The 68614-nt window shown below is 45.4% G+C and overlaps 8 protein-coding genes across 16 annotated transcripts; 5 read left to right on the top strand and 3 right to left on the bottom strand.

Moving 5' to 3' along the window:
• Positions 1 to 18165: 18165 nt before the first annotated feature.
• Positions 18166 to 22666, top strand: LOC120688097. Of its 2 annotated transcripts, none has more exons than XM_039970259.1 (3): positions 18166 to 18352; positions 19562 to 19645; positions 20004 to 22666. In XM_039970259.1, exon 3 carries the CDS (start codon positions 20077 to 20079, stop codon positions 22405 to 22407), a length of 2331 nt encoding a protein of 776 aa, XP_039826193.1. In that variant the 5' UTR covers positions 18166 to 18352; positions 19562 to 19645; positions 20004 to 20076; the 3' UTR covers positions 22408 to 22666. The 2 variants fall into 2 exon arrangements, with proteins under 2 accessions (XP_039826193.1, XP_039826194.1); XM_039970260.1 differs by having other exon boundaries at positions 18184 to 18352; positions 19562 to 19658.
• A 537-nt stretch (positions 22667 to 23203) lies between these two features.
• Positions 23204 to 25550, bottom strand: LOC120688098 (remorin-like). Of its 6 annotated transcripts, none has more exons than XM_039970264.1 (6): positions 25223 to 25550; positions 24817 to 24962; positions 24316 to 24561; positions 23885 to 24212; positions 23731 to 23812; positions 23204 to 23542 (listed from the first exon to the last, which is right to left on the bottom strand). In XM_039970264.1, exons 2-6 carry the CDS (start codon positions 24833 to 24835, stop codon positions 23351 to 23353), a joined length of 867 nt encoding a protein of 288 aa, XP_039826198.1. In that variant the 5' UTR covers positions 24836 to 24962; positions 25223 to 25550; the 3' UTR covers positions 23204 to 23350. The 6 variants fall into 6 exon arrangements, with proteins under 6 accessions (XP_039826198.1, XP_039826200.1, XP_039826199.1 ...); XM_039970266.1 differs by having other exon boundaries at positions 24874 to 24962; positions 25223 to 25548; XM_039970265.1 differs by having other exon boundaries at positions 25293 to 25547.
• Positions 25551 to 26638: 1088 nt separating this feature from the next.
• On the top strand, positions 26639 to 29806 carry LOC120690910 (pentatricopeptide repeat-containing protein At3g29290-like). Its single transcript, XM_039973805.1, has 2 exons — positions 26639 to 28428; positions 29369 to 29806. Exons 1-2 carry the CDS (start codon positions 26839 to 26841, stop codon positions 29531 to 29533), a joined length of 1755 nt encoding a protein of 584 aa, XP_039829739.1. The 5' UTR covers positions 26639 to 26838; the 3' UTR covers positions 29534 to 29806.
• A 1018-nt stretch (positions 29807 to 30824) lies between these two features.
• Positions 30825 to 34921, top strand: LOC120691015 (heparanase-like protein 1). Of its 2 annotated transcripts, none has more exons than XM_039973964.1 (10): positions 30825 to 31221; positions 31511 to 31744; positions 31850 to 31886; positions 32028 to 32208; positions 32590 to 32738; positions 32877 to 33110; positions 33643 to 33832; positions 33931 to 34056; positions 34137 to 34236; positions 34472 to 34921. In XM_039973964.1, the coding sequence occupies exons 2-10, from the start codon at positions 31526 to 31528 to the stop codon at positions 34859 to 34861; spliced, it is 1626 nt and encodes a 541-aa protein (XP_039829898.1). In that variant the 5' UTR covers positions 30825 to 31221; positions 31511 to 31525; the 3' UTR covers positions 34862 to 34921. The 2 variants fall into 2 exon arrangements, with proteins under 2 accessions (XP_039829898.1, XP_039829897.1); XM_039973963.1 differs by having other exon boundaries at positions 30865 to 31221; positions 32022 to 32208.
• Positions 34922 to 35249: 328 nt separating this feature from the next.
• On the bottom strand, positions 35250 to 40931 carry LOC120688972 (probable galacturonosyltransferase 14). 2 transcript variants are annotated; one of them, XM_039971314.1, is made up of 7 exons: positions 40311 to 40931; positions 38987 to 39045; positions 38721 to 38876; positions 37471 to 38058; positions 36555 to 36678; positions 36376 to 36470; positions 35250 to 36103 (listed from the first exon to the last, which is right to left on the bottom strand). In XM_039971314.1, exons 1-7 carry the CDS (start codon positions 40591 to 40593, stop codon positions 35804 to 35806), a joined length of 1605 nt encoding a protein of 534 aa, XP_039827248.1. In that variant the 5' UTR covers positions 40594 to 40931; the 3' UTR covers positions 35250 to 35803. The 2 variants fall into 2 exon arrangements, with proteins under 2 accessions (XP_039827248.1, XP_039827247.1); XM_039971313.1 differs by having other exon boundaries at positions 36376 to 36678; positions 40311 to 40928.
• A 4943-nt stretch (positions 40932 to 45874) lies between these two features.
• On the bottom strand, positions 45875 to 49947 carry LOC120688500 (probable leucine-rich repeat receptor-like protein kinase At1g35710). Its single transcript, XM_039970844.1, has 11 exons — positions 49707 to 49947; positions 48946 to 49093; positions 48227 to 48298; positions 47616 to 47687; positions 47357 to 47428; positions 47102 to 47245; positions 46898 to 46978; positions 46731 to 46802; positions 46553 to 46624; positions 46378 to 46449; positions 45875 to 46266 (listed from the first exon to the last, which is right to left on the bottom strand). Exons 1-11 carry the CDS (start codon positions 49798 to 49800, stop codon positions 46176 to 46178), a joined length of 990 nt encoding a protein of 329 aa, XP_039826778.1. The 5' UTR covers positions 49801 to 49947; the 3' UTR covers positions 45875 to 46175.
• Positions 49948 to 53347: 3400 nt separating this feature from the next.
• On the top strand, positions 53348 to 56501 carry LOC120688499 (UDP-glucose 6-dehydrogenase 4-like). The gene is made up of 2 exons (XM_039970843.1): positions 53348 to 53501; positions 54812 to 56501. Exon 2 carries the CDS (start codon positions 54834 to 54836, stop codon positions 56274 to 56276), a length of 1443 nt encoding a protein of 480 aa, XP_039826777.1. The 5' UTR covers positions 53348 to 53501; positions 54812 to 54833; the 3' UTR covers positions 56277 to 56501.
• A 408-nt stretch (positions 56502 to 56909) lies between these two features.
• On the top strand, positions 56910 to 61656 carry LOC120689351 (UDP-glucose flavonoid 3-O-glucosyltransferase 7-like). Its single transcript, XM_039971637.1, has 2 exons — positions 56910 to 58176; positions 61403 to 61656. Exons 1-2 carry the CDS (start codon positions 56910 to 56912, stop codon positions 61654 to 61656), a joined length of 1521 nt encoding a protein of 506 aa, XP_039827571.1.
• The last annotated feature ends 6958 nt before the right edge of the window (positions 61657 to 68614 follow it).

Below are 68614 nucleotides of genomic sequence, written 5' to 3'. Positions count from 1 at the left end.
CGTAGACGTGCTCGAACGAGGAGCCGACGGTGATGACACCCTTCGGACCCGGCATCTTTAGCTTGAGGTAGGTGTAGTTGGGTATAGCCATGAACTTGATAAGATAGCATGTCCGAAAAGAAAATCGTGCGATTGGATCATCATCATCTATGAAGTGTCGCTGTTGTGATGAGTTTTTCGTCCAAGATCAGATATGTGCCATGAGGAAATAATAGATTATTATGAAGTTCCATCAAGTCTTCTTTCCAACGCATCAAAAATCGTTAATTTTGGAGATCGGTGTGAAGAGTTATGGAAAGATCTTTCAACGCTGCGCGTTCTGAAATCTCTCGGGACGAAGCGTAGCGCCGGAGTAAAACAAGCATAACTTTTTCATCCGAGGTCCAATTTGGGTAAATGACCACTTGCTGGAAACATGATTTGATACACCTCACAATGAGCTTGGAGTTTGGTACATGTTCTGCACTGGACAAAGGAGCAATTCAACGAAGAAAGGTGCAGCAGCAAACAACGGAGAAAGTGATGACGATATCAAAGGATGATTGGAAGGCCGAGTGCCCAAAAGATGATGATTTGAAGTTGACCAAAGCTGGAGGCAACAAGATTAGAAGAATCATGACACCACCTATCTTCTCCAGTGGGATGCTCAATATACTTCTTGTCGAGTGATGCTATCAAGGAAGAAAACCGCTCAGATCATCAACACAAAGCACGGGAGCCTCCACTAATCCCGATACCTTGGGTAAAGCAAGAATCATGGAGAAGACACATCATTGAAGCCATACTATGTGCTGGTAAATCAATGGTGATGACCTTGAAGCTAAGGACGCACGACAAGACGCTCCAAAGACCACATGATTGAAATCATTGACATCTTCGGATGAATTCACAAGAAGATACTATTCTCATCAATATTCTGCTCGACCTCAGAAGAAAATTGCAGTATATTTTTGGATATTCAAAAGCTCCACGAAGTTCCGATTCCAACGAATTAAGAATGAAGTCAATCGAAGTTTCCCACAAGAAGTTATGGCCAAAACATCAAAAGTCGAGCACTCTGAAATTTTCTGGACAGCACGCAGCGCTAAAGTAAAACGGTCATAACTCTCTCGTTTGGACTCCGTTTAAAGCGAGTGACCACTCGTTGGAAAGGTAATTTCATAAAATTTTCAATAGATCTATATTTTGGTATACGTTCTGTTAAGTGTATAGGAGAGATTCCACGAAGAAGAGGCAGGAGCAACGTGATGAGAACAAGATAGAGAAGATGACGATGATAACAATGAAGGCGAGCTTGGGTGATGTTTTCATCAAGCATACATGATAAAATTCAGAAGCTTGGAGCAGAGGAAGAACCCCAATGACATTGGCAAATGAAGGCACAAGTGGTCGACCTTCGACAAACGAGGATGTTGCAAACAAACCACGACGGATTACAAGAGCGCAACATTCAACACATGGAGACGTGAGAAGCAAATCACGACGGACCACGAAGAGTGCATCAAGATGACATCTCGCATAAAGCACCACAACTCCAATGAGTATGAAAAAGCTTCGAGGCTAAGGTATACAGTGAATTCTCAAGCTTCTACTGGTTTTGTCGATAATCATTAAAAATCTCATGCTCGAACCAATAGTCAGAATGAAAGTTTAAATTCTATGCCTTGTTCTTTTCATGATGATAGACTAGAGTTTCTTGAGAAGGTTGATTTCATGCTTAAAGAACCTTTGCCTAATAATGAGCTCCGCGCTATGCAAGAAACACATGCTGCATTTAATTACACCATGTCTTGTTGATGAAAATTAATTGAGGATGTGATTATGTCGCATATGTTTACAAATAATTGCAAATCTCGATCTTGCTTTGCGCTTGGTCAAGCTCATGACCCTAAAAGAGCACATGTCGGGAGAAGCCCCGAATTTCACTAACCATGCAGGACATGAAACTCAAATGATGAGGAGGGAAACCGTGCCCAAAATTTTGAACACCATAATCAACATCTTCAAGTTTCAAGAACGGAGGTCGCTAAGCCTCATCAATTTTGTGCACAAGTCCAGAGATTTGCAATGCAAGAAAGTTGAATATTCAGGATCTCCATCAAGTTCTCGGTTCAACGCATCCATGATCGATACAATTGAAAACCCACGGGAGGAGCTATGTCTCAAACATCGGAGATGCACGTGCTGAAATCAGCACGAGGCAGATTGCAGTAACGGGGAAAAATGGGCATAACTCCCTCAATTGGAATGCATTTTGGGTAAATGAAGACTTGTTGGAAAGAAGATTTCGTGCACCTTGCATTGGATCAATTGGTTGGTGCAACTCCCAATCTGGACAGAGAGGAAAAAATTCATGAAAAGAAAGGTAGCGACGAAGGACAACAAAGAAGGAGGTGACGATGATGTGAGAGACGATTGGTCAAGTTTTCCATTAAGCGTGATTGATCATGTCCAACATGGGAAGTGGAATAAGAGCTGCATGGAACACCTTCACCTCTTGCATGAAGGACCATGGCTTCGCATCAATGAGAAGGTATGTAAGAAAGTCGAGCTCTATGACTCTAAATGAAGCGCTTTGCGGGAGGCAACCCGATCTTTTATTTTATATATTAATATGACCGTCTACATTGCACTCTTTAATCGGAATATCAAGTAACATTGTACCATTGCTCTAATAAAAACCACAACTTCATGTTGTTCATTCTAAATATTATTGAGGGAGCGCTTTGTTATTTGATCTTGAGAAACTTGTAGACCTTTTTGTGTGCCTATTAGTGTTTAGAGTCTTTTTCTTTGTGTCCCTTTTAGAGAGATTTATGAAGCATTGTACCACCCTTTGATTCTAAACTTGTGGCTAGTTAACTTAGGCTAACTTTTTGTTTTGTTTTAGACCACCTCATCATGTCATATCATTTTATTCACTCACCCCGTGTTGCATTGCATACCATGTTGTTCGTTTCACCCTTGCATTGCATTGCATGTTGCATTTTAAAAAAAACCTTTCCTAAAAACATTGACTAGCCTTGCTTTTGAGATCCTAAAACCCTTAGGAAAACCACTCATAGAGCAATCCTAAAACCATAGGGTATGTTTTTCATTCAAAAAAAATCTAACTTTTATTTCTCTCTAGTTTTTTTTGAAACCACCTTAGATAGAATTTCTATACCCAACACTCTCTCTCTTCAAAATTTTTGTTTTAAGCCAAAAATATAGGAAACCCATAAACCTACTTCTAAAACCTTGTTAGCTCGGTTGCTTGATCCTTTTTCGATAAATAACCTTTTCATTGACAAAAGCCTCACTTCTTATGAAATGCCGCGAAGGCTTTTTGTCACTCTTAGCAATTGTTTTTGAATAAGCTAGTTGCGGAACAACATTGAAAGGTCCTTTCAACCTTACTAACACTTGTTTTTGCTAACTTTGCATTTGCACTTTGCATCCATTCCATTGTTCATGCACTCATTTTGCTAGCTTGGTCTCAACTTTATTGATGAAAGCTTTCATATCCATGTTAATGCTTCACGTGAGCATTTTCCTTTTTGCAATCTTGTGTAAACATGGTGTTTAGACATGATTGAAGACCATCATCATTTAGTTACCAAGCTATGAGGTTGCATTTGGTTGGTTTATAAGCTTTGCAATGCGCTTTATTTTTTTTCTTGTGCTATGAAGGCCTATTGATCTTGGGATAGACATGGTGTTTTGACCTTTGTTAAATAAGTCTTTGTGGCTATGGAGAAATTCGGCAATCTAGTTGTAAACATGGTGTTTAGAACTAGGTATAAACATTGTCTTTGTTTATATACCTTCCTCTCATTTGCATTTACACTTGCACACATGTACACTCACTAGTTTCGCTAAGCTAACTTTGCCACAAATTGAGATATTAGGAATGGTAGGTTTGTTGGCATTTGTTTCTACTCCCGACTGTCACCCCGGGGGTAGTGTGTGTTTAAAATGTTTTGCAGGCATGAAGAAGCGCTCCCATGAGTTCAAGACCAAAAGAATTTCAATCAAGATCGTCAACATCGTCGAAACCCGAGAAGGACGCAGCTGTTTTCATCAATTTGAGAACATGTTCAGAGCTGTACAAGAAGCAAAAAGTTGACATTCAGAAGCTCCATCAAATTCTCATTCCAACGCATTCAAGATCAATGAATTTGAAGACCCGTACAAGGAGATATGGCAAGAACATTGGATGTTGCACGTTCTGAAATTCGTCGGGACAGATTGCAGCGCTTGGATAAAATGAACATAACTCTCTTGTTCGGAATCAATTTTGGGCGAATAAGGACTCGTTGGAAAGAAAAATTTGTGCACTTCGCAATAGAGCAATGTTTTAGTACAGGTTCTGTTCTGGAAATTGAAAGAAAAAATTTGTGAAGATGCGGCAGCAATGAGACAATAAGGAATTGAAGGTGGCGACGACGACGTGAAGCAATGATTGGGACCATAACTTAGTACAAGAAGAAGTTGAAGGAAATTGAGGCAACAAAGGTGAAGACACATTGAAGATGATATTCATACACATGAGGGAAGGACTTCAAGAATTTCAAGATGGTCCATCTTCTCCTTCCACGCCTAGCATCATGCTAAGCATGGGGGAGGATTTCGTGGACAAGGAAGAAAGATCTCATGGAGTAAGATAATCACGGTTGCCACAAGATGCTTATGATTCTTCTTCCATGCTTAGCACAATGCTTAAGTATGGGGGAGGCCGCGCTACACTTCATTACGAGCATCGAGAAGGACGGTAATTCTTCCTCAACTATCTCTTTTTCTAAATGCTTGTACATATATGCCTTCAACCATAGATGCAACCTTTGTATATACCTCTCAACCTATCACATGGCTTCTAGGAGGACAACCTAGTTTTGTTTTTGTTTTCAATAAGTGTAGGATCACCATCACTTTGCGCTCACCACATTGATACATTTTGGCAATGCCTTATGCTTATGGAAAAATGATGAAAGTTGCTGCTTTGTTTTACCTACGCTATGTTGTATATGACTTGACCATTTGCTCTCAATTAAATGGAATTAAAATGATTAAATACCGGCTCTTTTATTTGTGGAGGTTAAATGACTAAATTCTAAACCCACATATTATATGTTGCTCTTTGATTTAAGTCTACCGATGACCTTATACCTTGTGTTGTTTAATTTGAAAACTTAATTCCTATACTATCTACATTTGTGAATCTCTTGCAAAGTTCTACCTACCAAAGCCTATAGAAGCATATTCTTTCATGATGAAACCTTTAGATTGCAAACTTATATTTTGATGAGTTGGATTAAGATTGATTTCTTTGGTATGAGACTAAGAAGCTGGTCATTCCGTTTTTTTGTAACCTTCTTTCTGCTAGCCTATCTATCCATGCATTGTGAGTTTCCACTTCGGGAATTTTGCAAACCTCGCTGGATATCCACCCTAAACCAAAAATATCTTTTTGCGATTACCTCCTTGACCACAACCCAATTTGAGTATGGATTATCATTTCGGCGGAATCAAAAGAATCAAGGGCACCATATAAAGAAAAGTTTTGGGAGACAAGGCTCCCCAGAGATACTTTGATGCCTAATAGAATCGCGACTTGGCTTTGGGTTTGCTTTGCTCTGGCATGGTTTACCTAGAGTACATCAACTATCGTGTTCTTGTTGTTCGTTACCGATTATCCTCGTGTAGTGACAGTATGCAGGAGGGAAAGGTTTTGATCCTGGAACACACCTTCAAGCGGTTTTACGAAGAAGAAGGTGAATTTGAGATACTTACCCTAGCTAGTTGGTTCTCCCACTATTCATACTCGAGGACGAGCATTCGTTCAAGCATGGGGGGATGGCTGGGTAAGTATTCTATGTTATCAAAAGTTCTAAGGAGCAAAAAGAAAGAAAGAAAGAAAAAGAAAAATGAAAAAAAGGGGAGAAAAGAAAAAAAAAGAGAAGAATAAAATGCTCCTTAGTTCTTTTTGGTTTCATTAATTTTCCAAGTTACTTTGAAGAATTATTCCATACTCAAATCTTCCAACCATGTGCAATCCGATAACGAGAACTTCATTTGTGTCTCGGGATCATCCATTTGCCACTTGCACATGTCCACCTATCCACCTATCTAAATGTGTGTGTTTCATCTTTCCCCCTCTCCAACATTATTTTCCAATGGCCTTTTTGACTAGTCTCGGTAATCCCATTAGATCTCTCTCTTAGTTTGACAATATTTTAGATATAATGTTTTGCTAGGATTGTTTTTACCTACTAAGCTCCACATAAGCCTTCCACTTTTATATATGAGTAGAATAGGTTGAAAACAATCTAATGTAGGCTTGAGCGACTTGATGAGATGAGTATTTCCATGATCTTTTGCAAGAGAACCTCACTTATGTTTGATATGCATTCTTTTGAAAACTCTTCACGATGAAACAAGGTAAAGGTTTGAAGTTCGCTTAAGTTTGAGAGCATTGCATTTATTTATTATTGTGGCTTGTTCTTTAATTGCTAGTCTATCTTCCATAATGAAAAAGTAGCCGGTCACAACATGAACTTAAATGCTAAATACTTGAGAGAGCAATATGTCTTGTTATGTATGACTAAGTGCAGAGAGGACATTGAGGGGCAACGCTGATTTCTTTATAAGCAAAGCTCCTGGACTTACTCGAGGACGAGCAAGGTTTAAGCATGGGGGAATGTTGGCGCTCCTTAAGTACCCATTTTATCCCTTGTTTATCCTTGATAATGGCATGAATTCAATATCAAAATCACTAACCGTCCTAACCCCGGCCTAATTATTGGTCATTTTCACACTTGCACATATATTTTGGAGGAACTTCGTTTTTGCAGGTTTTTGGCCTATTTTGGAGCATGAAATGACGAGGCCCGTGATCGAGCACTAATACGGAGAAAGACGAAGGCCAAAGCCCAAAGGAAGGACCAAGGCCCATGTTGATTCGAAGCACATTCATGCACATCCATCCTCCAAGAGAGCCCAAAGGACCAAGCCCACGAAGATGAGAACAAGATACTTCGGGATTAAGCAAAGCAAATGAAGACTTAAGGAAGGATTCCCTATCTTATCCTTTCCTCGAAGATATCTCCAAGATAACAACGTCCAAAGGGGTGCAATCGTGAAGGGCAGAAACTCTAGAAGATGCGAGGAGTCTACACGCCAAAGATGAGACCGAGGCGAGCCCGAAAAGGGGTAGGCCGGCCGGCCTAGGCCCATGGGGCCGGCCGGCCCAGCCCTTTTCTGAGGCGGTTTGCCTTCCCCTTCGACCGGTGGCTTCCTCGGCTTATAAATAGCTCGCACCTTATTCAACTCGAGGGATCCATCCAACCAGAACTCGACGAAAACCTAGGGCCAAGACCGGAGGGAGACGACAGCCGCCACAAGTCTTCGAAGTTGTTTAGGAGATGGCTTAGGCCATCCCTAGCCGCCATGGCCTCCCTGCGTGGTTGTGTCATGGTGGAGTTCATGAGCTAGTTGGAGTCGTCAATGGTGTATACGCGGTGGTGGCGATCCAAACGAATCTATTATGTGAGTAATGTCTTCATGTCATCCGATCTATTTAGCGATCATGTCTCTCCTCTTTCGATTTCGTTCTTGCTTTGGGTGCGCTTATTCCTAGATCTATTCTCGAGATAGATTGCATGGGGTGTTCTTGTAGCTATGGTGGCTAGGAGTTCATACCGGATCTACCCAAAGGGGGTTCGACTTGCTTCAGGGTATCCCGTTGAAAGGGGTGGCGTCGTGATAGGCCGTTGCCACTAAGTAGGTTGGGTATCAAGGGATCGGATTGGAGGTTTTGATTTAAAGAGGCTTTGGATGAGATGCATGTTGAGCTTACTCGTTTAGCTAGAACTACAACTAGAATGCGTGTGATAGGTTTAGTCATGCCTTCGGTCATCCTTTATCCTTACCGATGTTCATGGATGAGATCAACCTTCGTACATCACTCATATTTATCAAAGGTTCACCTTTTATATGCAATTAATGCTTCATGTTAGGATAGATCCGTTAGATTAGATGGAAAACCCTAGTAAGTTCATTGTCGATCCACGGATTGATAAACCTTGGGGGAATACTCTAAGGGAAAAGCTACCACGAACCGTGCGCTTGCGGTATACAAATCGGGGGCGTTAGTGAACGTCAACACAAGGTAGACCTAACCAACACGGCACGTAGTTGCCCCGTCGGACTATACATGCCAACCATTCCCCTCCCCGCCTCAAACTACAGGAACCAGCCCAACGACATATGGTCAGCCGAGCTCAACGTGAGACCACCAAAAGTAAACAATGCATCCCCATTTCTCCGCGACTACTCGACTACCCCAGGAGTTGGGTGCGGGTTCCTGTACTTTCGAAGCAAGGCAGTACTCGGCTTACTGGTTTCGACTACCTCCTACTCCCGGTATGCGGTTAGTACAATTCAAACATGATCAGCAGGGCCAACAACGGTACGGTACTCAATCGACTCGGACGGGGCTAAGACACCCAGGAACCCTGTGCTGCTTCCATACCTATACATCATCATCATTCCCCGCCCAGTCTCATATTTCCATATCAAATTCAACAACTCAGGTACTGTAGATAAGTATATAACCTATATCTCGCAAGTAACCGGTAATTACTCGACTTCTAAATATCTTATACCTCGCGAGTGCAAGAAGACACTCGACTTCTATCGAGAACTATTAAGCATAGCATTTCTATCGTCCTATTCATACTAGTATAACTCAGGAAAATCTAGGGATCATGCAACTAAGGTTCCAATCAACTCCTGAACGTAATGCACAAGTAATAAATACATATATAGGTACCATAATTTCAAATAATAGGATGTGCACCGGGGCTTGCCTTCGGGCTGCTGCTCGGCACTGGGCTCAGCTGGGCCTTGGGCCGGGTGCTCACAATTCTCCTGCTGAACTTGCCCCCGCTGCTCCTGTGGCCCGGCGGCGGCGTCTACACGTATGCATATGACATGAGAATGCATGCAGTATGATTTGTAACTTGAAACAAGCTTAAACCGTATACACGAACCACTACCCGAGACAACCCGACGGCCAAAATTCTAAAAAACCCGGAATATCCGGAATTCAATCCGGAACATCCGGAATTTTTGGAGTATCCGGATTAATACCCGAAGTATCCGGACTCCCAAGTCCGGAGTTTCCGGGCCTATACCCGGAGCTTTCCCCAGAGTGTTCCAAATCCGGAGTATCCGGGCTCATACCCGGAGTTTCCGGGTTTAACACAGTTTTCGCCCCCAAAAACTGAAATTTTGATTGAGACAAAACCAACCCACAACAATCGAAACCCTCCTAGACCCTAGTAGAGTGATTCATATGAAGATGATTGACCCAAAAGAAATCGCTTAAAACATCCTAGAACGATCAATCCATTTAGCCCTAGCTTGGGTACCTTCTCAAGTTGAAAATGAAGCCACCCCAAGGAGGAATGAATGGAAAGGATGATTCTCCACACTGATAGAAGTTCCTTTAGCCTTGGAATCAACTTGAACTAGAAGATCTTGGGGTCTAGGGCTTAGGGAGGAAGGAGAGCTTGTGAGGGAGAGAGAGGGCTGAAGGAGGGCTCGTGAGGGAGAGAGAAGGCTGAAGTGAACAATGTTTTAACATATGGGAACAGTCAGAAGGCCAAAAACACGTGATATAAACTTCCAGGTCCAGACTATCCGAAAGAATATTCGGAGTATCCGGGTAAATCCAGAATTTCCGGATTCAAACCCGGAGTATCTGGGTTCCTCGGGCTCCAGAATTTGAAATCGAGTTTTGAGTCGATTTGTGACTCAACTTGTAACTGAGAGAATTGGATCACTAGTTAGCTAGTTAAACCCAAGTTTAACACTCGGGTGTTACATATCTCTCCCAGAGGGAAAGACGAGACCACGGTGACGGGATGGGCCTCGAAGTAGTGGCACAGCTTGCGCCGAGCCAAGACCACCGCGTATTGCAGCTTCTGGATCTGCGGATAGCGTGTCTTAGTTTCGGACAACACTTCGCTGATGTAGTACATCGGCCATTGGACAGGCAGAGCATGGCCCTCCTCTTGTCTTCCGACAACGATCACCGCGCTGACCACTTGGGTCGTCGCAGCTACATATAGGTAGAGGGGCTCACCGTCTATGGGTGGTGTGAGAATGGGGGCATGAGTGAGCGATGTCTTCAGCCTGTCGAGGGCTTCTTGATCCTCAGGGGTCCACATAAAGCGCTCAGTTTTCCTCAGGAGTCGGTACAGAGGCAAGCCTTTTTCGCCGAGGCGTGAGATGAAACGGCTGAGAGCTGCGAGGCTGCCCATGACCCTCTGTACCCCCTTCAAGTCTCGGATCGGTCCCATCCGTGTGATGGCCTCGACTTTTTCAGGGTTGGGCTCGATGCCCCACTGGGAGACAATGAAACCCAAGAGCATGCCTCGAGGCACCCCGAAAATGCATTTTTCCGGGTTGAGTTTTACCCCATTGGCCCTTAGGCAATCGAACGCGATCCTGAGATCAGCGACCAAGTCGTCCGCCTTCCTGGATTTTACAACGATGTCATCGACATATGCCTCTACGTTTCGCCCGATATGGTCCCCGAATACGTGAAGCATACACCGCTGGTATGTAGCTCCGGCGTTTCTGAGGCCAAAAGGCACCGTGACATAGCAGTACATGCCGAATGGCGTGATAAAAGAGGTCGCGAGTTGGTCGGCCTCTTTCATCTTGATTTGGTGGTAACCAGAATAAGCATCAAGAAAGGATAAAAGTTCGCATCCCGCGGTTGAATTAACGATTTGATCAATACGCGGCAAAGGAAAGGGAACCTTCGGACATGCTTTATTTAAACTAGTGTAGTCTTCGTACATCCTCCAACTTCCATTCTTTTTCTTCACTAATACAGGATTAGCTAGCCACTCGGGATGGAATACCTCCTTGATGAATCCGGCCGCCAGAAGTTTCTGCAGTTCCTCGCCAATCGCCCGGCGCTTGAGCTCGTCGAAACGTCGCAGGCGCTGCTTCACCAGCTTGGAGTTGGGTCGGATGCCAAGGGAGTGCTCAGCGACCTCCCTCGGTATGCCAGGCATGTCCGAGGGGCTCCACGCAAAGATGTATGCATTGGCGCGGAGAAAGTCGACGAGCACCACTTCCTATTTGCTGTCGAGGGTGGCGCTGACCTGCAGCGCCTTGTCGTCGGGGAGATTCGGGTTGAGGGGTACCTTCTTGATACCTTCGGCGGGTTTGAAGCTGCCTGCGTGCCGGTGCGTGGAGTCCAAGGCCTCGCTTGCTATCTTGTCGAGGGTGGCTGTGAGGGCCTCGTCCTCCGCTTGAGCCTCCGCGTGCTTGACGCACTCGACGTCACACTCGTAGACGTGCTCGAACGAGGAGCCGACGGTGATGACACCCTTCGGACCCGGCATCTTTAGCTTGAGGTAGGTGTAGTTGGGGATAGCCATGAACTTGACATAGCAGGGACGGCCAAGGATGGCGCGGTAGGCTCCCCGAAACCCCACCACCTCGAAGGTGAGCACTTCTTTGCGAAAGTTGGCTGCCGTGCCGAAGCAGATGGGTAGGTCGATCTGGCCGAGGGGTTGGACTCGCTTCCCCGGTGCAACGCCAAGGAATGGCGACTTGCTGGGGCGGAGTTTGTCCAATCTGATCCCCATGAGCTCCAAGGGATGGGCGTACATGATGTTGAGGCTGCTGCCTCTATCCATGAGCACCTTGGAGAAGCGAGTGTTGCCGATGATGGAATCAACAACAAGCGGGTACCGTCCCGGGTGTGGGACGTAGTCGGGGTGGTCCTCGCGGCCGAAGGAAATGGTGTCCTCTGACCAGTCGAGGTAGGATGGTGTGGCCTTGGTGACGGAGAAGACTTCCCGGCGCTCACGCTTGCGCTGCCGAGATGTCATGTTTGTCGTCGGCCCTCCGAAGATGAAGAAGGCATTCTCCACGGGGGGGAACTCGTCGCCTCCACCTTTGTCGCCAGCATCCTTCTTCTTGTCCTCGTCGTGATGCGTGACGCGATTGTAGTACTTCCGGAGCATCTCGCACTGCTCGAGGGTGTGGTTGACCGAGCCCTTGTGGTAAGGGCACGACTTCTTGAGCATATCGTCGAACCGGCCACCACCGCCTCGAGGGGGGCCTCGAGGTCCTTTGCGGTCCAGGGCAGCGACGAAGGCCTTGTCGGAGTCCTCCGCCTGTCCCGGTCCACGCTGGTTCGGTGGGGCTGGCTTCTTTCCTTTCTTCCCCCGCTTTTGTCTCTTGGCGGGGGCCTTAGTCTTGCTGTTGCTGCCTCTGCGGGCGCATCTTCCTTGCGCTTGTTCGCCTTGCCGTCAAAGATGGCACCAACTGCCTCCTCGCCGGCGGCATAGTTGGCGGCGGCGTCGAACAGCTCATTAGTGTTGGCGGGACGGCTTCGCACAAGCTCATGCACTAGGTTCCTGCACGTCGTGCCTTCAAGGAAGGTGTTGATGACCTCGACATGGGTGACGCTGGGGAGCTCGGTGCATTACTTGGAGAAGGGCCGCACGTAGTCGCGCAGGGACTTGTTGGGCTTCTGCCGACACACTTTGAGGTCCCAGGAGTTCCCAGGGCGCACGTAAGTGCCCTACAAGTTGCCCATGAAGATCTTGACTAGGTCGGCCCAGTCGAGGATCTGGTCCGCGGGCAAGTGCTCGAGCCACGTTCGTGTGGCATCGGCAACGTGAAGGGGAACGTTGCGGATGATCACGGCGTCATCCGTCGCGCCACCCAGCTGGCATGCCAGGCGGTAATCGTTGAGCCAGACCGCGGGATTGGTCTCGCCCGAGTACTTGACGAGGGTGGTGGACTGTCGAAAGCGTGGGGGGAAGGGAGCGGTGCGAATCTGCCGACTGAACACGCAGGTGCCCGGAGGCTCCGGTGACAGTCCCCTATCGTGCTCGGGATCGAAGCGGCCACCCCGTCGAGGGGTGTAGATCCTCCTATTGATGATGTTGCGGGCATCGCCGTCGCCCGCGTTCCCGCGCATGTCATGGAGGCGCTCCTTCGCAGGAGTCCTCTTGACGCGGTCGTACACCGAGGGTGCTCTTGTACCGTCAGCTGCGGCCGCTTTGCCTTTTCCTTCCGGGGGAGGGTGCACCGAGGCCTCGTGGCCCTGATGCGCTGCTCCTCCGTCCTTCGAAGCCGCCGAGCGCATGCGAGATGCAGAGCTCTCAGCTTGCTGGACTGCAGCTTGCTGGATGAGCATCTTTGCCTCATTACGCATGTTGCGTCCCTCGGTCGTAGAGGGCTCCGGCATGGCTTGAAGCAGGTAAGCCGAAGCGATGAGTTTTTGGCTGGCCCTTTTCAGTTCCAGCAGTTTGTCAACATTGTCGTCGGCCAGAATCTGCTCCTGAGCGACGCGTCCTGCCGCCTGAGCCCGCGCACCGCGCACGGCGCGCTCCTGCTCAAGCGTAGAACACAGCAGTCGTGTCTGCCGACGCTCCTCTTCGAGCTTCTTCTCGAGCTCCGTGAGTTGTGCCAGTTGCGCCTGCCGTGACGCCGAGCTTGACAAAGTAGCGGGGTTCGGGGGGGTACTGCCCCCCCCCCCCGATTCGCTGGTGCGGGTGCCACCACCTGGTTCGTAGGTGGATGCTCCCTGCGATTCCCGTTGTCGCTCGACGCTTCCTCGACGGCCCCATCCGCCAGCTCTGCCATGAAGCATTTCCGAGTGGGATCGTAATCCTTCTCGCTGGAATCCTCGGAGCAGGTCAGGTAGTAAGCCGCTGCAAGCTGGAACGAGCGGAAGACGTCGGGGTCACGGACTCCGAAATAGTCTTCGGCCTCCTCGACCGTGAAGCTGTCCATGAAGAAGTTGATGTCGTCAGCGATCGAGCCCGCCATCTCGGGATAGGAGTCATCAGGAGATGATGCGATGAGGTTGCGGATCGAGAGGAGGTGATGACCCGGCAGATCCTCGTACTCGGTGAAGTTGGTGCTGGATGAAGAAGCATAGGTGGCAGCGTTGCGCATCCCAAAGGAAAAGGGCGACGGCGCAGTCGCACCCTCCCTGGAAGGCACTGGAGCTGCAGTCGATGGTGGTGCCGGCGCAGATGGCGCCGGAGCACGTGATGACGAAGTGGTGGCTCCGTCGGCCGCGACGCTGAGCTGCGACATGCCAACCTCAACCCACGTGGGGAGCTGAGGCGTGCCGCCCTGCGCCGCTCCATGCGCGCTTGTCGCGAGCGCTGGCCCGAGCGCCTGTTGCGCCGGGCTGGTGAAGTCGGAGCGTCGGGGTTGCGTCAGGGCGAGAGGAGCTCCATGTGGTAACCGTTGTCGGTTGCCCTGAACTCAAGACTCCCGAACCAAATCTCGTATCCCGCTGGGAGCGGATCCGAGGCACCCATGAGAAATGGGTTGGATCTGCTCGCCATTCCTGGAGATCAAATGGGTACAAAAGAGAAATGTCACGCAGCGTCCCCTACCTGGCGCGCCAACTGTCGGTGTCCTGACTCGGTGGTCCGGACCCAACTAGTGATAATGCTGCGTGTTCCTCGTCCCAGATGGTTGATGCAGGAGGCAACACAGTCACGCATGGGTTTATCCTGGTTCCGGCCGCAGGGCCGTACGTCCAGCAAAGGGGTGTGCGAGTGCGAGTGCACTGTACTGTCTTGCACCGGGGGTGCTTGTAGTAGGGGGTACAAGCGAGGCGGGAGAGGGAGGGAAGCTCCCAGATCTCTGCTAGAGAAGGAGTTGATTGAGGCGAGTGCCAATATCGGGGCTCAGAAGAGCGCGTGCGTTCTGTGAGTGGTGCTGAGTGTTGTGTCCGATGAACGTTAAGATAGAGCCCGCCTCCCCCTTTTATAGACACAAGGAGGGCGGTGTACATGCACAGGAGATCGCAGAAGTCGTCGTCTTCTCCCTGAATCGCGGGGGTGCAGTGGTCAAGCACTGTACAAAGTGCACTGGGGGGTATGGCGTATGGCGTGGCAGTCATCCTAGGCATCATCCTTGCCCTTGCGGAGATCGCGCCGGCGTCCTTGTAGCTCCAGTGGGCGGCGTGGTGGTTGCTATAGGGAGTACCGTCCTCCAGGCGTGTCGTGGCGACGTTCCGAGGGTCCTGCAGGCCAGGGTCTTATCCTGGTCAAGGCTCGGGCCGTGCCCATGCCGTTCGAGGGTTCCGCGGAGGGGAGAACACGAGGGAAGTACGGGGAGTTGGCAACACAGTGGCTGGAGCAGTGCCGAGCACGTCTTGCACTGCGTCGCAGGTTCCCACAGTGTCGCCACCGCGTCCGGAATGGTGGAGCAGTGACCGGAGTTGGCGGACGGGACTCCGGTCACAGCCACTGCGCGGAGTGGCTGCCTGACGCCGTCTGACCCGGATGCTGCGGAGGAGTGGTTGGAATTTAATATCTCCGTACGGCGGGCGGGTGAACGGAAGGGCCGTTTGTCCTTCCCGTCGAGGGATGGCCTCGAGCGAGGCGGTGACGCGGGGTGCGGTCGAGGGTCTCGGCGGGAGGCCCTCGAGCGAGGTGGAGATTGCCCCGCGGGTTCGAGGGGGTGCGAACGGGCTGCACTATGTACGTGGGCTGCGTATTGGACTTCTTTGAGTCCTTTCTTTTCTTTCGGATTGGAAGGAGCCTGTAGGCCTTCGTGGGCCCGGTTGTCTAACATGTGTTTGCGTTTTTAGGTTGATTTTAGTCTCCTGGTTAGGGTGCCTCCTAATCATGTTACCCGACAAATACAGGTATGTTTGATAAAGAAAAAACATGCATGCTTGATTTTGGTTTCGAGATGCGGCGGTGCTGCCATTAGCAGTGAACTAATTAGGCGTCTTTCGTATTAAATGATTGATTGCGATCAAAGCTACGCGGTACTACTAATCAAGATGCTGATCGATCCTGGCCCAACTAATCATTTGATTTACCATCAGCGGTGGTACTAAAGATGACCTGATGATGTTGTTAAGTGCGTGCTTTCGGCCGGACTGAACGTCGACTCCTTCCCCTTTCTCCGTTATATAATCCACAGTACTAGCCTGCACTCTTTTTCCAACCATACTAGCGCAGATAATGTTGATCTGCGAAGATAGGCCAGTCTCAGTAGAGTTTCATAAAAATTTTATAAGTAAATTTTGTTAATGTGGCAAGATATTTATAAGAAAATAGAATGGATAGTTTATGTGAGAGAAATTTTATTCTCATGACACTCATCCGATTCAGTTACCAAGTCTTTATCTTTGATAATTGTGCAATGAAACTATGATTTGAGATTGACCTAAAATAAAAGATGCAGGATCACATTCAAGCAGGGGAATCTGTTGCGCTACTAGCTGAAATTCTAGACCCTTCCTGAGCTAAAAAAAAAAGAGGGGTCATTTTGATCCATGCCACTACAATTTCTTGAAGTTGGATTTCATGTTGAAATCCATGCCATTGAGTGGCATGATTTTGAACGTGACACCCAATTTCACGGAGTTGTGGTGGCACGAATCGAATTTTCCCAAAAAAAAAAAAAGAGAGGGGACGCGGCCGTCTGATCGATCATCTTGGTCGTGCAAGTCGCACTGCTTTGCATCTTTGGAGAACGCGATCACGAAGTGGGAGATCGACGCGAGATCCGATCGCGCCCGTACGTGCTTTTATTGGTTGATGCCTCAGCCTCAATTGGTTGCCTCATCTTCCTCCAGTCACGAAGGCGCCCGCGCGCCTACTGCTCGGGATCAGCGCGCATCGGAGGCAGCAAACGCGCGCCCATGCCCTCGATCTGAATCCGAGAGGCGGAGAAGGTGGCACGCCAAGCATGGGCTCCTCGTCCGCGGACCGGCGACCGGGATCCGTCACGGAGCGCGCCGTCGTCGATCGACCGGTGCGCGGGAGCGCGCGACGCGTACGCACGCGTGTGCCCCGCCGCCGCCGACGACCTGCTGTTTTTCTACGCGCGCGACGCCGCGCGGTCGGCGTCGGCCGTCTAGCAGCTGCTGGTTGCTGCCCTGCCGGCGCAGATCTCGCCTCGCTTCCGGTCGGTTTGTACGGACGGGGGATGAATGATCGACGCGGCGTACGTGTTGCGCTGCGCATTGGCCTTGTTTGGCAATGCTAGAATTCTAGCACGCACACATCCAGAAAAAAGAATCTCGCATGCATGAAGCACTAAATGAAGTCTATTTGCAAAATCTTTTTAGGGATGAGTGTAATTTTTCGCGACGAATCTAATGACGGTAATTAATCGATAATTAGCTATAGTGATGCTACAGTAACCATCTTCTAATCGCACGGTCAAAGACCTCATTAGATTCTTCAGGGTCACTAGCGCGGGGGTTCTGAAGTTGGTTTTGTAAACTGACTTTGTTTGACACCATAATTACTGGTGAAAGTTTGTTACTATTCACTAGCGCTACAATCCATCCCAAACCAAACAAGGCTATTGTTAGCGATGGCCGGTGGGAGATGGGATGCTGCACATACGGCATGCTTGGCAGTTACTCCGTACCAAAATGTTCTCCCCACCCCCACGCAAATACTCGTACTCGTGCTACTAGTACAGTACCGAGTTTTTTTTTCCCAGCTTCCCGCAGCGTTGAACGCACAAGCAGCAAGTCAAATTGATGGAGTCTTTTTGGTTAGTGATCTACTCCACTCACGGCAGTAGTATTCCCAGTCATTACGATTCCCCATGGACAATGGTAGTTGATTGGTGGTACTATATTCTGCAGTCAACTAATAATATTTTTTTTTACACCAAATCAACACCAGCCACAGTAGAGTGTCATCACTGACATGCAGTTTTAGTTGCATTCAGAGGAGATGTGCGTGTCGTATATTCGAGGACGAGGATGGAAGGAGTATATCTGTAAGTCGAATCGTCCAGAGAACTTGTATGTTCAATTGAGAAATGAAATATCGCACTGTAGCACCATGTGGAGTTTAATGCTTGAGATGCATTCTGAAACGCTACTATTGAGCGATGTCAACGATTGATGGAGCAAGTCCTATGTCATTCGTACACACTCGATGGTGTTTTAGCAAAGCGCAGTTTCACTTACGGTACGATGACGGTAAAAACTAAATTGATCTCCCAGGAAATTTGGCAAAGCAAATGCAAATGGTAAACGGCAGGGTCAGCTCAGGAAAGGTAGCTGCAACAGCCAGGACGCGGAAAGCTGAATCGGCCGCCGCCGCCGCCGCCGCCGCCATTGGGTTGGGTTTAGCCCCCCCCCCCCCCCCCCCCCCCCCCCCCGGAAGAAAAGGAAGGGTGGCTGTGCGCGCTGGCCAGCTGCCTGCCTACCTGCCCAGCCAGCCGCGTCGCCACCGCCTCTCTTCCTCCACCGCCGTCGCCGCTTCGGTCGCCCTCTGCGGTCGCGAGGGCGGCAGGCTCCGCCGGGGGCCTCTGCCATCTCTCAAAGGTATGATCTTGCCTTGCCTTTGCTCCGGTCCGGTGAGGTTTTGCCGTCTTGGTCTAGGTTTGTGCGATCCCTTTTGATTCGTCTGGTTTCTTGGCGTCCTGCGATGCGGCTTGGTTCCTGGGGGTTGGCTAGGCGGGCGCCAATGCGTGTGTTGGCCGCCGCTCCGATCGATTCTGTAGCAATTCTTTGTTTACGAAGATTAAAATTTGACGAAGAAAGATTGAAGTTTGGATGTCAAGAGCAAAAGTCTCTGGTCACGTTTATGTAACTTGAACAATGATTCTGCTTGGTGTAATACGCGTGATTTGGTCTTTCTTCAGTTCCTTCGGTTAGCGATTACTTTTCAAAGTTCGATATATTACCACGGTCAAGGTACAGTTTTTCAGATTAATGTCGTTGGTCCACTTGTTTCCGTGTTTTTTAACGTAAATTTGCGTGGGGGTTTTTGGTTGGCATCTCGCACTTTTACTCATCAGTCCTTGCAGCCTCGAGCTGGAAAGACTAATTGTGGAGCAGTGTTTTTTAAGACAGCCTGGCTAGGAAAACATTGGTTCTGTTTAAAGATCGGTTAGTTAGATGAGGTATCTGAAAAGATGGCTCTAGTATAGGCAGGGATTGGTTCAGATTTAAACCAAAGGCTAAAGATTTGGATCCAAACAGCCCCTCAGACTGATTTCTTCATCTTATTTTCTTTTGGCCCAATAGTTGAGTTCATTTCGAAAAAAAAAATAGTTGAGTGATCAAATCTCCACTTAACTTGGAGAGTACTTCAAGGTACTGTGAGATAAATAGTTCCTGATTTGGACATCTTTTCAGTTGTGGCCTTGTATTCGGACTTTTGTACTGTATCAAGTATGATAGAGACAGCTCGGTTTTGAAATGGTTACCCGTTGTGCCTTCTCGTATGCTATTTTTTTACGGTCTCGTATGCTAGTTTTAGACATGGACGGTTGAATTCTTATTTGGTGTTCTGTCACATTCTGGCTGCTCCATTGCTTTCATCCAGACGCTCGTCAAGATCTTTATGTTCATCCCCTCCCCCTTCTCCTACTCTTCATATAGAAATTCTGTAATATGATTGGTTGTGGGCACTTTATTGGCTATAAGCAAACTAGTCATGATGGGCACATTTTACAAATCTTTAATTAATGTATGAGTGATGGCTATGAAATATGCTATCTTGATGACCTTGTTTCCTTTCGAATTCAGGCCACCTACTCATCATGGAATTTGAATGCACTCTTTAACGATTGCTGATTGAGGAGAACGACTGCAGGAACCTGCTTTTAGGAGGTATGCTTCTGATGTGAGTATTTTTCTCTAATTCATTTAATTATTTTTCATATGGTTTCACATAATTTCCATTCGAGCTGTTCAAACTGGCAAATTATCAAAGAGACTAGGATTCCTTTTTGTTGGTTTGAATAGTTAGGATCTCGTGGTGCAAATCCTGCACTCAATATTCAGTTATCTAATGAAACATTAGCAGGAAATTGATCTAGCTCAATTTCTGTGATTTTTTTTTAAGATAGTTGGAACTAGTACAGTTAAGTATTGCTCAAGTAAAATTTCAGCTTTATTTAATTATGTGAATTCTTAGTTTCTGGTCGTGCAAATCTCTAGAAATGACACATGTTCTTTATTTCAACAGCCTAAAATTTTTGAATTCAAAAGGAAGAACATTCATCTGACACCAGCACCGTCTCAGCTTCTGGAAGACCTTAATGTCCAAAGCTTTGGAAAAGAGTTCACCTGATGGCACCACACCTACAAGTTCAGCTTCACCTCCAGAGTCAAAAAAGCATGAGAAGACCGTGCCAAATTATCTCAGAGCTTCTAGAGGCTCATGCCATGATTTTTGCAAGTATGGACACAAAAATCCTTCTGAAGAGGAGCCGAATTTATCAGGAGGAAGAAAGAAACTCCCTGCTCATCTGAAAATTTTGTCGTTGCACAGATCAGCTATCTTGGATAGGTCCAAGGATGTCAGAAACACGAGTCTTTCACGAACCAAGTCGAGTATATCTCTGGGTGAAGCTGTACGGGATGCACCCAGAATAGCATCAGCAAACCGAAAAGGTGTTGCATCCAATGAACATATGGTTCCTCTGACAGCTACAGCAGCTGAAAATAAAACTTTGAACTCTGATGGAAGAAAGAAGTATTCAACTCTGGTCCCAACAAATTTGAGGTACTCAGATGGACTTAAAAAAAATGATAAAAGGGGCACAATGCCAGCCAAGGGGGCCATATTTCCTGCCAAGTCAAAGTTTCCAGAGAAGGCCTCACTTGAGAAATCTATTACTGTGGGCAAAGTCACAACAGTTAATCAACCAAGGCATAAGAAGCCAGGCTCATATCCCAGTAAACTTAACATGATTAAACAAGTGCCTGTTCCATCTCAGTCTTCTAGTCATTATCTACTTTCAAAAGATAAAAGTACTACGAAGGGAAAGGTTGCATCTCCAGCAGCAACTATTACTAGAGGGCGTGCAAAACCTGAACAGAGTGCTACCAGATCAAGTGATGCAATTATAAAAGGGAAGCAAGGCGTAAATATGTCTGGGTCATCCTTATCTGTGGAGCCCAAGCTAATTGCTTCTGTTGAAAAACCAAAGGATGATATGCAAATTAGGAGCTATTCTATTGAGTCAACAGTAGCAGAACTGTCTCCAGATGCCACAGAAAACGGAGTCAATTCTCAACCAGCATCAGAAGAAACAAGTAAATCCATTTCGGATAATGATGGTGTAGGAAGCACTGAAAAAAGTGAATCAATAGCAGGCGAAGCCCACCTGGAAAGTGCCATCACTCTTGAGCTGCAACAATCATTAGATGGCCAGGAATTCAATGCTATGCTAGGTGAATCTGATCTAGAACATAAACTAGCAGAACAGAATATCATTCATAGTCAAGCTTCAAAGGATGAAGATAGGCAAGCTGATGATGTAGCTCTTTGCCAATTATCAGAACATATAATAGTTGTCGAAAATGCAGATGTGTATGACTCTGTATTAATTGAAAGTAATTCAAAAATTGAGGATGATCAAGTTGAAGTTAATGCGCCTGTGGAGTCTCTAATATCTGAAGGTAAGGACAAAGTGGCAGTTAGCGAAGATTTCGGAACATCCCCAGAACTACTGGCGATTGATGAAAAACATGCGGAGGAGCCTGATTCTTGTCTTGACTTTGCTTCTGGAAATGCACAAGAGAATGCCAAGGCTGATGAAGTTTTTGATGCTAGGGTGAATAACAATACTTCTCACTGCCAATCAATTTCAGAAACATCATCAGATGGTGAAGTTCTGGAGGAGCCTAAGTCTATGCTAATTGAACCAAGTGATTCTGCTATTGGTGAGTTAGCAAGCGTGAATGATGAAAATACCTTTGAAGGGGATGGACTGAAATCAGAGGTTTTTATTTCACAGTCACCAGAAGAACTATCAAATGATGAATTTTTTGAAGAATATGATTTTGAATCAAGTGAATCAGATGAATCTGGTACAGAAGATGAAGAGGCAACAATCAACATAGATAGGGGTGAATCATTAAAATCTGGTGACCCAAGACAAAGAAGAATCTCCACTGTTGAACTGGATGATGCTAGTCTTACACCTTATAAAATGAAGTTTAAGAGGGGCAAAATTGTAGAACTCCCACCAGATAGCAGTGGCCCAAGGAGATTGAAATTTAGAAGAAAGTCTGCAAATGAAGTCTCGAATCGTGAAACCCAACAAACAAGAAGGATTTACAAGAGGAATAGCACAAGTAATGTTGTTCCTACTAACCCAGATATGGAATCTCCCGGTGTGAAACTGCGGCATCAAGATGCACAGGAGAAGAAAGATGCACAAGGATTGTTCAATAATGTAATCGAAGAGACTGCAAGTAAGCTAGTGGAGTCTAGGAAAAGCAAGGTAAAGGCTTTAGTCGGTGCTTTTGAAACAGTCATTTCTCTCCAGGATGGCAAACCCACATCATCCGCACAACAAGCTGGTAGTTCCCAAGATTTATTTCCTAATGATGAGGATAATGCACCTGAGGAAGCTGAATAGAATATGTATGTCTTTCAAAGGTTGCCATGTTTGCGTTTGACTTTCGTGCTCCTTTTCTTTTATGGGCTCCAGAATTGAGCCTGATAGAGAGGATTATGTATTAGTTTGTACAGCAGATTTATCCTGTAGAACAAGAGTTGCTAAAAAGGTTTACAGATAGTATATAGTTATTTGGTTCCATGGAATGAGTGTTTTAAGTTTACTTAATTGTAAATCAATCAAACACTGTAAAATCAAGTGTGCTTTTGTTTGGCTTGGATTTCCTAAATGCTATATTAGAAAAGTTGATTTTATTTGCTGCACCTACTAAAAGGGCAGCCTGGTGCAAGTGGTAGTGCTTGCCGCCTGTGAACCGAGAGGTCACAGGTTCGAGCGGTGGTCTCTACACATTGCACGGTGTGTGGGAAAGACCTCCCGCTAATAACCTCCTCCAGACCCCGCACAGTGCGGGAGCCTACGGCACTGGGTACGTTCTTTATTTGCTGCACCTACTCCTGGCATTTTTTGGTATGTCAGACTGTTAAGAGTATATTAGGCAACTCCGGGGATATGGTTAGTTTAGAATTGATTGTAATTCCGGGATAACCTTCCTCATTTCTAGGAGAGGTTACTTGCCCTCCAAGCTATGTACTCCTATATAATCAGCCCAAGGAGCTCAAGCAATATATCCCACGCATTATACGCATCCTTCTGTCCAACACAGACACTAGTATATCTCATCTTGAGTATTGATGCATAGATGTTTCCTATTATCCCTCAGTTATACACCCTTCAAACATTTAGATATTGCTTTCAGTGGGTAGTTGCATGGAATTCTATAGACTCATCACTTCATCAGTTGTCAAACCAAATATATCTTACAATACATAACAATTTTGTGGCTTTTACAACCTTCAAGTTACACCCTTCGTTTTGTTTCAAATTTCACAGTATTGATCTTTTCTCAAAAGCAAGCACATGTGCGGGGAAGCTTTCCAGTGGATCGTATCTTGTACGCCTTCTCTCTGATCTTCTTCTCATCATTATATTTTCTTTCCTCCGCCATCGACCTTGCTCCTCCAGCAACTTTGTTGATCCTTGTCATCTCTTGGTTGTATTCTTCCAGTGTCTTTGCTCTCTTTTTGTCTAACTTGGTCTGCAATTTAAGTTCAGTTCTCAGATTCTTCAGCCTCATCAATTTAATCAGTCATGATTACTTCCTAAAATAATCTATTTGACTATTTGTGTCCAGACTCCAGAGTTTGTATCATAGAATGTTCTCAAAAAAGGGAATATTGGATTTAAAGTGCTGTGTTCTTCAGACTATAAATTAACAAGAAAAACCTCTTTCTGTTCTTTTTGGCGTCTCGCCTTCACCTTCTTTTCGGTCTCCCATTCAGCTATGGTCTCGATCATCTTTTCATACCTGATGAAATGATGGCCATATCAGCATGTCAATCAAATGGCAAGCATAATCTAGAATAAAAAGAATACTTACTCTTCCCTAACTCTTGCAAGCTTTGCCTTCTCCCATTCTTCAGCCTTGGTTCCCGTGCCACCAATAGCAGTCACTCCAGCTGTGCCTTCTCCGTTCTGTCTAGAATGATACGATGTAGCTGGCCTGACGGCCGACGGGACTTTCTGAATCGCCTGTTCTTGTTCAAACTTCTTGCTGCCTTTCCTATCTGCTGTTTTGTTGGAGGATCCTGAACCCTTCTTTACACTCATAGAAGTTTCAAGCATCTTTGGTGTCACCTTATGATCTGGAGCTATATCTTCAGGCTTTCCAGGTGCTGGTTTCAGCGGCCTCCTTACAGATACGTTGACTGAAAGGATCATCCATTGCAGAATTGTCACAAAGAGATTTGCAGGTTTTGCTACAGCACACGAGCCAAAAGGTTGGGAATAAGGTAAACGTGTTTAACCTACCTGGTCCGTCATCATCATCTTCAACGGGTTCTTTGCCACTGAACCATCTTGAGATTTTGCTTCCTCCTCCAGGTCTTTTCATGCTTTCTGCTCTCTTGACTGGCGACAGGGCAGGCGGCACCGCCTCGATGGGTATAGGGTTCTTCTGAGTTGCAAGCTTCTCTTCTCGAGCAGCAATTGCGAATGCTGCTGCTGCAATTGTGGCTGCGAATGCAGCGTCATATTCCCCGCCACTGCTCATCTCAGCTGGAAGTGGCAACGACAGTTTGTCAGATTTTTGCTTCCATTTTGATGGGTTTCTTTCTTCTGGAGAAACTATGACTCGTTTCTGCACATCCCTCTATGGTGTGTGCTTTTCCTTGTTCAGATCATCTGAATGCTTAAATGCTCCAGGCTTTACCTCCACTTTTTACAACGTAAATTAACCATTTGATCATAGTGACTAGAAATGTAATACTATCTGAATACTAGAATAACAATCAAGGCACCTTCTAAACTCACATGATTTTTGTGCTCCCATGTTTGTAAAAGCTGAATCACCATATATTAATCACTTACAACTTCCAAGAGCTGCGCTTTGTTGTGGTGGTACTGCCGAAGTCTGTCTTCCAAAGTTATTTCCCTTTCCTACTCCAGAGAACCGAACCCTGCAAAAGAATCGTGAAATCTTAATCTGCTATTGTCTAACGATCACAAGAACGCAAGGTGGTGTTCTGAATTTGATCCGTAACATGTGGCATATGAGCTACTTCTTCATCTCTATTAAGCTGGAACCTTTTCTCTTCAACTCTTAAGGAGAAGGCTTAAGAACCACTAATCCCAAAAAGGAAGCCCAGAAATTTTTGTCTCGAAAAACATGAAGCCTTTTAACAAGAACAATATGGCATAAAAGCATTTTGAAGCTCACGGTTAGCCGGGCAAAAGGATGAAAGATCAAACCCTTCAGCAGATTGAGGTCTAGATGCTGCTGCAGGCACCTGCTTTACCTCAGCTTCTTCAAGTCGCCGTCCATGGCGCGCAAAGTATTTGTAGAGAAGCCCAATAGCTGCTCCAAGGCACAGCAAGCAGCTTCAGCACTAAGCGAAGGCCTCGTATTAAAAACTGCTTGCTTGCATACAGAGATGGTGGACGAGAGGGAAGGCAGAGAGCAAGCAAAACTGTTGTCTCCAAGGCAGGTAATAAGAGGAGTGATGGGATCGCTTTATCCCCATGGAAGCCTTCAAGAATCCAGGCTCCTTTTGGCTGCACCGTCCTGGGGAGTGGGGACCCAGCGTGTGATATTCTTCCCTCCGTAGTGCCGCCTCCGATCCTACCGTTTCCGCCGTTGGCTGAACTCTGAAGACAGCTAGCCTAATTCCATTGAAGCATACAGGGAATAACTTTCGTTGGTGCAAATCGGCATATGTGCGGGTTACGTTTGGTAACTGTTCGAGTTTCTTGTACTATACTACTATGAGCATAGCTAGTAAGGTAGTATCATGTGACAATCAGAGTTACAGATGGCAGTGCAGTATTCAAACCATCAAACCTGTTCCTTGCCATTTCAGTCTTCAGCTCGATGTTTGCCCTTTCTATGAATTGGAATATTCAAGGAAGAAAAATGTGCTTTATCACCTGCCACTAAGTGCTGAATCTATTCTGTAATGGTAATCTAGATTAGATTTGCCCTTTTGAAAGAAGCCACTTTATACCGCCTCAGTGCCCTAGAAAGGGAGAAGTTGATATTTGTTCTCTCCTAAAGAGATACTGAAGATTTCAGACTTCGGGTGTTTGCTGGAGCTAGACACCTTGGCTCACTAGTTGATCCAATAATGCGCGAGTAGTAGCTTTTCCTTTTGGCCTTCCCAGCACTCTGTCTGGGAAGGAAGCTGTATTACGCGCCTTGTAAACTCTCTTCTCCTTGTTAATGAACGCTGGACAAGTTGTCCAGGTCTTTCAAAAAAAAAAGAGATACTGATTTACAAATTTTGGTTGTTGCAGAAGTAACCATTAGGTCAGATAGTTGAGGCGGAAAGTACCATGCAAGCCCACAACGCATTCCCCTTCAAAAAAAAAAGAGAAAAGAAGAAGCCCGCAATGCATTGGTTCTCTTTGTCGTTTCGATGTTCAGTCACTCAGAATCAAGCACCATTTAGCATGGAGTGTTCATACTAGCGTTTTGGCTTTTGCTTTTACGCGAAAATAAAAGATAAAATCAAAATCGCTTCTGCTGGGCCAAAATGAAGGCTGGACGGACTAGGATTCGTGGGCCAAACCAAATATTCAGGCCCACCAGAGAGAAGAAATCAGGCCCATATAATCCAATCATCATCTCTAATCACCTGATCCACTCTGCTGCGTCCACTGCTGCCTCGCTCTCTTCTCGCGGTTGCTCGCCCCCTTCTCCAATCCATCTAGAAGCGCAACTTCTCACCCAATTCCGTCGATTTCGCCTTTGTTGGATTGGGTTCTTCTCCCGGATCAGCAAAGAAAGCCCCCGCGTGTTGATGAAATCTTTGGATTCCGTTACCATTCGCCGCGGCCATGGCTACAGTTTGGAGCGGCTGCAGCACGAGCTGCGGCTCCTTCGGCCAAGAACTGCCCCCGCGCGGGAAACGGGGCGGTGGTGATGGCACGAGGTTCCGTCCGCGAAGCGGAGGCCAGAGAAGAGTTGACGCTCGCCAGATACAGGCTTCAAGCCCCGCCATGGTTACGGCCGGAGCTTGCATCTGTAGGGCGTCTCCTTGCGTTCTTGAGTCCGAGGTCGCCGGCAAGGAGGACGCTGGCGTTGCGGTTTGGGGCCTGGATGGTGATCCACGTGGTGCTGATGGCCATGATGGTGGCAAGAGGCGCGGGCTGCGTCGGCGTCCGGTGAGGCCGCCGACCGTTGTGGACAAGGGCGGGGTGGGCGCGGGAAATGCTCCGCCGGCGATGGCGGCAGAGCTGGACAGGAAATCTGAGCATCGTGGGTCGAGGCTGCACTTCTTGGAGGAGAGGGATGAAGAGACGCTGTCGAGAAGGTTGATAAAGCTCAGCCAATCCAACAAGGTCAGGAGTGCCACTGAGCTGTTCGACTCAATGCGCGCGTCTGGGCTGCAGCCAAGCGCGCATGCCTGCAACTCCCTCTTATCTTGCTATGTGCGTAAAAGTTCGTTGGCTGATGTGCTGAGGATGTTTGAGTTCATGAAGGGGAAACGAATGGCAACAGGGCACACATATACCTTGATTCTTAAGGCTGTTGCAAGCAATGAGGGTTATGCTTCTGCATTGAAAATGTTCAATGAGATTGAGGAACAGGAAGATTCAAAGAAAATCGTCGACGTGATCGTTTATAATACAATGATATCTGTATGTGGAAGAGCAAAAGACTGGATGCTTGTGGAGAGACTATGGAGAAGGCTAAAGGAAAGTTCTTTGAATGGAACTTTACTGACCTACGATTTGTTAGTCAGCATATTTGTGCAATGTGGGCAGGCTGAGTTAGCTATTGCCTCTTATCAGGAAATGCTCCAGAATGGACTTGATCCGAGTAAAGATATAATGAAGGCTATCATTGCATCCTGCACCAAAGAGGGCAAGTGGGAGTTTGCCCTGGCCACGTTTAGCAGAATGCTCAGTGCTGGAATGGAGCCAAATATCATTCTGTTCAATTCAATGATCAATGCACTCGGGAAGGCTGGTCAAGATGAACTTGCATTCAGGATGTACCATCTATTAACATCTTCAGGCCTTAAGCCTGATCAATATACATGGAGTGCATTACTGTCAGCATTATATAAGTCTGGGCGATATTGGGATGTCCTGGAGCTTTTCCAAGGAATTAAAACCAATCATCCGATGCTCTTAAATGATCATCTCTACAACATTGCTTTGATGTCCTGTGAAAGGCTTGGTCAATGGGAACATGGTTTGCAGTTGTTATGGATGATGGAAAAAAGTGGACTCAAAATATCAGTGGTATCTTACAATCATGTGATAGGTGCTTGTGAGGTTGCTAGCGAGCCAAGAGTTGCTCTTAAAGTGTACCAGCGCATGATTAACCAAAGGTGTTCACCAGACACATTCACACATTTATCTGTTATACGAGCTTGCATCTGGGGATCTCTTTGGAATGAAGTAGAGGATATATTAGAGGTACTACTTCCATTTCTCTCTATTTTGTTTCTGTTGGAGAGGCAGAAAAGATTTGAATTTCTGTTTGCTTAATTGTTGGTTGGTGTGCTGTTCTCAAACCTGAACCTTGAATGGCTGATACTCTGATTTTGATTCTCAAAGCTGCATTATCTTTGCTCGATTAGCAAGCAATCTTCTAGGGTTAGTGCTTAAACCTTGTGGCCAGATACAAATATGCTATAGGCAATATGCCCATAGTTCCTGGTTTATGAGCAAAGGATTTGAACAATATAATAGGAAATGAGAACCTTCAGTAGATTTTTGCCTAGGCCCGATTTTCCTGAATTTTGTTGGTACTATAAAAGCCTTCTTGTGCATAACTCAAGAATTATAGTTACATAATGTTCCCAGTGTATTTTTGTTCTTTACAGTAGTGATATTCAGTTTGAAGCGCACGATTAATTTGTACAACAATTATTTCATGTTTGCATCTTTAGCCTCTAAAACATTTCAAGAATTAGTTACAGGTTGTTCCCAGTGTATTTTTGTTATTTACACTAGTGATGTTCAGTTTGGAGGACATGATTAATTTTGTACTCCAATTATTTAGGGTTTGCAAGCATCTAGATTGTATGGTTTTGGTTTATCTACACTTGGAGAGAGAGAGAGAGAGAGAGAGAGAAAGAGTTGCAAAAAGTTCCAGATTCTTCTCACCCTGCATATTATATGTACATTAATGGTATGGCTGTGTAAATTACTGAATAATACTATGGATGTTAGAACAACAATGTATTAATTATCAAGTATCAACACAACACCTGATAGCTGTCGAACTTCCCAAACAACTTATTATGCTGCATAAACTGCAGAATTATCTCATGGTACTTGTTTGTAGTTCTTGTGCTCCCAAATCTCCTTTTTTTAATGTATTGTCTACTGATAAATTATGAACCGTCTTCAGGAGGTCGCTCCAGATTCTTCAATCTACAACGCCGTCATCCACGGGCTGTGTCTGCGAGGCAAGATCGTGCTAGCCAACAAGGTGTACACGAAGATGCGGAGCATGGGGCTCATACCAGACGGCAAGACGAGGGCGTTCATGCTTCAGCACATTGCAACGGAGTAACGGACTAGACTAAGACTAGACTGCACTCCTGAAGAAGGAAGATCAGCGGTTTCGTAGCTGCGCAGTTCCGCAAGAACGAGTGCGTGTGCAGACAGGATCAGGTGCCTCCCTTCGTACAGAGCCGAATGGTTGCGCTGCCTGGATAGTACATGAAACTTGTCTGTAAAGAGAATGTATTGGTACCACGACAAGAAACGGACGCGCTAATCGGCCAAAGAAAATGTTTTAATCTGCCTAGGCCTTTCCGGAGTTCGTTGTGGGCCGCACGGTTCATCTTCATCACTAGTTCAGTACGTGCAGTTGTTTTCAGGTGGTTGTACGGCATCGTTCGAGGTGGTAGTAGGCGTGCACGAGCTTTGCAAATTTCCTTGAAAGGCACAATTAGTCGCCCTCGAAGCTCATAACCACCTTGATCACGGAATCTAATCTGCAAAACCGCAGCAAAATCAGAAGAGTGCCCCCATCTGCAGGATGACAACCGGGGGGATGCCTTTGGATCCAACGCTGCCTTGGTGCACGCACCGGCAGGCTGGATTCTTGGACTGAAGCTGAAGCAACAGGAAAGCATCCCCCAACTGCTATCTGTTGAGCCGGGGAAATGGAAAACTTTCCTGAAACGTGCTTGTGTCCTGCGACGTGGTTTTATGACTTGGTATGGTGGAACGAAACCGCCTCGTACGGCAGCTGCTAATCAAAACCTTTTGACCCAGGACACAAGATCTCTGCGTGTGTTTTCAACTAAGGGGGTGTTTAGTTGGTGAAAAAATTTGAGTTTGGATACTGTAGCATGTTTCGTTGTTACTTGACAATTAATGTCCAATCATAAATTAATTAACATCATTAGATTCATCTCGTAGGAATCAGTTAGACTGTATAATTAGTTATTTTTTCTAACTATATTTAATGCTCCATGCATGTATTCAAAATTTTGATGTGACGGATACTGTAGAAAAAAGTTTGGGAATTAAACACTGCCTAATTGCAGCAAATCTCCAGTGAACAAGGGGGAGTGGGCACAGTGTCACTGTCTGGCTGCTCTCGTGTTCACCTAATCCACAAATTCCCATAAAGTACAGTCCATATGTTTCAGCAGACCATCACTCGTGCTAAAATCCTGAATCTTCACAGCTGTTGCTGATCTATATTTTTTTAGAAAAAAAGAAATAGAATTCACTCATACCGCTTTCTAGCAAGTTTCAACGAATGAGTTTCTTGGCGAGGAAATCGTAGTCATCGAGACAAACAGACCACCTGAATCAAAGAACCCAACCGCGCTCTGGCTGACTGGCTGTGCTGCAGACTGCAGAGTATCGAGACGGCCAGACAGGCGTATCGAGGCATACTCTCCTGTCTTCACGTGGCCACGTTGCTCCGTGAAGCAGCCCACCAGCAGCCCACCAGCAGCCGCAACGCCCGGCTGCTCGGCTCTGCTGCGCGTAGCAGTAGCATCCCAAAAGGCCGCTGATCTGCGGTGGTTGAAGCCCGAGGATCGTCGGCCTGAGCTCCCAATCCGCCTCCGGTACCCGGATCTCCGGCGGAACTCCTGGGGTCTCCCTCCCATACGCGGCTTTTCTGGGGCCGGGACTGCGGGAACGAGGAGCGTTGCGCCAGTGCGACCGGCGTCGGAGGTATATCTCGATTAATCCGCGCTTGCTTCTCCGGCAGATGCGAAGTTTTACTCGAGAAAGGTGAATTCTTTGCTTCCTTCCCCGGCTTAACCATGGCATCTTTTCTTGGTGAAAGTTTTGCTCGTACAATTGCTGCTCTGAATCGTGATCCGGTTTGCATTTGCATTGCCTAGTGTCCGGTGTTCGGTTGTTGAGTTCCGAGGGTCCGGGCAAACTTAGAGCTTAAAATTTGAATTCTACTTGCTTCTCGCATCAAGTCGTTATGTTCCAAGAATTTGTTCAGGAGGAAATGGTGCGGCGGCTAGTCTTGCAGAGCATAACACACATCTGGCTTGTGGTTGTCTTCTAGGTAGGAAAACGAAACATGGAGGTGAGGCTGCTGCTTCTTGCGCTCATCTGCCTGCACGCTGCTCCTCGTTGGGCTTCGGCTCAGCAGCCGGAGGAGGCGACGGTCATAGTTAAAGGCTCGACTAGGATTGCTGAGACGGATGAGAACTACGTCTGTGCTACAATTGACTGGTGGCCCCCGGAGAAGTGCAACTACAATCAGTGTCCATGGGGCCAGTCTTCAATTCTGAATTTGGTATGCTTTATGTCATTTTTCTTCTCTTGTTATTGGTGGGCTACAGATGCATATTGATGTATGGACTATGGACTAACTTTTCATGCCATCAACTGATCCATTCAGGATTTGGATCACCCATTTCTGGCTCAAGCCATTCAAGGTAGGCCCTTGGAGTTACAATCAGTGGTTGCTGGTTCAATACTTGTCATCCCTTGTACCTTTAATAAGGGCCTAATAGGCAGGTAGATGGCCCGTTAATTTGCTCCATGTCTCAAACAGTCTTATTTAATTTTATCTGCAGCATTTGACAATTTGAGGATTAGGTTGGGAGGCTCTTTGCAAGATAGAGTTGTTTATGATGTGGGAACAGAAAGTCCATGCTCCCCGTTCAGAAATGTGTCCAATGGCTTGTTTGGTTTCTCAGTTGGTTGCCTTGGTATGGATAGGTGGGACAAACTGAATGATTTATTCCAGAAAACAGGGTGAGACTTCTAATTTTAAGCTTCATTCTGTTACCGTACTGTAAGAACTTAATTGTAGCCAAATGTTAAAACATTTTGAGCTCACATATTACCAAACCATGTAATGTGACATATGGATTTTGTGGGTTCCTCTGGTAATTGAGAAAAATATCTACAAGCTATCTCTAGACATCTTTGGGAATACTAATTTGTTAGCAGATACTCTAAGATATGATAAGTTCAACCTGTCAGTGTAACTGCATGTGCATGACATGTTAATACATGGACGTCTTCATAAGAGGGAATTTTCAAATGTATTTTCCTAATGGATTGAAAGCCTTATATGAGGTTTTCATATGCTAACTGCAACTAGCTAATGGGTGAGCAAACATCTATCTGCAGAGCAATTGTCACATTTGGTGTGAATGCACTCTACGGGAGGTACAATGTTAGACGTTCCATCTGGGCAGGCAAATGGAACTCCACAAATGCATATGATTTTGTAAAATACACAATCTCAAAGGGATATCCAGTTGGCTCATGGGAATTCGGTAATACTGTTAACTTTTTTTTTTCTACTGAAACCTTTTGTACTACTTACTATGTTGCAAGGGAAGTTGGTGAGTTCTGATGACAAGGGGTGATAAAGTTTGAGAACCACAATTTTACACAGGTTCTTGTTTTTCCAGGCAATGAGCTGAGTGGGCATGGAATTGGAGCAAAAGTTGATGCTAAACTTTACGGAAAGGATGTAGTTGAATTTAAATCCATCCTTCGACAATTGTATAAGGCGCCACTGTCCCAGCCACTCCTGTTAGCCCCTGGAGGATTTTTTGATCAACAATGGTATTCTCAGCTGCTTCAGACTTCAGGTCATGGTGTTGTTAATGCCTTAACTCACCATGTATATAATCTCGGAGGAGGTATGTGATTTATTGTTTTGACTCTAATCTCGTCCAATAGTCTTATTTCAGTGTCCAAAACCATTTCATAGCCTTTTTGCTTATTTTGAATATATCTGAATAAATGGCTAGGCATTTTTGTAGGAAAAACCATACATACCAAAAATCCGTATATGATATGAATGCTTTAGTATTTTTAAAATAAAAACATGTGATCCTGCTAAATGAAAAAGTGCTCTATAATTTAATGAGATGACAAATGATAAATTATTTATACTTTCTGTTATTTCAGATGCATTCTGGTTAAATTAATTGCTTTCTTTTGTGATAAAAATTGCGAGTGAAAGAGTTAAGGAAAGGCTGCATGGAATCATTAGAAGGGGCAAAAAAATTTATAAGCTACTCTTTCAAATTTTTGTCTTAAATAGCTTGTCATCAGTTCTATCCAGTAATATAACTACAATATTAGCCAGGTGTTCTCATTTTCTCATTAGCAGTGCTAACTAATGTAGTCAATAGACAATATGCATCAAGAATGACACTTCGTTTTCAGGGGATGATGTTCACCTTATAAGGAAGATATTGGATCCAAAGTACTTAGATCGTGCTGAAGATACTTATAGAGACATGCAGCTTACCATCCAAAGGCATGGAACATGGGCTTCTGCTTGGGTTAGTGAAAGTGGTGGTGTTTTCAACAATGGCGGCCTGCTGGTGTCAAATACATTCATCAACAGCATCTGGTCAGCTCTCGTTCCTTTTCATGGTTGACACAAGCTTCTCTGATGCTGGGATCCAGTATGATGTGCGAGTTTGTAATGGAATTCTTTTATGCATGCAGGTATCTAGATCAGCTTGGAATGGCATCTAAGTATAACACAAAGGTGTTCTGCCGGCAGACTCTCATCGGTGGGAACTACGGTCTGCTTGACACACAAACTTTTCGGCCAAATCCCGATTACTACAGGCAAGACTTCAGTTATGAAATTCACAAGGTGATTTAGGTTGGTTTGATAAATATTTTATGACCATTTATTTTGTTATCAGTGCTCTACTATGGCATCGGCTTATGGGCAATGGAGTTCTTTCTATTGATGTCATTGCACCACGTAGGCTGCGTGCTTATGCTCATTGTAGAAGACAACAGGTATGAGATGCACCTCTTTGTAAGTTGGTCACATACCTTTTCAAGTGAATTGCTTGACGAGTCATGAAGATTTTGGACTATATTACTAAAGCTTAATTGCTATGGTTATTTTGGTTGGCAGTTACTAGATAACAGATTTCGTCTTCTGAGAATTTGTTCCACCAAGATGTCAGCTTATGTCTAGTTTTCAGTCGGTTAGATTACCCATTCTAAAAATGTTCATTTCAAATTGCAGCAAGGCATCACTCTTCTCTTGATCAACCTAAGCAACACTACTGGATACAATGTCACTCTTCAGAATGACATCAACGTCAGCCTTGGTAAAAGACCCAACCTTGAGAAGGGCAGTTCCTTCACACAAAGGCTCAGGAAAGCAGTTTCATGGCTGGGAAGTAAGCCATCAAGCGACACCAAGAAGAGGGAGGAGTATCATCTGACGGCCAAGGACGGCAATCTCCAGAGCAAGACAATGCTGCTCAACGGTGTTCCGTTGGAACTGGGAGATGATGGCAGTGTTCCAGCTATGAATCCAGTGCTCGTTGTTGTCGATTCGCCACTGTACCTAGCACCAACATCCATCGCCTTTGTAGTTTTACCCAAGTTTGAGGCCAAGGCTTGTTCTTAGGTTTAATCTTGAATCTTGAAATAAATATTTTTCGCTGCAGTTTGCCTTGGGAGTGTTCCATCGGTTAATTTGCTGTAGAAATTTTACGTGCGAGTAACATCCTCAGAGGCTACAGCCCATGAGCTCGTGGGCCAAGCCCACAGGATCTCTCTCTCTCTCTCTCTCTCTCTCTCTCTCTCTCTCTCTCACACACACACACACACACACATTAATTGGCGACTGACCATTCGATGACCGCAAATAATTCGCCAACTGCTCGATTTGGCTATACGCAAACATTTTATCTAGGACAGGCGCCAAGGCATCTGGCAACAGCTATTTGCAAGCTTACGACAGACCGGGTTGCGTTCCCCGTCAGTCGTCACCATCAGAGATCAGCTTCAGCATAAATACTCTTGAAAGAATTATCTGCACATTTTTAATATGTCAACAGTTGTAACAATATCCTGTAGGTTACTCACAAACAACGGTGTCTCTACTACAATCATCTCCAACCTACCAAATCAATCACAAAACTACCAGAACAAAATTTCAATGACTCGAGTGTGTCCAAGTAAAAAAGAATTAAATGGATGGATGGAAAGCATATAAACTTGCACTCATAATATCCGCCTCCTTTCTTCGTCGTGATCAACCACTTTCAATCTTCTAGCCCTTACTCTGTGACGAAGGATCAGCCCAGTCCCAGAGCTCTTTTGTGCAGTTACAGTATGGAAAAGAATGATGCACTCATATGATACAGATGAAAAGAATTTGTGTTCCCCTATGATACAGATGAAAACTCCATGTATTTGCATCCTGGTCGATGCAGGGGATGGTCAGTTGTATCCTATGCCGATTGCTTTCCTGTTTAACCAATATATTCATATCCAACAGCAATCAGCCTCTCCAGCCAACAAATGAATCGTGAACAATTACTCACTGTGTCCAGTATTTGCTAAGTCACTCCTTGTCATACTGGGGCTCCAAAATATGGCAGTTTCTAACAAAGTCGTTGGAGTAATTTACATGCCTTGCCCAGAATGGTTGTAGGTTCTTAAAAGCAATGTCTAGCCATGGCTTGCACTGACCATTATAATGGATCACTGCAGCCCTCCTGACACTCTCAATATCTGTCTTTTCTTGGTATCCTAAGCCAAGAAGGTGCCAAGATGGATCTATTCCATGCACATGACCCCTGAATGCTATAAGCGCAGGTGGTAAAGTACCAAATTTCCAGAGAGTAAGACCAGATTTTAGATTCTGCAGAAGAGATTGAATTGAAATTATTGTAATGGCAAATAATGGCACATAGTGCAACAGCAGATAGAAGAAAGGGAATGAAATTGAACCTTTTACATTTAGACCAGATTGTTGAATCAATTTTTTTTCAAGATTTTGGAACGATGGACACAGCACAAAATAGGCATGCAAAATACAAGAACATTTTCAATGCAAAAACATAGTCAATGAACTACATAATGGAACATAAATAAGGCTGGGAATGGAGATTCGTGTGAGGGTAAAAGCATTACCTCCTTCAACCAGAAATGATATGTATCCCTGATGTTTGTCTTCCTCCAAGCCGCCAGATCAAAGATATTCATCCCATATGCCCAAGCACATTCATCTGGGTCAAGACTTCGAGATGTCACTGGGTGAGAGAAGTTGAAATATGTCCTGAAACGCTTAGACATCACCCAATTGTCATCACCTCTGCACGTTTCCACAGCTCCATTTACCTTCCCTTCAAGATTGATCTCCCAAAGGGGAGACAAGTCGCGCTGAACAACAATGTCATCATCAAGGAAGACCACCTTGTTGAGGTTTGGAAAGAGCTGGTTGAATAAATGGGATGGATCAGATAAAAAAAATCCCCACCACAAAGTTTCACGACATTTCTTACAAGTTAACTTGAAAGTTGTAAGGTGCTGATTGTGCAAGCCAATTATCACCAGAATAAAGGAAAAGGATAATGGAAACTTAAAAAAGGAAAGTGGAATATAGCAGCTTGGCACATTTTAGCAGCATGCGTAAGTGCACAACACGACATGTCGTAATCATACAGAAAAATAGAACGCATTTGATTGTCTTCATTATAATCACATATAGAAAGAGAACTAAGCATGCATCCTAGTAGTGGGATGGTTAGCGTGGGAAATCTGTTCCAAAGTTTCAGTGTGCATCACGTGGTAATGATCTGGTTAGTAAGCGTTAAGCCCATTCTAGCGGTATTGAGTCAATTAAATGCACTTGAATATGGCAGATCAAGGTATATTCTAGGGGTGCAAATTGGTAACCTTTAGGTGCACCTCCAACCCTCTTTAGTTCAAAATTTTGTACTAATTCTCCAAAATGAGATCTCAATTTTAAAAATTAGTACAAAACTTTAAACTAAAGAGGGTTGGAGGGGCACCTAAGAGTCACCAATTGACATCTCTAGTATATTCGCTACATTGGAATTGGTTTGAGTATGTCCTACTTCATTTAACAGTAGACTATTCCATCCATGACCATGGAATTTGCTAATGCATTACCATTGAAATGACTAAACTATATTAATTGAAACAGCTGTAGAGTAAGTGCAGCAGATTGAAAGCTAAAATAGTATGTTTCTGATGAAAAGGCACCTCAGGCAAATAAATACGGAGATGGTTCAGCAGGGATATATATTTGGGGCTTCGAGCCTGCAGCTTCGAAGCGAGCACCCTAGGATTGTCACTTGCGCTGGAAACTGTTCCATGATCTCCATGATAGTGATTTCTGACTCCACGATGATTTTCTATAGCCTCTAGTACTGGGACATTTTCTCTTGTCAACCAGTCAAACTGGTGAACACCTTTTACTTCAACTATGGCGGGTGATATAGAATTAAGAGCAAACCATGAATGCATCCCAGGATATGTTTTCTTATCAGTAATAACATGAAAAACTACTTTCTCAGGCACTGAGGAAGACCGTACAGTTGAGCTGACAACAACTGAAGCAGCAAGAATGTTATCACTGGCTAGAATATAATGCTGGAAGGAATTATCAGAAAGCAAAGGTAACAGTTCTGGTGGTGGCAACTGCTTCCGTGCATGGGCGTTTGAGGAGTACTCATCAGTAAGGCGCAGAGACAAGCAATGGATTCCTTTGGGAATCGCAGTTGCAGCATAATGTTTATACAGCTGTTCTGCCAACCTTGACCTCTTTACCTCCTTATCCATGCTTTCCATCTGCAAGAAAAGCATATGCATTAGAATATATATGTTGAAGACACAACATAATGCACTAAAGAACCTTATCAGGAGTAAGAGCCAAAGTTGATATTGCATTAAGCGGTGTACAACAAGAATGACTAATATAAAGGTCGCCAACATGCTGAAAAAGATTATCAACATAAAAGGTAAACTAAATTTGGAAAAATGATAAATATATACCAATACTTGCGTTATTTAGAACAGAAATAGTATAGACTCACTTATGCAACTGCCAAACATTACTGTAACTCCATTTATTGAGCGGTCATGTCTTGCACTTTTGTTTTTATTAAAAACGGAGCTCATATCATTCCTTCAGAGAACACATAAAATAAACCAAGTGCGTCTACAAAATTTTAGCAAAGCAGAACATAAAATGCCATGCTATCAATATTGTTACAGAATAGGGTGGAGTTCCCATGTGCATGCAATTCTTGTACAGCTGAATTGGTTTTTGTGATGTGTATTTAGTAGTCCTAAACATGATATGAACTATGTGTGCCCAAAAACATACATAGTTCATATCATATTTGGGGCTACCAAATAAACATCACAAAAAGACTTCCAATTTTAGGTATTGCTGATTTAAAGGCTTCATGCAACAATGTGAGATTAAACAAGGAAAGTTAGTTCCATACCGTAGCTTTCAACCTAACAGCAAATGTCCTAGCATCATAATGGTCATCCTTCATCTCCAAAAGAAAATCCCTGAATGATTCTGGTAATTTTTCATTGGAAGGGAACTCCTCATTGTTAACTTGATCAAAAATTCTGTACAGATCTTGCACCAGCCTCTGTTCACATTAAGTAAGATTGTAAGAACAATAAATAAATCTTGCTTCGCCTTCAAGAAAACCAGTGAAACAAAGAGCAATGATTTACTCGAATTAAATCATTAACTTACTGCAGAATCGCCTCCCTGCCTACCAAGGAAACTAGGCCCTATCCGCCTCCCCAAGCAATCTGCAAAACAGGATTACAAATGTTACAACACATGCTACAAACCCTAAGATGCAAAGTCAGTTCCGTACAGAGAAACTAGCTAACCATGGAACAGGGTGGGACACCTACAGTAAGCAGTGAAAATAATCATATAGCACCACTGCCATACCAAATGACCTATGACGCATGAATAAAAACAATTCTCGTTGTATCAGCAACTTACAGAAAACCATATCCTATAACCCTACTAGATAGTTAATTGCAATAAAAATTTTATAAACAAAAGTTGATACAATCTGCCATCCACATACCATGGAGGCTATTCGGACAAGATCAAGTTGCAGGTGCTATAAGTCACATTTTATACCATCAAAGGTGAGCTTAAGCACTAAGTCCCAAATTGTAGTACAAATATCCCTAGCATATGACGGTTAAGGTGCTCATAGTACCAAAACTGAAATTCCTATTTTTTGCACAAACTCTAGGTTCTGCCCCAGTATAACCTATAAGCGATGTTGCTGAAGCTTAGCATATCTACCTACAATTATTAAGTTGGGCGGGTGCATCAAGGGTTTAGCAGTATCCCTGTAACTTGTATCTCGATCCATGAAGCCACAGTAATCAAGAGGGCCAAATATTTTGGAGTCCAGTTAACCAGGTAATGGTATGCAGCTAGATTGGTATGATTTTGGTATGATTTTTGCTACGGTTTTATATACCTTCATGCACCAATGATCACAGGGAAGAAGTGATAGTAAATTTCAGGAATCAATCATAGTACAGTTTCTGCTACAGTGTTGCACGATTCAGCTCAAAACTACAACAAGAAACCTTCCAAAGCCAACACTCCAGCTGATAGCACTAAATGCAGTCCCCCAATCTAACCAAAGTGATGGCTTAAAACTATAGCATACGGATACCACATTTTGGCCAATGCCAGGAAATTATATGGCTAAGATCCACATATTTACCCACCTGGAAACTGAATCATAAACCCAAATAATCAACTCTCTTTATTTCAGTTCAAAACAGCATATCGAGCAAATGAGATAGCCCTGACCTTGATACCTGAATCTTAAGCTCGTAGGCGAACAAATCACACGTTTTCGGCAAGGAATCTAGACCATAAGCATTTCTACATTATCACATTCCCACCGACACCGCGAAAACTACACCCAATGGAGCTGAGATCCAAGCTTTACCTCCCCAAACGCACCAAATCAACAACTCAACCCATCGGATGCAAACAAACAAAAAACGCGCGAGATCGCGCCCGTCGATCTTACCGATGGAGGAGCACTTGCTTCCGCCGGCCTCGAGCGCGGGGACGGCGGCGAGGATGAAGGCGAAGGGCAGGAGGCAGCCGAGCGCCACAACGGCTGGGAACGCGACCGCCCGCCAGTACCAGCCGGCGCCCCAGCCCCCTCCCCCGCCGCGGCGGCCGGGCACGAGCGGCGGCGGCGGCGGTGGGGGCGGCTGCGGCGCGACGCGCACCTTCATGGAGTCGACGACGCCATTGCTGCTGGAGATGGTGATGCTGCGCATGCTCGGCGAGATCCGCAGCTGCATCCTCCCCCTCCCGGTCCCCCGCCGACGGGAGCTCCGACTCCGGTGGCCTAGGGTTCCTGCGACGGCGGCGGCGAGGCGGTGGCATTGGGCTGAGACATGCTAATCGCACGGGTGATACTAATAGGGAAGAAAGAGAGGAAAATAATGGAAGGGAATAGCAATGCGCGTCGCCGCGTGCGGGGAGTGCAAATACGGGGCGGCGCGAGGGGCCTATCGGCGAAATTCGCAGGGGATTTTGGGGGCGAGGGATTGGGGATTTCTCTTCCGGGACCGGGGGTGCTAGGCGATGATGGCCGCGGCTATGGGGTTGCAGGTTGCTTGCCTGCTTCCGTCCCGGCTGGAGAGACAGAGAGCAGGGGAGGGAGGATTTTGTTTGGTTCTTATGTTTTTCTCTCTCTTACTTTATTCTCTTTTTGTAAACGTTGTTTTACCTTTTTCTCCAAATTCGTGGGTTTTTCTTCCCCTCCAGGCAAATTTTTGAAAGCTTATTATCTTAGCTTGGAGATATTTTATGATTTATACTTTGTATGCAAGTCAGTTATTGACGGATGTCATTGATCCTGTGAATTATATGTCGTAGCATGATTTTTGGGATTATGAAACTATTTAATGTATTGTACCGGAATTCTTTTTACATAGAATATTTATAGAATATTGTATGTAAGTGGGGCAAAATTTATGACTTACACGTATACCATCGTTTTCTTGCACGTGTATTGGTGATTTCGTCAAAAGGTGAGTGTCCTTCTATTTTCACCAAAATTCTCTTATGTCATAGCGTATCTTTCCATTTTGCAATGGTCTAGAGATAATTGATCATAAATTTTATATGATGATGGAGCATATACCAATTTTAGTTCATGATATTAATCACACACTCACCTTGAGTGAAACAGCTTGTTCGTTATCGTTGATTTTTAACTTGGTTGAGTACGTACTTGAGTCTTCTTCCGACGTAACCCTCTCTAGCTACTCACACATCTACCCGATGATCAGACCGTGTCAACCTTTTTCTGAAATCTGAACGTTCTCTGTAGCGCGAGTTTCTTGGAAGGCCAGAGAAGAAGCTAAGGGCCGGTTTAGTTCTCAAAAATTTCCGTGCACTGCAGTAACTTCGAACGTTTGATCACTAATTAGGAGTATTAAATATAGATAACTGACAAAACTCATTCCACAATCTCTGGATAAAATCGCGAGACGGATCTAATGAACCTAATTATGCAATAATTAGACAATGTTATGCTACAGTAATCAATCTCTAATGACGGATTAATTAGACTTAATAGATTCGTCTCGTGATTTCCCGTCCATCCGTGTAATTAGATTTATAATTAGATCATGTTTAGTCCTCCTAATCTTCGGTTGAAAATTGCTACAGTAATTTTTCCACAAATTTTTTTGAACTAAACGCGCTCTAAGCCGAGAAGACGAGCGAGGAAGCAACGGCTGAGCCCCCAAAAGAGACGAAACCAATGGAGACATCGCGTGAGCAGGTGGAACTACACAATCAAAGCTTTGAAGCTGTCAAATTGACTCACCTGACAGCGATTCCTCATCGACCAGAAAAAGAAAGAAAGAAACGCTCGCATATATTGCGCGGCGATTAATTTCTGCGTAACGATACTTTTATTCTTCTTTTCCTTTTTCTTTTCTTCTGTCGTGCAAAAACGTGCCCATCAGCGTGTCAAAATGAGATGGTTGTTGAGAGAAAGAGACAAAAAAAAGGCGCCGATGATTTCTGCACCGACAGATTTTTGCCCCAGTTGAACGGCCTGGAAGAGCTCAGGCTGACCTGCAAACCAGCCCGCATTGGTCGAGGCTGCCAATTGGCATGCGAAGGGAACTTGTGACATGCTGTAGTACAAAGACTTGTGCAGAGTCTATGCATTACACCGCTGAGATTTGACCGGTAACTGATGCTTAGTAAGTGCTTAACCGTACCAGTAAGTACTTGCTTTGCTCCGTCATCAAGGCAGAAGCTCGAGGTTGCGCAAGGTTGACCAACCACATTGCTTGATTCAAATCCATGGCATTTTTTCCTTGTGAATCAATCCTTCTATGAAAAAAAAAGTTGGATGCCAGATATGAGCAGGATCATGGAAGCAAGATTCTACAGATTGACATGGACGTGTCCTCTCACTGCTGACCACAGCTGTTGCACAGTGCAGGTGTTAGTGCCCACCCATGCGAATACAAAGATGGTCCAGGCCTGCCTCTGTTAGAGTGGCGCCTACATGACTACACGTCTACGTCTACTCGGGACATAGAAAAAGTAGTATCTGGGTGCTCTAAAAAGAGGGGAAATTATCCAGTGAACAAGATGTTTTTCCATTGTACTTGATAAAAATATACTGATGCAGCTAGTAGCCATCAGCCATGCAGATGCAGGGTTGATGGGTGCAAGCTACAAGGTGCATGTTCCTCCGTTTCCCGGCACCTCAGAGATCTGGCTGCTCACCAAGACTCGCCGAGCTAACCACGTGCCCGCGGCATAAAATACGGCGCCGCTCGCCTTCTTTACTACCGCTAATAGGACCCCCCATGCACGCAGTTGCAGTATTCTGGTGCTTTCTGGCTTCTGGCCTTGTGCCGGCTCTTGATTGTTGATTCATTATACATTCCAATGGCAAATCCACCCGCCGGTTAATGTAATGTGGTCTCTACCCTAGCTAAGACTAAAGTATGCTTACTGAGTAAGTGGATGAGGTCCCGGTAATGCTGAGCAGATCTGTGCTGGGGACTTGGGTCCCTTGCTTTCAGTGAAATTAATTTTAGTTCTTTTGGGAGGGAGAAACAACCAATGGGGTGTTTTAGTAGGGACATGGACTGAAATTCAATATGCTCCCCTGTCCGAGGGGACACCGGCCGTTTGGTTCGGGGGAGGAGGTGGTTTTGGTGGCCTTGGGTTGGTACCTGGTCTTTGCCACCAGCCACTGATGACTGACTAAGTGACTATCACTAGATGGCAAGCAGGGGCACTAGACCAGAAGATAAGCAAACTTGACATGGTGTCTGTTCACCTCAAAAGAAACTCTGATTGTTTGCTGCTTAACAATAGTACATAGATTCTTTTTTTAATTACGACCATTCTCCAAAAGTCTAAACCACTCCACGACCCAAACCTACCAAACCACATAAACTCGAGCCCGGTCCTCAGATGGGAGTGCCATTCCGGATACGCAGAGAAAATGTCCCCTGATTTCTCACGCCCAGAGCAATGTCCAAACGGGTATCGTATTCGTATCATACCACCGGATTCTGATGACGCTGGAACTCAGACTCAGACTGGCATCACAGCGCCGGGCCGGCCGGCCATGGCGTTGGCTGGTGGCGCTCGGTCAGAAAACAACAAGGGCAAAGCTGCCGCGTGCTACGGCCCCCCAGGCGACCCCAGGCGCGCATCGCTCGTCACCGTCCCCACGCAGCGCAGGCAGACGCGGTGGCAAAAGCTTTGGCCTGGCCTGCATGATTCGTTTGCAGACGGCGAAAACAAGTGAAAAAACAACGTTGGATTGGGCTGGTCCCTCGGCCTGCTGCCGTGGCAACCATATCCAACAGGCACATACAGTCGGACGCCACTCTGCGGATTCAGTATTCAAAAGTTTTCATGCTCCCTTCCGTATCTCTGCCTCTTCAGGAAATGAGCAGAGGCCAAACGGGTGGTGTTTCAGACCTTGATTAACGTTTAATCCGGGAAACATAAGCACATAATCCCAGGAAGCACCACTCGCCAAATTCGTGTCGGCAAACCTAACCCTCCGACATTTCCCTGAACTACGCAGAAGTGCAGATCACATGTTTGTATGCAGCATTTACTGCTAAAATAAAGCTACAAGTGTGATGAAGCAGCTAGCTACAGTCTGAGGAAAGCATCAGCAATTCAGCAGAGACTGCAGTGCGTCACAGAGTTCGATCCGGCAAAGAAGATAGCACTGGATTTGCAAGGGAACTGGGGAACTGGACCATTGGGACGTAGATGAAAAATCTGAAAGGAAATGTTTTGCTAAGGCGAAAAGATCAAGAATGCCAGTAGTACTGGCATTACCATAAATTGGGTTGCTTAGCATATTCAGAGTTCCAGGGAGCATTTACAGAAACTCATATGGTACAATGGTAATGGGCTCCAAATGCAGGGTGCACATTTGGCAGATGAATGTAATTTTCTCATTCGATGCATTCAGTATTCTATCTATTCACCAGATTTAGGCATCAACATTTGCAACACTGGCGACATCGATCAGGACATGGATTTCTGAGACGCATCCAATTCCCTGAAATGCACCAATCATGATACTGCAGTGTGAGTTCAGAAGGAAACACAGGATACCAAAAAAGCAGCATGGACCACTAACAACAAAGGTAATAGCGCTAAAGTAATAAATGGTGTGGGAAATGCATGTGACCTTGACAGTATTCTTTGCTGCAGCAATCATCCAATCAGACTGTGCAGCATATGAATAACTGGATCTTCTGCACTCAAGTTTGTAGGAGACCGTGTATTACGTTTCTCCCGAGCATTAACCCAACTTCTGATCGGAAATGAAGGGCATGTTTGGAATGCAGTGATTTCGCATGAATTTCGTGCAAGTTTTATTTTACAAGAAACGATACCATTACAGCAATATCGGCAAAAATTCCCGTGTTCTCAACAAGGCAAAACTGGGAAGGGGATGGGCAAAAATTCCTGGAAATGAAGGGCATGTTTGGAATGCAGTGATTTCGCATGAATTTCGTGCAAGTTTTATTTTACAAGAAACGATACCATTACAGCAATATCGGCAAAAATTCCCGTGTTCTCAACAAGGCAAAACTGGGAAGGGGATGGGCTGCCTGTGACCAGGGTTAACGAATCCGGCCCGGTTACGGTTTGGGCCGGTATCAAACCGGCCCCAATTCAAAATTCAAATTTGAATTCAAAAAAATAAAAAATCCCAAACCAGTCTACCGGCCCCAATTCAAAATTCAAATTTGAACTAAAAAAATAAAAAAATCTCAAACCGGTCATACCGGCCGGTAAACCGGTTGCACATGTGATTCTGAATTTGGATTTGAATTCAACCGGTTTCTACCGGTTTCCGGTCAAACCGGTCCGGTAAACTACTACCGGAGGGCAGCAGTTTGACCGGACCGGTCGGATTTGGAAACCCTGTCTGTGACTCGACTCTCTAGTGCCCTTTTTATTGGGCAGATCCAGCCTGGCATTAGCAGATTCTCCACCCCACATGTCCACGCTTTCAAGTATTGATGGCACCAAAATTGCTTCCAAAAAGGCCAGATCATATCCAGTGGTGTAACAGGAATATAATTGGCCACTGGTTGTACCAGAACTGTCGGTGGCTTTGCAAATTTGCAATTTGCAGGGGTTTACATCTGAAGAGCATCTCTATCATACAGCAAAGACGCAGGGGTACGGTAAACAATACAGCCTGTACACTCATCCAATGATGACGGGAGTATGACAATGATTTTTCCTCCCTTTCTTTGCAAGTGTGGATTTGTCACTGAACAGTACAGTGAGAAACATAGCTACAAAGTAATTGTGGTGCTGTAGCAGTCTACTACAGGACCCTAAACGAGCATGGCTAAACTAAACTGTCAGCATCAGGCAGTTCCAGCACCTTGTGCGTTCCTTTTGGTCTGGTTCCTGGCCTGAAGTGGTTTCCTTCAATGTACCTGAAGCAAGCACATGGAAGTATTTCAATAACTGTACAGTGGAAGTAAAATGGAATTCTTTGTGAAAATAATTTAGGTTTCCTTATAATCTAGATTCTGAAGCCAACTTACAGCTCCTTCAGATATGGATGTTTGTATAACCCTTCGGGTATCCTTCCAATGAAGTTGTTATTGTCCAAGTACCTGCCACAAACCATTGTAACATGAGAACCAGATGAATGATAAAGAATGACGATGATCATTCCTACACTATAGAATTCAATAAATTTCAAGCAGTGAGACTCACAAATAGATCAGTCTTGGGATGTTAACTAGCTTCGGCGATATTGATCCGATCATCTTATTATTGGACAAGTGCCTGTAGAAGGTATGAGGATGATCAGATGATTTACTATTTCTTTTTGAAAGGAGGTATATGATGAAAGGTCCTGATGCAACAATGTCTTTAGCTTCAGAGAACTTACAAAATCTCAAGGTTTGTCAAATTTGCAATCTGTTCTGGCAGCACACCAGTCAATTCGTTATTGTTAAGGTAACTGTGGGACACAATTTAGCAGTCAGCAAAGGAAGACAGCACTCACCATTCAGGAGGGAAGGATGAATTTGGTAGCAGGTTTATATTTCTACTTACAGATTTCTCAAGGAAGGGAAGCCATTCCCGTTGCCAATAAAATCCCTGAGAGTGCCTGTCAAGTGGTTGTTCCCAACATCACTGCAAGAGGAGAATTTATCATTTTGAAATAATTAAGTTGTCATGTCAAATATTAAAAACCTGAGTGAGCATTTTCTTTTTCCCTGTGAACAAGAACTAGAAGGAACCAGGTAAGATGTTTACAGGTGACGTAGGTTCTTTAGAGTTCCAAGTTCTGAAGGGATCCGCCCCGTGAATCGGTTCTCATGAAGATAAAGGTAACGAAGTTCTGGCAGGTTTGCAAGCTCCACTGGAATCTCGCCTTTAAAATTGTTGAAGCTCAAGTACCTATAGAATTCCCAATAACACCAAGAGAAATCAGAAGTGAAGCATTTATCTTCAAAAGTGAAGCATTTATCTATCCAGATAAAATCCAGTACATTCTAAAAATGAACTTACAAGTGTGTCAGTTTCTTGAGTTCACCAATTTCAGGAGGAAGCACATCTTGAAGCTTATTCCACCTCAGGTTCCTAAGATACAAACACACTTGCTTAGATGAAGAGCAACTATATTCAAATTAAACATCGACTAAAGGGGGCGAAAAAATAATAACAGTGAACTATTGATTCAAGGGTATTCAGTATCTGAGGCGATTGTTGGATTGCACAGAATAGACTTATGTTCTATGTAGCAGAGTGTAAGATATTCCATACTTACAATACCCTGAGATGTTTTAACCGTCCAATCTGCGGAGGAATTGGCCCTGTCAACTTGTTATTGTGAAGATCCCTGTAATTGAGTGATTAAGTTACATAATGATTTGAACATAAAATAAAGATGTTGTAGGGTAAGGAAAAAGTCAAAAAGATGTTTTACTGAAGCCCTTCACATGACAATTCACTAATGAGATCTCTTTCAGTCTCTGATATTTTTTTGGATGGGAAATGAAAGTTGCAACTCAGAGACAAAAAAAAAATGAAACGAAAGCTGACAAAGTTAACGAGTGATGATGGTTAAGGGATAAATCTAGCTTTCCATAGTCCCAATGAGCTCTCCAAACTAAGGGAGCATAGCATAGCAGAACTAGAGCTTCATTTGTACAAGAGTATATAAATCTGGCAGATGCCTTGCCATGCACACTAGGTCTCTTACTAATCGTTATCTCAAGAGTCAAGACCAACAAACACTAACAACAAGTATATGAAGAACATGAACTCAAATCAGGTTATATAAAATAATTACAAAACATCAACAATATTGTCATGTGCCTCAAGATCCTAATATTTAACATAAGAATAAAGCAGCACTGACAAGGAAAAGGTTCTTACAATCTTCTCAGATCCAACAGGTTAGTTACTGCTGTTGGGAAAGGACCAACTATAGATACAGCATAGACTTCCCTGAAACAAGATACACAATGGCACTCAGCATGTATGCATAGAAACAGTGCATAAAGCTTCAGAAAAGCAGTAAACATGATTTTGCAATTCATGAAGTTGAACCCCGGAACCAGGACACATGCATTGGTCATAGATGCTAATTATCTTATATATCTCGAACCACAGAACCGTAGCAGACAAGTATCCGCTCTGTTCGGCTGGCTGTGGCTGGTAGCTGGTGCTGATTTATTGTCAGACAAAAGTACTGCTAGCTGGCTGGTGGCTGATACTGATTTGGTGTGAGAGAAAAAACACTGCTAGCTGGCTAGCTGACAAGCCAGCTGAACATACCACCACCTTGTTCTAACAACAATTTTAGTTTTACGTTGCAAGTTTTTTTGGTAGCTTTAACAAAAGCCCCCTCAAATGGATACAACACGGAGGTGGGTGTGTGGACTAATAGTTTTTGTGATGGTACTTGCATTGTGAGGAGACATTTCAAATTAATAGGTGAGAAGAGTTTACTGTGTTGGAGCAAAACAAAATTTTCAACCTTTGAGGCTTCAAGTCTTACAATTTTTTGATCTTTGTGAAGGAAATTTGAAATCATAAAATAACCTTCAAATGCTTATGCCAGGAGATAAGGTAAATCAAGAAAATGTTCTTACAGTTCAGTCACAACTCTGTAATCCCCTTGCTGTGAGCATGTCACACCAGACCAGGGTGGTAGATCACCATGCCCGCAAGGGTCATCGCCAACCCATGAGTATACAACTCTCCAGCCCAGTGAAGATTTTATCTCATTCAATGCTTTCACTGCATAAAAAAAGACCGATTTTAGTTCCAGCATTTAAGCACTGAGCAGTTTACAAAACGTTGCTAACTCTGACTAGGCTAACTCTGACTAATGTCTTCGAGCATAATACCTTCATGAGCCCTCAAGCAATTAGGAACTGTAGGTGGCACTAGGAAATGACACACTAGGAATCATAAGTCCATAACCATTCTGTAACAAACTCATTATCATTGATATTACAGAATTGGGACCGAACAGTACGAAGGGGTGACTTGCAATGAGAGAAACAAATTTAAATCTTAAATGAGAAACTACAAAATGGATCGCACTGTTGACTGTTGCGCTTACAACGGAGTTTATGCGAGAACAGTACATCACACGGCTCCTGAAATGCACAGCCGAGCCCATAATTGTAAGGAGGGCCAATGCTACCATCAGAGCAGACGCCCAATTCAGCGCCGCTGAGCAAGGAAGCGCATGGTCCCAGATGGAAGGTTGGGTCAGATCTCCAATGGTGCGGCCAAAAGAACCAAATTTTCTCTTATACTAACTCCAATTCGCAGTGAGCAAGGAGTTCACCGACGGGATCGGTAAGGGCCACGGGTGGGAGGAGAAAAAGGAGCAGTCACGTACCGTCTCTCTTCACCGTCTTGCCGCGCGCCGCGCCGGCCAGAAGGAGGACGACGACGAGGAGAAGCAAGGCGCGGGCGAACGACGCGGCGGCCATGGACGGACGGGGAAGGGGCAGCGCGCTAGTGGTGGCGTGGCACGCGGCGGGGCACCATAAGAGAGGAGACGGGGAGCGAAACTGCGGAAGGGGAAGGTGGCGCCGCACTTGGGGGGACTGAGTGGGCCTGTGGCCTGTGGGAGTGGGCGGATGGGCACTCAAGGTCACGAGTGAACACACAGGCCTCGTTTGGTTGGCGCGATAGGATTCTAGGGCGCTTCTTCTGGTTTCCATATAAAAGACCAAACGAAGTTTATTTATAAAATTTTTTCAGAGATAAGTGTAACTTTTCGTGATGAATTTAATGACAGTAATTAATTGATGATTTTCTACAGTGATGCTACAGTAACCCTCCTCAAATTGCGCAGTCAAAGATCTTATTAGATTCTTCAGGTCACTAGTGCGGGGTTCTGAAATTAATTTTATAAACTGAATTTGTTTGACACCGTAACTAGTGATCAAAACTGTCACTGTTCACTGACAGTCACATGGCGCGCTCGCGCGTTTCACTTGCCGCGTCGGTGGGTTAGGCAGGCAGGTCTGGTCGTTGCGTTGGGCGGGAGCGCACCGTGGCGGCGCGGTGCGGCCGTGGTCGCCTACCGGATCTCCGCCCGCGCCGGGGCCGAGGACGACGTGGAAGTGGAACGCCGCCGAACGGCCCCGAACCGTGGCGGAAATTCGAGCGAGGAAGCGTTCCGGTTGGTGCTGCCGATGCACCATCCATGTCACTGCCTGTGTCCTGTCTCAGCTATCACGCTGGCTGAGGGTTTAAAATTCACCGCAAAACCGCATCTGAAAAATCAGGGGAGCCAAAGTGTGCAATTATTTTTACGTTGGGAAAGGTAGAAGTTGTGCAACGTTGTTTGAGGGGGGAGAGAATGACTTTTTTTTGAAAGGACAGAAAAGGAAACTGATCGTCAGCAAAAGTAGTAATTTCGAGAGGGCAGAAAAAAATGCAAAGCACTCTCTGTTCAGTTTGGACGCAGTCTGAACTCTGAAGAGAAGAACGGAGTTAAGACTCCTTTTTAGGAATTCGTAAACAACACTCGAGTGTTTATTTGTAAGTATGTGGTTTGTGTGTTTTTTAGATAACGGAGTTAAGACAGTATGTGAGCTCACCCTATAAGCCCTAGGATGCAAGACTTAAGAGGCCGCAAGCATGTTCCGGGGCCCATTCGAGCACGGAGCACCGGCCCCGCCATCAGAAAACCCACAAGTCACAACCCACGGCCCAGCGCAAGCCCGGAGGCCGGAGCCTGAGAACTTGGCAAGAAGCCCAACGACATCCATGCGCACACCACCGTGCCCCGCCGGCAAGGCGGGTCCGCGGCACGCGGTCAGCTGCCGTCTGGCGTCTGCCGACCGCGCTGGCACGCATTGGCGTGGGCGCGTGGCGCCGTGGGCGCTCCTCACTCCTGCTCCGGTTCGGCCCGTCAGAACTGGTTGGCCGCCGCAACCGCAAACCACGCGGTTCGCGGACAAACCGCATGGCATGCTACACGGCAATACAGTACACACACAGCGCGCACCGACACCAGCGACGGGGGAGAGGAGTGTTTGGACTTTGGTTCGGTCAGATGTTCACGGGAGTCAAAGGGTGCTGCTTCTCAATTCCAATCAGACTTCATGGATGTTTTTTTTATTAAACACACCTGTATTAAATCGAAAGATACGGTACAAAGAGCAGTACACATACAGGCACGTTATGGCCAGATGCAGAGGATATGTGATCCACCAGACATTTGACACAAAGGTCCTTGAAAAACACGACATTTACAATGAAGACCCTAGAACCTTTGTGAACAAGATTCCGCCGCCGGTGAGACTCGCCATCCGCCGCCGGAATCGATCTCCATCCACCCATGGCCAACCGGAACCCCATCGCTAAGCTTTGAAAAGAGCCGCAATAAACACTCGCCATGAACGACGAGATGGAACCACCACGGGAAGCCCATCGGCTGGGGACGCACCCCGAGCTCCAGTGACCTTGGATACAGATCCGCTGGCGACGACCAGAACCGTCACGAAAAGGTTGGACCTGCTCCACTCGCCAAGCTTCCACCGGACCCGAAGCATCCTCTCTATCTACCAAACAAAAAGCCAACGAGCTCATCTCCTTCACAGGACGACGAGACGCCGGCGACCACCTCCTGTACAACATCTCCACCACGGGAGCACCACCTCCACGGACCCACCATCGCCGCTGGAGTGAAGCAGCAAAGGGACGGGGACAAATCCGAGATGACTTATTCCGATGCGCCGTCGTCGCCGCCGCCTCGCCGATGCCGCCTGAACACCAACACCTAGATCTACTAGGACCTAACCTACCCGCACCGTCTGCCCGGAGCCCAGCGGTCTCCGCCCCTCCCGACGACTCTGAGGCCATCGGAGGAAGAGGAGACCGCCGTCCCCGGTGGCGGAGCGAGAGAGTTCGTGAGGAGCCTCCCGGGCCTCCGACTTCATGGATGTTGGGGGAGCGAAATTTGGCAAAAACTTCCGTACAGGATAGCAGCTGCAATGTCAACGTACCCAAATTTTGGTTTAGCTTCCATTCGTTTCATATAAAACGCAAATGAAAACGGAATTACGGAACAAATGACGTCAATGTTGAGATTGTTGAGCTTATACCGATCAGACATAACGCATCCCTAATGGAATATTTAACTAAGAAATAACACCTCATCTCTAGTTTTTTTTGAAAGAAAGTCATTTTCAAGATGCACTAGGCACCATCTTTTTTAGGGTGTGTTTAGTTCACTTTGTATTTTATATTTTTGTGTTTTTAGAAGGAAATTTTCAATATTTGAAGTATTAAATATAGACTAATCACAAAACTAATTACAGATCTCGTCTGTAAACTACGAAACGAATCTAATGAGCCTAATTAATTCATCATTAGAGCTTGTTTATTGTAGTATTACTGTAGCAATTTAGTGTCTAATCACGTCCTAATTAGGCTCATTAGATTCGTCTCGCGATTTACAGTCCATTTGTGTAATACGATTTATTTTTTGATTACATTTGATATATCATGCAAGCGATTTATAAAAATTTTGTATTTTGAAATGTAAACAAGGCCTTATCAACAGCCTGGGCGCAAGCCATTGCCAGTGCAGTGGCCGTAGGGACAGATTCTGGTGCCAGCTGGTGGGTCAGCTGGCCCCACCCCGTGCGAAGTGGAAAAAAAATCTCATTTGGTTTGGGCTGTGCCAACAAATAGTGATATTTTAATCGCTAATTACGGTGTCAAACAAAACCAATTTACAAAACCAACTTCAGAACCCCGTGCTAATGACCCTAAAGAATCTAATAAAGCTTTTGATCGCGCGATTAGAGGATGGTTACTATAACATCACTATAGTAAATCATCGATTAATTACCGTAATTAAATTCGTCACGAAAAGTTACACCTATTTTGAAAATAATTTTGAAAATAAATTTCATTCAGTCCTTGTAAAAAAAAATTCTCTTCTTTTACGACTAGAAATTTTAGGGCCAACCAAACAAGCCAAAATGCCAGAGAAATACGAGGCCGCGTCGCGTTGGTTCGTTGCGTTTCCACGCCCCCCTCCTATTTAACCTGCTGCTCCTTCCATCTCCCCTGCTCAGAACACCCTCACTTCTCCTTCCTCAACGGTTCGGCCAGCCAGATCCAGATCCCGCGGCGAGGGGAAGAAGAGGCTGCCGGTGTAACTCACGAGGTATGCTTCCTTCCCTCGATCTGGTCTCGGATTTCCCCTTTGTTCCGGTAATTTCAGTCCATTGCCACCCTCAGGGCCCAGGCGGTTGAGATTTTTTTTCCCTGCGTGCGGTTTACTGTTCCTTTTTTTTTTGGGGCAACTGTCTCTGGTCGGAGCTGGGATTTTTTTTCATTATTAGAGGGGACCAACTATATTAATTTATATAAAAATTTAATCAAAATTCAAATTTTACATAGCGCCAACCCCTGCCCGCCCCCTGTCTACGCCCCTGAACTGTCTGCACCCCAGGTCCCCCAACGATCACCGACTTTAACCTTCTCTTTATTTTCTTCGGTCTAGTTTCATCACACAGTTATCTATATTAAAAACTAGGTAAGCGAGCCGGACGTGTTTTATGGGATAAAACTCCTCTCATATCCCATAAAACTCTTCAATCTCTTTCCTCATAAATATCCTGTCCCATCAGCAAAATTAAATGCCATGAAACTCTCATGAAAATCCACTGAGAGTGGCCTTAGTCTCACGAGATGTAGAGATGGCATCTGACACTATAAGTTTACGCCTGAGTGGATTGACAGGTGATGCAGGCCGCATTAGTATTTCAGGTGCCTCAAGATTATTCTAGTTGCTAAAAAATAAGCGAGCGAGGTCACTGATTGCCAAATGCCAACAAGCGAGACAATCTGGTCACTTATTTAGTTTATCACCAAATGTCAGATCTCCACTAGACACCACGATGCCAAGTGAATGCACTGAAACTGTCGTTCATGAAAAGTCTTTACTTAAGTTAAAGCAGCTGTGCACTGAAATCATTTGATGAGTTTACACAGCTTTTTTTCTCTCCCGACAAGATTCATACCTTCAGAATTCCTTGTCTATGTATGGATGTTGCATGCTAAAAGCTACGGGCTTTGGCATAAAGTTGGTAATCTGAAGCATATGCATAAGCCAATGTGGCCACCAAATTTGATCTTGGCAGTATCGGTTGCTTGGCCGCTACTCAATTGATGTCAATAGTTCAGTTTATCAAGATTGTCATTATCTATTTTTTAATACCAGCTTTTGAGCAAATAAACTCTGTTAATGCTAACAATCACAGGAAACCTTGTAAATTTAACTGTCAATATCTGAAATAATTTATTCATTGTCTTCACTTTAATTCTTTCAGCTCCAAAATCTTCTGAAATATATGGGGGGTAAATAATTTGGAGTCTTTGTGCATAATATATGACATAACAATGATTATTTTGTCCCAATTAATCATGCTTACTAAGATAACTAATGTCAGTATTCTCATTTTCGACATGCAGTTACTTGGATAGTTTAAGAAAGATGGTGAAGATATGCTGCCTCGGTGCTGGATATGTTGGCGGCCCAACCATGGCTGTCATTGCGCTGAAATGCCCTGCTATTGAAGTTTGTGTCGTCGACATTTCCGTTCCACGCATTGCAGCATGGAACAGCGATCAGCTCCCTATTTATGAACCGGGCCTTGATGAAGTGGTCAAGCAGTGCCGTGGCAGGAACCTCTTCTTCAGCAATGACATTGAGAAGCATGTTGCTGAGGCTGATATCATCTTTGTCTCTGTGAACACACCAACCAAGACCCGTGGTCTTGGGGCTGGCAAAGCTGCGGATTTAACCTACTGGGAGAGTGCAGCCCGCATGATCGCAGATGTGGCCAAGTCTGACAAGATTGTGGTTGAGAAGTCCACTGTCCCTGTCAAGACTGCCGAAGCCATTGAGAAGATCTTGAGGCACAATAGCAAGGGAATCAACTTCCAGATCCTCTCAAACCCTGAATTCCTTGCAGAGGGCACAGCAATTGAGGACCTTTTCAAGCCTGACCGTGTGCTCATTGGTGGTCGGGAGACTCCAGAAGGCCAGAAGGCTGTTAAGGCCTTGAAGGATGTATATGCGAATTGGGTCCCTGAGGACCGTATTCTCACAACCAACCTATGGTCAGCTGAGCTGTCTAAGCTTGCTGCAAATGCCTTCTTGGCTCAAAGGATCTCATCAGTTAACGCAATCTCAGCTCTGTGTGAGGCCACTGGTGCCAATGTCACAGAGGTGGCATATGCTGTCGGCAAAGATTCAAGGATCGGACCCAAATTCTTAAATGCTAGTGTTGGTTTCGGAGGCTCCTGCTTCCAGAAGGACATCCTCAACCTTGTGTACATCTGTGAGTGCAATGGACTGCCTGAGGTCGCCAACTACTGGAAGCAGGTTATCAAGATCAATGATTACCAGAAGAGCAGATTTGTGAACCGTGTGGTGTCTTCCATGTTCAACACTGTCTCTGGAAAGAAAATTGCAGTGCTCGGCTTTGCCTTCAAGAAGGACACTGGTGACACGAGGGAGACTGCTGCCATTGATGTTTGCAAGGGACTCCTTGGAGACAAGGCCAAGATTAGCATCTACGATCCGCAGGTGACTGAGGACCAGATCCAGCGTGATCTCACGATGAACAAGTTTGACTGGGACCACCCGATCCACCTGCAGCCAATGAGCCCAACTGCCGTGAAACAGGTCTCTGTGACCTGGGATGCCTATGAAGCCACCAAGGGGGCACATGGTATCTGCATACTGACCGAGTGGGATGAGTTCAAGACACTCGACTACAAGAAGATCTATGATAGCATGCAGAAGCCTGCGTTCTTGTTCGACGGTCGCAACGTAATTGATGCTGAGAAGATGCGGGAGATTGGTTTCATTGTTTACTCCATTGGAAAGCCCCTTGACCCTTGGCTTAACGACATGCCTGCCGTGGCTTAAATGGTAGAAATCCTAACAAAATGTTGCTGGTTGTTCGAGGACTCTACAGTCTGCATCCACATTCCCTGCCCTTCCATCTTCTATAGCCGGTCATATAGTTCACAGTGAACAGAGGTAGTTTGCCCTGCGTGTTTTGATTGTAATGTACTCTATATGTATTGCCTTTTGTTACCTGATTACAGAAAAATGAATAATAGCAAAAGTTATCAGATGATTTCTATACTAGTTCTAGTGTCTTTGAAGCTGTCATAATAAAATTAAGAAAGAGCTATTCACTGTTTCAGATTAGCAGGGAGTTGCTGAAGAATCCAAGGTCAATGACTGATCAGGATTTATGTTACTTAGGAAAGATGAGAAGAATTTAATCTCTATTGAAAGGATGAGAAGAATATAATCTCTATTGTCTGTGGATACTTGTCTGCACCGAAGGTTGGTAGAGGCAAGAAATGCCATACGCGTGTCTTACAGATACCAAACTGAACTGACGGTCATAAAAGGAACATCATCTTTGCATTTCAAGGCGTATATGTAACGCTATATATGACCAATGGGCATTTGCATGCGCCATCCAGCGTGCACACTGCGGTCTGGCCGGCACTCCCCATCGTAGCTCTCCTCGCGCCGACCTGCGCCATGCGGCCGTCTTCGTCCGTCGCGTCGTCCGGGGACACTGCGCCGCCGCGCATGTACTTCATCCCGTTTCCGACGCCGGGACACGCGCTGCCGATGGCCGACCTCGCCCGCCTCTTCGCGTCCCGCGGCGCCGACGCCACGCTCGTCCTGACTCACGCCAACGCCGCAAGGCTCGGTGGGCCCGTCGCCCGCGCGGCCGCCGCGGGCCTCCGCATCCGCATCCACGCGCTCACGCTGCCAGCCGAGGCAGCCGGGCTCCCGGGTGGCCACGAGAGCGCCGACGACCTCCCCAACCGCGAGCTCGCCGGGCCTTTCGCCATCGCCGTAGACCTTCTCGGGCCGCTCTTCACTGACCTCCTTCGCCGCCACCCTGCAGACGCTGTCGTGTTCGACGGCGTCCTCCCCTGGGCTGCCACGGCTGCTCCCGAGCTCGGCATCCCGCGGTACGCGTTCACCGGCACGGGGTGCTTCGCGCTCTCGGTGCAGCGTTCTCTGCTGCTCCACAGCCCGCAGAACGGCGTGGCGTCGGACACCGAACCGTTCCTCGTGCCGGGACTCCCCGACGCGGTGCGGCTCACCAGGTCGAGGCTCGCCGAGGCGACGTTCCCCGGCGCGGACTCGCGGGAGTTCTTGAACCGCATGTTCGACGTCGAGCGCGCCACGTCCGGATGGGTCGTCAACTCGTTCGCGGACCTCGAGCAGCGGTACATCGAGCACTACGAGAAGATCACGGGGAAGCCGGTGTTCGCCGTCGGTCCGGTTTGCCTTGTCAACGGCGACGGCGCCGACACCCTAGAGCGCGGCCGCGGAGGGGAGGAAGCCGCCGCCGCCGAGGCCGCGCGCGTGCTCAAGTGGCTGGACACAAAGCCCGCGCGATCGGTGGTGTACGTCTGCTTCGGCAGCCTCACCCGGTTTCCGCTCGAGGAGGTGTCCGAGCTCGGCATGGGCCTCGCCGACTCCGGCTCGAACTTCGTCTGGCTCGTCGGGGACAAGAACGTGCCACCGCTCCCGGACATTGACGCCGCGGCGCCGGGCCGCGGGCTGGTGGTCAGGGGCTGGGCCCCGCAGGTGGCCGTGTTGCGGCACGCGGCGGTGGGCGCGTTCGTGACGCACTGCGGATGGGGCACGGTGACCGAGGCGGCGGCGGCGGGCGTCCCGGTGCTGGCGTGGCCGGTGTTCGCGGAGCAGTTCTACAACGAGGCGCTGGTGGTGGGGCTCGCAGGCACGGGCGTCGGCATTGGCGCCGAGAGGGGGTACGTGTGGGGAGGCTATGATGCACCGATACTGGATACTGATACTCCGATACTAATACTCCGATACGGCAGCTGAGAAAAATAAGGATTCTCCGATACTCCAAGTATATAAAAAATTAATAAATAAAAATAACAATGAAGATAATTAAAAAAAGCATGGTTCAATAACACATTCCAGACAGAATAGTACTTTGTTCTTGCAATAAAGTTCAAAAGAGAAATGACTAATAATATAAGATAGCAAGTAACATTTAGCTACATGGTTAGACTAAATGAGACTTCAAGACTAAGGTAGGTCTTAGTCCAGCTCCACGTCAAAAGATCCTCTTTCGTCGCCTTGAAATAGCATCACTTCAAATTCTGGGTCATCTAGTGAGAGATCAGCAAGCTCAAGTACACCAGCACCATCAAAGGTCTCATGATTATCTCCTCCAATATCCCACATCTGAGATGAGCCCTTTAGGTACTCTTCGTATTTTCTAGACAAAAGGCGTATGTTATTGTGAACAAACACTAAATCCTCAGCACGTGAAGGAGTGAGCTTGTTTCTCCTCATGCTATGGATGAATCCATATGTACTCCAGTTCCTTTCACATGCAGAGGAAGATGATGGTTGGCCAAGTATTTTGAGTGCAAGTGATTTTAATTCTGGAGCATGTTGACCATGAATGCCCCACCATTGCTTTGGCCCAAAAAGATCTCTATCCTCAATTGATTCACGGCTACCAAAACATCCTCCAAAAAGAGAAAAATCTGCAAACTGTTGCTTGATTTTCCTAAGATCCTCTGGATTGGGAAATACCTTTCTAAAGCATTTGTTTCTCATGTCCGAAACTTCAGTGTCTTCATGGGGACGTACACGATTAGGAACTAAAGAAAGCCACTTTTCAGTATAGTACCTACATAAAGAAGAGCCTACATCAGTCCCAAATCTGATATAATATGAATAAAAGACAACTAAAAAATGATAATTGGTAGCTAAAATTTACCTAGGGTTGAGAGAATGTGCCAAGCAGTGGAGAGGTGTATTGCTTTTAAGCCACCTATCATATAAAATGGCATAAACAATGTCATAGAAGGTAGATTCTTCATCATGTGGCTTTCTCTCATGTTGATATATGCAAGCTTTAACTGCCTCTATCATTGTGTCCCACATCTCATAAATCAAATGGAGAGATGGCTTATCGGTGTCTGCTGCCCTTAGCATTGAAAAAATGGGCTTAGTGAAATCAACAATGTATTTAACATTGTCCCACTATAAATCATCAAGCACCTTTCCTTTCACAAATCTTGCTTTGCCCTGATCATCGTCCCTATAAGCTGTCCATTTGTCACTAACCACCATTAGCAAAAGAGAATCTTTAAGGCGAAGGAACCTCTTAAGCATGACGATATGTGATGCAAATCTTGTATCAGCAATAGCAAGAAACTTAAGATCACTATACTCATTGAACATTGATAGCCGCATGCTGTGATTCATTATAAAGTGCTTGATCATGAAGGCATCATCCACAGTTTCCTTGATCCACATGAGGTCATCATTCTCACCATCATTATTTTTTGCAGCACAAATGTTCTTCAGTGCCAAATTTAAAGTGTGTACAACACATGGGGTCCAAAAGATGTGGTTGTACTTCTGTTCAACAATCATCCCAGCACCTTTGCAATTCGCAGCATTATCTGTCACCACCTGGACCACGTTTTTTGCTCCTACTTCAATCACTGCGATCAATTTTTCAGCGATGTATTCCTTCCTCTTGACCTCTCCTTCAGAGTTAATAGCTCTTAAGAACATAGGGCCACCCTCAGTTATTGCTATAAAGTTGATGAGTGGGCGTCGTTGAGCATCAGTCCAGCCATCAGATGTAATAGTCACCCCTTTTGTAGACCATGTACTCTTGAATGGTTGCAACAGCCTCTCAACATTAATTTTCTCATGCTGGAGAAGGGTCGTCCTCAGCTTGTTATATCCAGGAGGAACATACCCACCCAAATCTGTGTTTGCAAGAAATTTGAAAGCAGCTATGTAATTTGGATTTCTTGCCAAATTGAATGGAACACCTACAAAATAAAAAATAGCAATAAACAAATGTCCTGTTTGGAATCATGTTGACAATTTAAGAATACAAATATACAATTGTAGAAATCTAGGATGCATACCGCCTGAATAGAACATCCTTGCAATGAGAGCATCTGCTTGCTGACGATTTTCAGTATGAAAACTTTCTTCAATCCCTGTTTGCTTCCTTCTCTTTCCCTTATTGCTAGTGGTTCCTGCACTCCCTGTTTGCGTTGGCAATGGAATATTGTTGGGTTGACGACCATTAACAAGTGCTTCGGCTTCAGCTACCTCTCTGTGAAGTTGCTCAAGTATGGATACTGTCACTTTTCTGCAAATACTAACACATTGCCTTGGTATCTTCAGCAAATGTGCCCTCACTCTAGTATAGCTTCCACTTATTATTTTCTCACAAAACAAGCACTCTGACTTTGTATTTCCTCCACTAGGACCATTGCTCTGAATTATTTTAACATGCCTCCAAAGTGGATACCTAGGATCAGTGGGATCATTCTCACCGACAGGATCAGCAGGAGCAGAACCAACGTTAACACGAGAGTTTCCACCAGCACTTGCCATCTCTAAAAGGCAAACTGACCTATAGCAGTAGCAGATTGAAAAAAATAAAAAAAGATTTCTGATCTAAGATGGAGTCAGTCTCACAAAAGGATGCATGCCTAGGACTAGGAGACTAAGAGACTGAGATTTTGAGTTGACGTACCTTTTATTCCTTTAACAAAAGATGCAACGATCGCAGGATGGAACTGCCGGCCGGGAGTCTCCACAAGACCGCGACGCTCCGTCTATCCGAGACTCCGACTGTTCAGCTCCTGCTTCTACGGGATATGAATCGTTTAGGTTTAGGGTTAAGGTTAAACACCGGCAGCCCTCCCTATTTAACTGCGTAATGGGTGGCCATTGGCCAACAACAGAAACGGGCTGTAGAATTGGGCTGTTGAGTCTACGGGCTGCAAAATGAATGGTTATGGGCCATAAGTATCGAAGAGGTATCGACGTGTATCGAATAAGTATCAAGATTAATTTTATTTATTTTTCTGCCATTATTTTCTGATACTTTTCCGATACGGTATCGAAGGAGTATCGGTGTATCGAAGTATCGGATACGTATCGAGATACTGATACTCTAGTTTTGTGCAGTATCAGTGCATCATAGTGGGGAGGTGAGGCACTGGGCGGGGTCGTGGTGGGCAGGGAGGCGGTGGTGGAGCGGATGCGCGGCGCACTGGCGGACGTGGCACTGCGGCGGAGGGCGGGGGAGATCGGCGGGCGGGCGCGACGCGCGGTGGAGGCGGGAGGGTCCTCGTACGAGGTCGTGGGCGCGCTGCTGGAGGATCTGCTGCGTCCCGGACGCCGCAGCCATGATGGAGCGAGCGGACGGGACACTAGGCGGGCTGCCGATTGGATGTCATTGTGAAACGGGCAAGCCTCCGTTTCAACTCACTTCATGTACCTAAAAAATTTGAGAGGAAATTGGAAAAAAAATTTGAGAGGAAATTGGAAAAAAAATTCGAATCTCTACATTTGTTATGGAATTCTCAACAGGTTGTTTAGAAAGACCCTTACCTCCAGAGATGATGGAATTCTCAACAGGTTGTTTAGAAAGACCCTTACCTCCAGAGATGATAATACCTCTGATGTGACTCTTTTTCAGATAAATTTAATGGCAGCTATGAGACCGGGGGCACCTCAGTTCAGTGTTGGGGACTTTATATGGCAAGAGATCAAGAATCTCTCAGAAAATTTGCAGCTACAGCCCCTACATTATGTTTATGATCAAAAAAGTGACTGGAACGAGATTTCCAAATGATGTGAGTCACAAGCCTTTGAGGCCTCCAGTAAGCAAAAATCTCTGGCTACCATCTCAAGCTCCAGAAGTAGAAGAAGATGAGATTGGAGTACATAAGCAGCATCAGCAGCAGCAAACTGCTACCCAGGCTGGGCCCGGTCTGACCGGTCACACCTGGGGCAGCACAGCTACATGCAGAGGCCCTCGTCCTGTATCAAAAATTGATAAAATTCTTAATTTGCATGTGCAAGAGTCAGAGGGACATTGAGGTTGAGCAGCAGAGGCAGTGGAGGGCAAGCAAGAAAGAAAGAGATTCAATTAAGATGATGCACAATGCAATGAATCTCCAACCACCTCGCTCACCCATCTCTCCTACACCTCCAGAGGCTGAGATCCCTTCAGTGCCAGATCCAGATCGTATTCGGGAATACTTGGGGTCTGACAACTTTAAGCAATATAGCAGCATGTTCTATCCAGATGTTTGAGCATTTTCTGCACCTCCTCCTCCTCCACCAGACTATGGATCATATCCCGGATACTTCTATGGAGGAGCAGGACCTTCTGGGGCAGCACCGTTCACTCTTGGTGCACAAGGGACTTCCATGATGGTACCTTTGCATGCCTCTCAGTCTGAGGCTTCTCGCCCCTCGACAGCCGAGATTTTTGCTAAGACCATCGTTGCCTCCATATTTGGTTTTCACCTTGGTATGTCTAGCCGTGCATTTTTATCTCCAAATCCTTCGCTAGACACAACTACCACTTCACTTGAGACTACTACACTACCTGACAATGCTTATTTGACCTCAAATATTTGGTTAGGTATGCATGCTTGGAATGATCAATCTCCCTCAGGTGGAAATGGAGATGTTGGTGGCAATGGACAGTGATTGGTCGCCAAGCCTCTTCTCCCAAGACCTTTTATGGTGATAGATGACAAAGGGGGAGAAGAACATGGATTAAATCTTAAAAGCTTGGCAAAGAAGAGAGGAACATTTGGGAAGAAAGGACGAGGAGAAGAAGAACTTCAGTTCAGAGTGTATCTGTTTTAGCTAGACCGGTCTGAGCGACCGGTCTGTAGTATCCTGTACCTCTGAGATTGTAATAAATTCAAATTCGATCCATTTGTAGACTTGAGTCATTGTAATGTGTGCTACTTTGTATAATGAATCTTTTAAATTATCTAAGTGAATTTGTGCTAGTGTGATGCATGTTTGGTTGATGAATTGCTATTTTTGGTGTCTGCCAGGGCAGACTGGTCTGACCGGTCTGGGAGACCGGTCAGCCCCTGACAGAACCACCTTTTTCTTCTTTTGAGATGAAGTGAATTATCTTGTCATATGCATCACGTTTATCTTTTGTAGATACACATATACTATTTGCACCCCATAAATTTGCGATATAGGAGGAGCTTCCATTTGTTTTAAATATGTGCAAATAACATTTAAAGTCTTGGATGTTGAACTAAATTCAAAGCACATATTTAGTGGGAGCTCAGGATATATATGAGAATTTGAACCTTTTATTTGATTTATCTATAAGCTTTAATCAGAGTTGTCATCAATCACCAAAAAAGAGAGATTGAAAGTGCATGTAGGCTCCTAATGTGTTTTGATGAATTGAATAACAATATGATTAAAGGACTAATAATTTTGTTTAGGTTGTCATCAGCAGGGATTCATTTGTGAATTAAATTATTGTCATTAGGTCATGTAATGAAGAATCAAACAAAAGAAAAATATTATTGAAAGTCAACCATAATGTGAAGGAAAATAGAAACAAAAATTCATGCAATGATTAATGATGGTTTCTAATTATGGCTTGACAAAGTGAAGAGTTGTTTGTCTAAAGAATTAAAGGCTCATGATTACAACACAAAGACAAAGACATGAAGATATGAGAATGAAAGTGGAATTCATTGTTGGTGTGCAAAGTTTAACTCAATGTGTCAAGGGTAAGTGGTGAAGAAACCAACCAAGATGACTAGTGCGAGGGACTAAGCAAGTTTTGGTGAAGTGGCGGCTTATCATGTGTGAATTGCTAGGGTGAAGTTGCTAGTATCCATGGAGTTTTCGAAGTATCATATCTAAGCCTTATTGGGAGAAGCAATGTAAGGCATCAAATACTTTATGAAGTGACTTAAGGTTCCAAGGACATATTTTGAAAATGTGTTGGAAATTCTAAGTCACTAGCTCAAGTGTAGACTTGCTCAAGTAAAAAAGATGCAATGTTGAAATGCCAAGGTTGACCAAGACAAAGTATGGCAAGACCGAAGTGATTCAAGGCTTAAGCGTTTGACATGTTTTACATTTTATCTTGACTATAGGTATGTCATACTATCAAGAGGGATACAACATTGATTAATTGACACGGTCAAAAGTGCTCATAGGTCACCCAAGTGAGAAACATGAGAGAAAACTCTGTAAAACTAACTCTAAAATACTTGGATGATTAAGCGTTAGCTTGGTGGACCAAGTGAGTCAACTTAACTTGGGTTTGGGGTTCTCTGGTCCTGACTTGACCGGTCCTAGGGTCTAACGACTAGTTTTAGCCAGGTCGGTCTGACCGGTCCGGGGGGTCGGTCTGACCGGTCTGCTCTGATAGTTATAATGGCTAGTTTTTAGAAGTTGGTTATTTATACCCCTTGGCCTTCTCTTGCGAGGGCGGCTGGTTCCTTGGCATTCCTGAGCTTTCTAAAGTCTTCCTCTTGACCAGTTAGCTCTCCCCAACACTATTTGTGAGTTGTGCTAACTAGATTGCATATCTTTTAGTTGGGTTGAGGGTTTGAGGTTGTGTGAGCAAAGTGAGCATTGTGAGTTGGTGCATTTCGAGCACCATAGAGCATCTTAGAACTTGAGCACTCTTGGTTCCGTCAAAGATTTCAATTTGCATTTGTTACCCTTGGATGTGTGCCTCCTAGACAGTTAGGCGTCGCCGACTAGCTCCCAACGGTGTGGTGAGCAGTGGCAAGTCTGTGTGGGCGTGATCTTGCTCCCTTTGGTGGAAAGGATTAAGATAGTGGAAAGAAGGAGTGGTTGGAAAAGATCCAACTCAAAGGACCGAGTTGAGAGGACAACAAGGAAGATCAAGCCTAATCCAAGGTATGCAATTGTTGCCTTTGTCGATGAGCCTATATTTATTGCGCCATCTTCATATGAAGAAACATCAAAAGTCCTTAGTGGCGTAAGATGACGGAGGAAGAAATTAAGGCACTAAATGATAACCAAACATGGGATTTGTGCCAAAGCCAAATGAAAGTAAAGCCTATATCTTGCAAATGGGTGTACAAAGTAATGACTCATCCAGACGGATCAATTGAAAGGTATAAGGCTCGACTTATGGCTCAGGGTTTCTCTCAACAGTATGTGCTGAATTATGAGGAAACATTTAGCCCAGTGACAAAAATCACAACTGTTCGAGTCTTGCTCGCATTGGCTGCTTGCAAGTCTTGAAAGTTATGACAGATGGATGTCAAGAACGCATTCCTACATAGCGAACTTAATAAGGATATCTATATGTAGCAAACAATAGGCTTTGAGAGCAAGATCCACCCCGAGTACGTGTGTAAACTGAAGAAGGCTCTTTATGGCTTGAAGCAAGCACCACGAGCATGGTATGGGAAGATTGGTGAGTTTCTTGTGCATAGTGGTTTTAAAGTCGCTCCATCAAAATTTAGCTTATTCGTGAAGACCAATGATGGTAGACTAGCAATAGTACTCGTCTATATTAATGACTTAATCATCACTGGGGACTATTCTGAGGAGATACAAAGGACAAGAGAAAATCTCTCAGTCCGGTTTTAAATGAAGGAGCTTGGAGAGTTGAAGCACTTTCTTGGACTTGAGGTGGAGCGCACAAAAGAAGAGTTATTTCTGGGTCAACAGAAATATGCCAAGAATCTTCTATAAAGGTACAAGATGATTGACTACAAGCCCATGTCTACTCCTATAGATCCCAATGTGAGGCTACAAGAAGATGAAGGGAAGGACTTGGAGGATGTGACTATGTATCAATAGCTGAGCCTTATCTATCTTACACTGACTCAGCCAGATATTTCCTATCCAATTGGAGTGGTCAGTCGATACATGAGCAATCCAAAGAAGCCTCATCTTGATGCAGTCAAGCGCATCCTCAAATATGTTAAAGGCACCATCAGTTTTGGTATTCTATACAAGGAGACAAAGGATTGCCAGGTGATGAGATATTGCGATGCCGATTACGCTGTAGATTGTGGCACACGACGATTAACCACAGGATACTTCTTCAGTCTTGGGTTAGGGCCCATATCATGGTGCAGCAATAGACAACCCACTGTGGCATTATCAAGTACTGAAGCTGAGTATCGATCAGCAGCAATGGCAGCTCCAGAAAGCATCTGGCTTAAGCAACTGATGGAGGATCTTCATCAACCGACGGATTATTAAGTAAGGATTTTCTGTGACAACTTATCCTCTATACGCCTAGCAGAAAATCTAGTTTTTCATGCAAGGAATAAACACATAGAAGTCCACTACCACTACATAAGGGAAAATATCGTTGAAGTTAAGGTCTAGATGGTGTCTATAAATACAGATAAGCAATTTGCTGACATCTTCTCAAAAGGCTAAACAAGGCAAAATCTGAGAAGTTTCGAGAAGCACTCGGCATGGTCTGCGAAACAAGTCTGGAAAGAAGTTTGCCTTGATGGGGAGTGTTGGAAGAATGCAAGGCAACCTTCTAAACTATTCTCTACAAGACAATAAGAAGATATTTTCATGGTGTACTATAGAATTAGTAATAAATAAATTAGAAAACCTTGTAATATTTAGGAATTCTCTGGAAGAGGGGACACATGTCACCACACTATGATCCACCTTGGCCTATAAATAGAGGACCCCTCCTTGCCATGTCATATATCCAAGAGTATGGTAGATGAGAAGAGTGAGTGCTAGGATAGCCACAAAGAGAGGGTGTGTTGTGTACTCTTGTGTAATACTATTGTGTTTTAATAAAACAGGTATTTTGTAAGCGTTAGTCTCCCAGTTTCTAAGTACTTAGTGTATTAGTTGTGATTTATCGTAGACTGGCTTTGCCTCTCGGGAGCACAAAGAGTCTGGGATTCATCGTAGGAAGGCTCTGCCTTCTGGAAGCCAGTTTCATCTGTTGGTAGGTTCTGTCAACCGGAACCGAGAAAACGGCTCTACCGTCGAAAGGACCTTATACACTAAGTAGCTAGAAATTGGAAAATTTAACCGACTCTAGAGTGAGTTGGTGTGTCTTATATGTAGATCTTCAGCATAGTGAGTATTAGGGCCACCTCAGTGACCAACAGATGAGTCCACGCGTAGGCAGGCCACGGGGCCCGTGTGGTCCAGCAGCACCTGGGTGATGACGCTGGTAACATCGTCAGGCTGTGCTCGCAGGTACTCGGGGAAGGTAATCATGTCGCGGACCTCCGCTACAACGCCGGCGTCATACAAGACGAGCGGTGTCTTCTTCCACGCCTCCTGGCACTCCGGGGCGACACGGCCGTTGTAGACGAAGAGGTGAAAATACGCGTCGTCATATGGCTCGCCCGTGGAGTTGCCAATGGTGCCGTCAGGGGGCAATGGAAGCGCCTCTAGCGCCGCACTGATGAGCTCGGCCGTGTGGAGAAGCACAGCCGATTTGATCTATTCCAATCCCCTCCCCTAATGGAGAAGCTGGTCGACCAGGATGATGTGAGATTAGAGCTGATGTATCCTACTTCCTTCGGCGACTTGCTTGTGAGACTCGTGTCTCCTAGGGCCATGAGAACACAAGTCTTCAACCTGCACGATTTCGATGACCTGCCGCCGCAAACTACCCGTCCTGACAGTAGTAGGAAGCGTGCTCGCATCGCCGCCACCGACGAGGCCATCCTGAGCCTGCGTCAGGTGACGGACCGTGAGGGGGAGGAGTGCGCTACCTGCCTAAACGACTTCCGCGCTGAGGAGGCGCTCAGGGCGATGCCTTGCTCCCACACCTTCCACAACTAGTGCATCTTCGAGTGGCTTCGTCGTAACGCCGTCTGTCCTCCCTATCGCCATCAGCTTCCCACTGCTCCCACGCTAGATGAGGAAGATGAGGAGGTGATTTGGGAGGACGGTGGGGTCGGCAACTCGGTGGAGGAGGAGGATGAAAGGAGGATGAGTAGAAGGATCATATCCGTGTAATCATCTGATTGTGATCATGGTATACTTCCTTGCTGCTTCCTTCCAGCCTGCCAGATCGGGTGAGGATTTCTACCCACCAAAAAGGAGAGCAGGCTTTCTTATTTTCTTGTGGCCCCAATGCAACAGTCTTGTATTGTTAGTGTAAGTTATGAAATCGTTACTCATCATCTGGAGATGATTTGTTTTTATTAAGGTGGTGGATCATATCAGTGATAATATGATTAATCGGAGGATGAGGATAATTTTTCATGGCATTATCTCTCCTTAAGTTTTGAAAATTCAGCAGCAAATTAAATACATACGAATCCAGGAATAGTGCAACTAAATGGCTGATTCGCTAGAATAGCACTTAAAATGGATATCGATCGCAATGAGATTTAACGACCAGCCGCGAGGTGTGTGTTTCCATGCATGTC

Source organism: Panicum virgatum, chromosome 9N (assembly GCF_016808335.1).
Source record: "Panicum virgatum strain AP13 chromosome 9N, P.virgatum_v5, whole genome shotgun sequence".
In the NCBI taxonomy this organism is placed as follows: domain Eukaryota; kingdom Viridiplantae; phylum Streptophyta; class Magnoliopsida; order Poales; family Poaceae; genus Panicum; species Panicum virgatum.
Note: the sequence above shows the minus strand (reverse complement) of the source record. Positions and strands in the feature narration are given on the sequence as shown.

Bases quoted from the DNA above. Each gene is read 5' to 3' on its own strand.
- LOC120688098 (XM_039970262.1), bottom strand. From the start codon at position 25,327: ATGGACGGCGACTTGAAGAAGCTGAG. The intron at 24,963-25,301 runs GTAAAGCAGGTG...ATTCTTTTGCAG, and splicing joins GGCGACTTGAAGAAGCTGAG to GGTTCGGTTCTCTGGAGTAG. The intron at 23,543-23,730 runs GTTTTTCTTGTT...CTTAAATTGCAG, and splicing joins GCCAAAAAGAACAGAAAGAG to ACCAAGTTAGACAAAAAGAG.
- LOC120689351 (XM_039971637.1), top strand. From the start codon at position 56,910: ATGCGGCCGTCTTCGTCCGTCGCGTCGTCCGGGGACACTGCGCCGCCG. The intron at 58,177-61,402 runs GCTATGATGCAC...CATAGTGGGGAG, and splicing joins GAGGGGGTACGTGTGGGGAG to GTGAGGCACTGGGCGGGGTC.
- LOC120690910 (XM_039973805.1), top strand. From the start codon at position 26,839: ATGGCTACAGTTTGGAGCGGCTGCAGCACGAGCTGCGGCTCCTTCGGC. The intron at 28,429-29,368 runs GTACTACTTCCA...AACCGTCTTCAG, and splicing joins AAGTAGAGGATATATTAGAG to GAGGTCGCTCCAGATTCTTC.
- LOC120688500 (XM_039970844.1), bottom strand. From the start codon at position 49,800: ATGGCCGCCGCGTCGTTCGCCCGCGCCTTGCTTCTCCTCGTCGTCGTC. The intron at 47,429-47,615 runs GTAAGTATGGAA...TTTGTATCTTAG, and splicing joins TTAAAACATCTCAGGGTATT to GAACCTGAGGTGGAATAAGC. The intron at 46,450-46,552 runs GTGAGTCTCACT...GGTTTGTGGCAG, and splicing joins ATCCCAAGACTGATCTATTT to GTACTTGGACAATAACAACT.
- LOC120691015 (XM_039973963.1), top strand. From the start codon at position 31,526: ATGGAGGTGAGGCTGCTGCTTCTTGCGCTCATCTGCCTGCACGCTGCT. The intron at 32,209-32,589 runs GTGAGACTTCTA...ATCTATCTGCAG, and splicing joins GATTTATTCCAGAAAACAGG to AGCAATTGTCACATTTGGTG. The intron at 34,237-34,471 runs GTATGAGATGCA...TTCAAATTGCAG, and splicing joins CTCATTGTAGAAGACAACAG to CAAGGCATCACTCTTCTCTT.
- LOC120688097 (XM_039970259.1), top strand. From the start codon at position 20,077: ATGTCCAAAGCTTTGGAAAAGAGTTCACCTGATGGCACCACACCTACA.
- LOC120688972 (XM_039971313.1), bottom strand. From the start codon at position 40,593: ATGCAGCTGCGGATCTCGCCGAGCATGCGCAGCATCACCATCTCCAGC. The intron at 39,046-40,310 runs GTAAGATCGACG...CCTGTTTTGCAG, and splicing joins AAGCAAGTGCTCCTCCATCG to ATTGCTTGGGGAGGCGGATA. The intron at 38,059-38,720 runs GTATGGAACTAA...CTTTTCTTGCAG, and splicing joins CTGTTAGGTTGAAAGCTACG to ATGGAAAGCATGGATAAGGA.
- LOC120688499 (XM_039970843.1), top strand. From the start codon at position 54,834: ATGGTGAAGATATGCTGCCTCGGTGCTGGATATGTTGGCGGCCCAACC.